We start from the raw sequence: 72,089 nt of genomic DNA, 5'->3' as shown, positions 1-72,089 counted from the left end.
TCTCGACGCAATTTGAGTCTTCTATCGTCATTAGGAGGACCTGAACGTTACAATTAACTATCATTTTTGCGTCGGATTCGATAATCTAGACTCACAGGAGAACGACCATAAGGTGCCCGAGGCAGCAATAGACCTTGGAGACAAGTCGGCTGGAGGACGATGTATTGCATCGCGACGCAATTTGAGTCTTCTATCGTCATTAGGAGGCGCTGAACGTTACAATTCACTATCATATTTGCGTCGGATTCGAAAATCTAGACTCACAGGAGAAGGATCATATTGTGCCCGAGACAGCAATATCCCCTTGGAGACAAGTCGGCTGGAGGTCGATGTATTGAATCTCGACGCAATTTGAGTGCCCCATCGTCATTAGGAGGCCCTGAACGTTATAATTAACTATCAATTTTGCGTCGGTTTCGATAATCTAAACTCACATGAGAACGACCATAAGGTGCCCGAGGCAGCAATAGACCCTTGGAGACAAGTCGGCTGGAGGCCGATGTATTGAATCTCGACGCAATATGAGTGTTCCATCGGCATTAGGAGGCCCTGAACGTTACAATTAACTATCATTTTTGCGTCGGGTTCGAAAATCTAGACTCACAGGACAACGACCATAAGGTGCCCGAGGCAGCAATAGACCCTTGGAGACAAGTCGGCTGGAGGCCGATGTATTGAATCTCGACGCAATTTGAGTGTTCCATCGGCATTAGGAGGCCCTGAACGTTACAATTAACTATCATTTTTGCGTCGGGTTCGAAAATCTAGACTCACAGGAGAACGACCATAAGGTGCCCGAGGCAGCAATAGACCCTTGGAGACAAGTCGGCTGGAGGCCGATGTATTGAATCTCGACGCAATTTGAGTGTTCCATCGGCATTAGGAGGCCCTGAACGTTACAATTAACTATCATTTTTGCGTCGGATTCGATAATCTAAACTCACAGGAGAACGACCATAAGGTGCCCGAGGCAGCAATAGACCCTTGGACACAAGTCGGCTGGAGGCCGATGTATTGAATCTCGACGCAATTTGAGTGTTCCATCGGCATTAGAAGGCCCTGAACGTTACAATTAACTATCATTTTTGCGTCGGATTCGATAATCTAGACTCACAGGAGAACGACCATAAGGTGCCCGAGGCAGCAATAGACCCTTGGAGACAAGTCGGCTGGAGGCCGATGTATTGAATCTCGACGCAATTTGAGTGTTCCATCGTCATTAGAAGGCCCTGAACGTTACAATTAACTATCATTTTTGCGTCGGATTCGAAAATCTAGACTCACAGGAGAAGGACCATGTGGTGCCCGAGGCAGCGATATCCCCTTGGAGACAAGTAGGCTGGAGGCCGATGTATTGAATCTCGACGCAATTTGAGTGTTCCATCGTCATTAGAAGGCCCTGAACGTTACAATTAACTATGATTTTTGCGTCGGATTCGAAAATCTAGACTCACAGGACAACGACCATAAGGTGCCCGAGGCAGCGATATCCCCTTGGAGACAAGTAGGCTGGAGGCCGATGTATTGAATCTCGACGCAATTTGAGTGTTCCATCGTCATTAGAAGGCCCTGAACGTTACAATTAACTATCAGTTTCGCGTCGGATTCGAAAATCCACTCACAGGAGAAGCTCATACGGTGGTCGAGACAGCAATATACCCCTTGGAGACAAATCGGCTGGAGGACGATGTATTGAATCTCGACGCAATTTGAGTCTTCTGTCGTCATTAGGAGGCGCTGAACGTTACAATTCACTATCATTTTTGCGTCGGATTCGAAAATCTAGACTCACAGGTGAAGGACCATGTGGTGCCCGAGGCAGCGATATCCCCTTGGAGACAAGTAGGCTGGAGGACGATGTATTGAATCTCGACGCAATTTGAGTGTCCCATCGTCATTAGAAGGCCCTGAACGTTACAATTAACTGTCATTTTTGCGTCGGATTCGATAATCTAAACTCACAGGAGAACGACCATAAGGTGCCCGAGGCAGCAATAGACCCTTGGAGACAAGTCGGCTGGAGGACGATGTATTGGATCGCGACGCAATTTGAGTCTTCTATCGTCATTAGGAGGCGCTGAACGTTACAATTCACTATCATTTTTGCGTCGGATTCGAAAATCTATACTCACAGGAGAAGGACCATGTGGTGCCCGAGGCAGCGATATCCCCTTGGAGACAAGTAGGCTGGAGGCCGATGTATTGAATCTCGACGCAATTTGAGTGTTCCATCGTCATTACAAGGCCCTGAACGTTACAATTAACTATCATTTTTGCTTCGGATTCGAAAATCTAGACTCACAGGACAACGACCATAAGGTGCCCGAGGCAGCAATAGACCCTTGGAGACAAGTCGGCTGGAGGCCGATGTATTGAATCTCGACGCAATATGAGTGTTCCATCGGCATTAGGAGGCCCTGAACGTTACAATTAACTATCATTTTTGCGTCGGGTTCGAAAATCTAGACTCACAGGACAACGACCATAAGGTGCCCGAGGCAGCAATAGACCCTTGGAGACAAGTCGGCTGGAGGCCGATGTATTGAATCTCGACGCAATTTGAGTGTTCCATCGGCATTAGGAGGCCCTGAACGTTATAATTAACGATCATTTTTGCGTCGGATTCGATAATCTAAACTCACAGGAGAACGACCATAAGGTGCCCGAGGCAGCAATAGACCCTTGGAGACAAGTCGGCTGGAGGCCGATATATTGAATCTCGACGCAATTTGAGTGTTCCATCGGCATTAGGAGGCCCTGAACGTTACAATTAACTATCATTTTTGCGTCGGGTTCGAAAATCTAGACTCACAGGAGAACGACCATAAGGTGCCCGAGGCAGCAATAGACCCTTGGAGACAAGTCGGCTGGAGGCCGATGTATTGAATCTCGACGCAATTTGAGTGTTCCATCGGCATTAGGAGGCCCTGAACGTTACAATTAACTATCATTTTTGCGTCGGATTCGATAATCTAAACTCACAGGAGAACGACCATAAGGTGCCCGAGGCAGCAATAGACCCTTGGAGACAAGTCGGCTGGAGGCCGATGTATTGAATCTCGACGCAATTTGAGTGTTCCATCGGCATTAGAAGGCCCTGAACATTACAATTCACTATCATTTTTGCGTCGGATTCGAAAATCTAGACTCACAGGAGAATGACCATAAGGTGCCCGAGGCAGCAATAGACCCTTGGAGACAAGTCGGCTGGAGGACGATGTATTGGATCGCGACGCAATTTGAGTCTTCTATCGTCATTAGGAGGCGCTGAACGTTGCAATTCACTATCATTTTTGCGTCGGATTCGAAAATCTAGACTCACAGGAGTAGGATCATATTGTGCCCGAGACAGCAATATCCCCTTGGAGACAAGTCGGCTGGAGGACGATGTATTGAATCTCGACGCAATTTGAGTGTTCCATCGGCATTAGGAGGCCCTGAACGTTACAATTAACTATCATTTTTGCGTCGGGTTCGAAAATCTAGACTCACAGGAGAACGACCATAAGGTGCCCGAGGCAGCAATAGACCCTTGGAGACAAGTCGGCTGGAGGACGATGTATTGAATCTCGACGCAATTTGAGTGTTCCATCGGCATTAGAAGGACCTTAACGTTACAATTAACTATCATTTTTGCGTCGGATTCGAAAATCTAGACTCACAGGACGACGACCATAAGGTGCCAGAGGCACTTGGAGACAAGTCGGCTGGAGGCCGATGTATTGAATCTCGACGCAATTTGAGTGTCCCATCGTCATTAGAAGGCCCTGAACGTTACAATTAACTACCATTTTTGCGTCGGATTCGATAATCTAAACTCACAGGAGAACGACCATAAGGTGCCCGAGGCAGCAATAGACCCTTGGAGACAAGTCGGCTGGAGGCCGATGTATTGAATCTCGACGCAATTTGAGTGTTCCATCGGCATTAGAAGGCCCTGAACGTTACAATTAACTATCATTTTTGCGTCGGATTCGAAAATCTAGACTCACAGGACAACGACCATAAGGTGCCCGAGGCAGCAATAGACCCTTGGAGACAAGTCGGCTGGAGGCCGATGTATTGAATCTCGACGCAATTTGAGTGATCCATCGGCATTAGGAGGCGCTGAACGTTACAATTCACTATCATTTTTGCGTCGGATTCGAAAATCTAGACTCACAGGAGAAGGATCATATTGTGCCCGAGACAGCAATATCCCCTTGGAGACAAGTCGGCTGGAGGACGATGTATTGAATCTCGACGCACTTTGAGTGTCCCATCGTCATTAGAAGGCCCTGAACGTTACAATTAACTATCATTTTTGCGTCGGATTCGATAATCTAAACTCACAGGAGAACGACCATAAGGTGCCCGAGGCAGCAATAGACCCTTGGAGACAAGTCGGCTGGAGGACGATGTATTGGATCGCGACGCAATTTGAGTGTTCCATCGTCATTAGAAGGCCCTGAACGTTACAATTAACTATCATTTTTGCGTCGGATTCGAAAATCTAGACTCACAGGAGAACGACCAAAAGGTGCCCGAGGCAGCAATAGACCCTTGGAGACAAGTCGGCTGGAGGACGATGTATTGGATCGCGACGCAATTTGAGTCTTCTATCGTCATTAGGAGGCGCTGAACGTTACAATTCACTATCATTTTTGCGTCGGATTCGAAAATCTATACTCACAGGAGAAGGACCATGTGGTGCCCGAGGCAGCGATATCCCCTTGGAGACAAGTAGGCTGGAGGCCGATGTATTGAATCTCGACGCAATTTGAGTGTTCCATCGTCATTAGAAGGCCCTGAACGTTACAATTAACTATCATTTTTGCGTCGGATTCGAAAATCTAGACTCACAGGAGAAGGACCATGTGGTGCCCGAGGCAGCGATATCCCTTTGGAGACAAGTAGGCTGGAGGCCGATGTATTGAATCTCGACGCAATTTGAGTGTTCCATCGTCATTAGAAGGCCCTGAACGTTACAATTAACTATGATTTTTGCGTCGGATTCGAAAATCTAGACTCACAGGAGAAGGACCATGTGGTGCCCGAGGCAGCGATATCCCCTTGGAGACAAGTAGGCTGGAGGCCGATGTATTGAATCTCGACGCAATTTGAGTGTTCCATCGTCATTAGAAGGCCCTGAACGTTACAATTAACTATCAGTTTCGCGTCGGATTCGAAAATCTACTCACAGGAGAAGTTCATACGGTGGTCGAGACAGCAATATACCCCTTGGAGACAAATCGGCTGGAGGCCGATGTATTGAATCTCGACGCAATTTGAGTGTCCCATCGTCATTAGAAGGCCCTGGACGTTACAATTAACTATCATTTTTGCGTCGGATTCGAAAATCTAGGCTCACAGGACAACGACCATAAGGTGCCCGAGGCAGCAATAGACCCTTGGAGACAAGTCGGCTGGAGGCCGATGTATTGAATCTCGACGCAATTTGAGTGATCCATCGGCATTAGGAGGCGCTGAACGTTACAATTCACTATCATTTTTGCGTCGGATTCGAAAATCTAGACTCACAGGAGAAGGATCATATTGTGCCCGAGACAGCAATATCCCCTTGGAGACAAGTCGGCTGGAGGACGATGTATTGAATCTCGACGCAATTTGAGTGTCCCATCGTCATTAGAAGGCCCTGAACGTTACAATTAACTGTCATTTTTGCGTCGGATTCGATAATCTAAACTCACAGGAGAACGACCATAAGGTGCCCGAGGCAGCAATAGACCCTTGGAGACAAGTCGGCTGGAGGACGATGTATTGGATCGCGACGCAATTTGAGTCTTCTATCGTCATTAGGAGGCGCTGAACGTTACAATTCACTATCATTTTTGCGTCGGATTCGAAAATCTATACTCACAGGAGAAGGACCATGTGGTGCCCGAGGCAGCGATATCCCCTTGGAGACAAGTAGGCTGGAGGCCGATGTATTGAATCTCGACGCAATTTGAGTGTTCCATCGTCATTAGAAGGCCCTGAACGTTACAATTAACTATCATTTTTGCGTCGGAATCGAAAATCTAGACTCAAAGGAGAAGGACCATGTGGTGCCCGAGGCAGCGATATCCCCTTGGAGACAAGTAGGCTGGAGGCCGATGTATTGAATCTCGACGCAATTTGAGTGTTCCATCGTCATTACAAGGCCCTGAACGTTACAATTAACTATCATTTTTGCGTCGGATTCGAAAATCTAGACTCACAGGACAACGACCATAAGGTGCCCGAGGCAGCAATAGACCCATGGAGACAAGTCGGCTGGAGGACGATGTATTGGATCGCGACTCAATTTGAGTCTTCTATCGTCATTAGGAGGCCCTGAACGTTACAATTAACTATCATTTTAGCGTCGGGTTCGAAAATCTAGACTCACAGGAGAACGACCATAAGGTGCCCGAGGCAGCAATAGACCCTTGGAGACAAGTCGGCTGGAGGACGATGTATTGCATCGCGACGCAATTTGAGTCTTCTATCGTCATTAGGAGGCGCTGAACGTTACAATTCACTATCATTTTTGCGTCGGATTCGAAAATCTAGACTCACAGGAGAAGGATCATATTGTGCCCGAGACAGCAATATCCCCTTGGAGACATGTCGGCTGGAGGTCGATGTATTGAATCTCGACGCAATTTGAGTGCCCCATCGTCATTAGGAGGCCCTGAACGTTATAATTAACTATCATTTTTGCGTCGGATTCGATAATCTAAACTCACAGGAGAACGACCATAAGGTGCCCGAGGCAGCAATAGACCCTTGGAGACAAGTCGGCTGGAGGCCGATGTATTGAATCTCGACGCAATATGAGTGTTCCATCGGCATTAGGAGGCCCTGAACGTTACAATTAACTATCATTTTTGCGTCGGGTTCGAAAATCTTGACTCACAGGACAACGACCATAACGTGCCCGAGGCAGCAATATACCCTTGGAGACAAGTTGGCTGGAGGCCGATGTATTGAATCTCGACGCAATTTGAGTGTTCCATCGGCATTAGGAGGCCCTGAACGTTATAATTAACGATCATTTTTGCGTCGTATTCGATAATCTAAACTCACAGGAGAACGACCATAAGGTGCCCGAGGCAGCAATAGACCCTTGGAGACAAGTCGGCTGGAGGCCGATGTATTGAATCTCGACGCAATTTGAGTGTTCCATCGGCATTAGGAGGCCCTGAACGTTACAATTAACTATCATTTTTGCGTCGGGTTCGAAAATCTAGACTCACAGGAGAGCGACCATAAGGTGCCCGAGGCAGCAATAGACCCTTGGAGACAAGTCGGCTGGAGGCCGATGTATTGAATCTCGACGCAATTTGAGTGTTCCATCGGCATTAGGAGGCCCTGAACGTTACAATTAACTATCATTTTTGCGTCGGATTCGATAATCTAAACTCACAGGAGAACGACCATAAGGTGCCCGAGGCAGCAATAGACCCTTGGAGACAAGTCGGCTGGAGGCCGATGTATTGAATCTCGACGCAATTTGAGTGTTCCATCGTCATTAGAAGGCCCTGAACGTTACAATTAACTATCATTTTTGCGTCGGATTCGATAATCTAGACTCACAGGAGAACGACCATAAGGTGCCCGAGGCAGCAATAGACCCTTGGAGACAAGTCGGCTGGAGGCCGATGTATTGAATCTCGACGCAATTTGAGTGTTCCATCGTCATTAGGAGGCGCTGAACGTTACAATTCACTATCATTTTTGCGTCGGATTCGAAAATCTAGACTCACAGGACAACGACCATAAGGTGCCCGAGACAGCAATATCCCCTTGGAGACAAGTCGGCTGGAGGACGATGTATTGAATCTCGACGCAATTTGAGTGTTCCATCGTCATTACAAGGCCCTGAACGTTACAATTAACTATCATTTTTGGGTCGGATTCGAAAATCTAGACTCACAGCACAACGACCATAAGGTGCCCGAGACAGCAATAGACCCTTGGAGACAAGTCGGCTGGAGGCCGATGCATTGAATCTCGACGCAATTTGAGTCTTCTATCGTCATTAGGAGGCGCTGAACGTTACAATTCACTATCATTTTTGCGTCGGATTCGAAAATCTAGACTCACAGGAGAATGACCATAAGGTGCCCGAGGCAGCAATAGACCCTTGGAGACAAGTCGGCTGGAGGCCGATGTATTGAATCTCGACGCAATTTGAGTCTTCTGTCGTCATTAGGAGGCTCTGAACGTTACAATTCACTATCATTTTTGCGTCGGATTCGAAAATCTAGACTCACAGGAGAAGGACCATGTGGTGCCCGAGGCAGCGATATCCCCTTGGAGACAAGTAGGCTGGAGGCCGATGTATTGAATCTCGACGCAATTTGAGTGTTCCATCGTCATTAGAAGGCCCTGAACGTTACAATTAACTATCATTTTTGCGTCGGATTCGAAAATCTAGACTCACAGGAGAAGGACCATGTGGTGCCCGAGGCAGCGATATCCCCTTGGAGACAAGTAGGCTGGAGGCCGATGTATTGAATCTCGACGCAATTTGAGTGTTCCATCGTCATTAGAAGGCCCTGAACGTTACAATTAACTATCATTTTTGCGTCGGATTCGAAAATCTAGACTCACAGGAGAAGGACCATGTGGTGCCCGAGGCAGCGATATCCCCTTGGAGACAAGTAGGCTGGAGGCCGATGTATTGAATCTCGACGCAATTTGAGTGTTCCATCGTCATTAGAAGGCCCTGAACGTTACAATTAACTATCAGTTTCGCGTCGGATTCGAAAATCTACTCACAGGAGAAGTTCATACGGTGGTCGAGACAGCAATATACCCCTTGGAGACAAATCGGCTGGAGGACGATGTATTGAATCTCGACGCAATTTGAGTCTTCTGTCGTCATTAGGAGGCGCTGAACGTTACAATTCACTATCATTTTTGCGTCGGATTCGAAAATCTAGACTCACAGGAGAAGGACCATGTGGTGCCCGAGGCAGCGATATCCCCTTGGAGACAAGTAGGCTGGAGGCCGATGTATTGAATCTCGACGCAATTTGAGTGTCCCATCGTCATTAGAAGGCCCTGAACGTTACAATTAACTATCATTTTTGCGTCGGATTCGAAAATCTAGACTCACAGGACAACGACCATTAGGTGCCCGAGGCAGCAATAGACCCTTGGAGACAAGTCGGCTGGAGGCCGATGTATTGAATTTCGACGCAATTTGAGTGATCCATCGGCATGAGGAGGCGCTGAACGTTACAATTCACTATCATTTTTGCGTCGGATTCGAAAATCTAGACTCACAGGAGAAGGATCATATTGTGCCCGAGACAGCAATATCCCCTTGGAGACAAGTCGGCTGGAGGACGATGTATTGAATCTCGACGCAATTTGAGTGTCCCATCGTCATTAGAAGGCCCTGAACGTTACAATTAACTGTCATTTTTGCGTCGGATTCGATAATCTAAACTCACAGGAGAACGACCATAAGGTGCCCGAGGCAGCAATAGACCCTTGGAGACAAGTCGGCTGGAGGACGATGTATTGGATCGCGACGCAATTTGAGTCTTCTATCGTCATTAGGAGGCGCTGAACGTTACAATTCACTATCATTTTTGCGTCGGAATCGAAAATCTATACTCACAGGAGAAGGACCATGTGGTGCCCGAGGCAGCGATATCCCCTTGGAGACAAGTAGGCTGGAGGCCGATGTATTGAATCTCGACGCAATTTGAGTGTTCCATCGTCATTAGAAGGCCCTGAACGTTACAATTAACTATCATTTTTGCGTCGGATTCGAAAATCTAGACTCAAAGGAGAAGGAACATGTGGTGCCCGAGGCAGCGATATCCCCTTGGAGACAAGTAGGCTGGAGGCCGATGTATTGAATCTCGACGCAATTTGAGTGTTCCATCGTCATTACAAGGCCCTGAACGTTACAATTAACTATCATTTTTGCGTCGGATTCGAAAATCTAGACTCACAGGACAACGACCATAAGGTGCCCGAGGCAGCAATAGACCCATAGAGACAAGTCGGCTGGAGGACGATGTATTGGATCGCGACTCAATTTGAGTCTTCTATCGTCATTAGGAGGCCCTGAACGTTACAATTAACTATCATTTTAGCGTCGGGTTCGAAAATCTAGACTCACAGGAGAACGACCATAAGGTGCCCGAGGCAGCAATAGACCCTTGGAGACAAGTCGGCTGGAGGACGATGTATTGCATCGCGACGCAATTTGAGTCTTCTATCGTCATTAGGAGGCGCTGAACGTTACAATTCACTATCATTTTTGCGTCGGATTCGAAAATCTAGACTCACAGGAGAAGGATCATATTGTGCCCGAGACAGCAATATCCCCTTGGAGACATGTCGGCTGGAGGTCGATGTATTGAATCTCGACGCAATTTGAGTGCCCCATCGTCATTAGGAGGCCCTGAACGTTATAATTAACTATCATTTTTGCGTCGGATTCGATAATCTAAACTCACAGGAGAACGACCATTAGGTGCCCGAGGCAGCAATAGACCCTTGGAGACAAGTCGGCTGGAGGCCGATGTATTGAATCTCGACGCAATATGAGTGTTCCATCGGCATTAGGAGGCCCTGAACGTTACAATTAACTATCATTTTTGCGTCGGGTTCGAAAATCTAGACTCACAGGACAACGACCATAACGTGCCCGAGGCAGCAATAGACCCTTGGAGACAAGTTGGCTGGAGGCCGATGTATTGAATCTCGACGCAATTTGAGTGTTCCATCGGCATTAGGAGGCCCTGAACGTTATAATTAACGATCATTTTTGCGTCGTATTCGATTATCTAAACTCACAGGAGAACGACCATAAGGTGCCCGAGGCAGCAATAGACCCTTGGAGACAAGTCGGCTGGAGGCCGATGTATTGAATCTCGACGCAATTTGAGTGTTCCATCGGCATTAGGAGGCCTTGAACGTTACAATTAACTATCATTTTTGCGTCGGGTTCGAAAATCTAGACTCACAGGAGAACGACCATAAGGTGCCCGAGGCAGCAATAGACCCTTGGAGACATGTCGGCTGGAGGCCGATGTATTGAATCTCGACGCAATTTGAGTGTTCCATCGGCATTAGGAGGCCCTGAACGTTACAATTAACTATCATTTTTGCGTCGGATTCGATAATCTAAACTCACAGGAGAACGACCATAAGGTGCCCGAGGCAGCAATAGACCCTTGGAGACAAGTCGGCTGGAGGCCGATGTATTGAATCTCGACGCAATTTGAGTGTTCCATCGTCATTAGAAGGCCCTGAACGTTACAATTAACTATCATTTTTGCGTCGGATTCGATAATCTAGACTCACAGGAGAACGACCATAAGGTGCCCGAGGCAGCAATAGACCCTTGGAGACAAGTCGGCTGGAGGCCGATGTATTGAATCTCGACGCAATTTGAGTGTTCCATCGTCATTAGGAGGCGCTGAACGTTACAATTCACTATCATTTTTGCGTCGGATTCGAAAATCTAGACTCACAGGACAACGACCATAAGGTGCCCGAGACAGCAATATCCCCTTGGAGACAAGTCGGCTGGAGGACGATGTATTGAATCTCGACGCAATTTGAGTGTTCCATCGTCATTACAAGGCCCTGAACGTTACAATTAACTATCATTTTTGGGTCGGATTCGAAAATCTAGACTCACAGCACAACGACCATAAGGTGCCCGAGACAGCAATAGACCCTTGGAGACAAGTCGGCTGGAGGCCGATGCATTGAATCTCGACGCAATTTGAGTCTTCTATCGTCATTAGGAGGCGCTGAACGTTACAATTGACTATCATTTTTGCGTCGGATTCGAAAATCTAGACTCACAGGAGAATGACCATAAGGTGCCCGAGGCAGCAATAGACCCTTGGAGACAAGTCGGCTGGAGGCCGATGTATTGAATCTCGACGCAATTTGAGTCTTCTGTCGTCATTAGGAGGCTCTGAACGTTACAATTCACTATCATTTTTGCGTCGGATTCGATAATCTAGACTCACAGGAGAAGGACCATGTGGTGCCCGAGGCAGCGATATCCCCTTGGAGACAAGTAGGCTGGAGGCCGATGTATTGAATCTCGACGCAATTTGAGTGTCCCATCGTCATTAGAAGGCCCTGAACGTTACAATTAACTACCATTTTTGCGTCGGATTCGATAATCTAAACTCACAGGAGAACGACCATAAGGTGCCCGAGGCAGCAGTAGACCCTTGGAGACAAGTCGGCTGGAGGCCGATGTATTGAATCTCGACGCAATTTGAGTGTTCCATCGGCATTAGAAGGCCCTGAACGTTACAATTAACTATCATTTTTGCGTCGGATTCGATAATCTAAACTCACAGGAGAACGACCATAAGGTGCCCGAGGCAGCAATAGACCCTTGGAGACAAGTCGGCTGGAGGACGATGTATTGAATCTCGACGCAATTTGAGTGATCCATCGGCATTAGGAGGCGCTGAACGTTACAATTCACTATCATTTTTGCGTCGGATTCGAAAATCTAGACTCACTGGAGGAGGACCATGTGGTGCCCGAGGCAGCGATATCCCCTTGGAGACAAGTAGGCTGGAGGTCGATGTATTGAATCTCGACGCAATTTGAGTGTTCCATCGTCATAGAAGGCCCTGAACGTTACAATTAACTATGATTTTTGCGTCGGATACGAAAATCTAGACTCACAGGACAACGACCATAAGGTGCCCGAGGCAGCGATATCCCCTTGGAGACAAGTAGGCTGGAGGCCGATGTATTGAATCTCGACGCAATTTGAGTGTTCCATCGTCATTAGAAGGCCCTGAACGTTACAATTAACTATCAGTTTCGCGTCGGATTCGAAAATCTACTCACAGGAGAAGTTCATACGGTGGTCGAGACAGCAATATACCCCTTGGAGACAAATCGGCTGGAGGACGATGTATTGAATCTCGACGCAATTTGAGTCTTCTGTCGTCATTAGGAGGCGCTGAACGTTACAATTCACTATCATTTTTGCGTCGGATTCGAAAATCTAGACTCACAGGAGAAGGACCATGTGGTGCCCGAGGCAGCGATATCCCCTTGGAGACAAGTAGGCTGGAGGCCGATGTATTGAATCTCGACGCAATTTGAGTGTCCCATCGTCATTAGAAGGCCCTGAACGTTACAATTAACTACCATTTTTGCGTCGGATTCGATAATCTAAACTCACAGGAGAACGACCATAAGGTGCCCGAGGCAGCAATAGACCCTTGGAGACAAGTCGGCTGGAGGCCGATGTATTGAATCTCGACGCAATTTGAGTGTTCCATCGGCATTAGAAGGCCCTGAACGTTACAATTCACTATCATTTTTGCGTCGGATTCGAAAATCTAGACTCACAGGAGAAGGATCATATTGTGCCCGAGACAGCAATATCCCCTTGGAGACAAGTCGGCTGGATGACGATGTATTGAATCTCGACGCAATTTGAGTGTCCCATCGTCATTAGAAGGCCCTTAACGTTACAATTAACTATCATTTTTGCGTCGGATTCGATAATCTAAACTCACAGGAGAACGACCATAAGGTGCCCGAGGCAGCAATAGACCCTTGGAGACAAGTCGGCTGGAGGACGATGTATTGGATCGCGACGCAATTTGAGTGTTCCATCGTCATTACAAGGCCCTGAACGTTACAATTAACTATCATTTTTGCGTCGGATTCGAAAATCTAGACTCACAGGAGAACGACCATAAGGTGCCCGAGGCAGCAATAGACCCTTGGAGACAAGTCGGCTGGAGGACGATGTATTGGATCGCGACGCAATTTGAGTCTTCAATCGTCATTAGGAGGCGCTGAACGTTACAATTCACTATCATTTTTGCGTCGGATTCGAAAATCTATACTCACAGGAGAAGGACCATGTGGTGCCCGAGCCAGCTATATCCCCTTGGAGACAAGTAGGCTGGAGGCCGATGTATTGAATCTCGACGCAATTTGAGTGTTCCATCGTCATTAGAAGGCCCTGAACGTTACAATTAACTATCATTTTTGCGTCGGATTCGAAAATCTAGACTCACAGGAGAAGGACCATGTGGTGCCCGAGGCAGCGATATCCCCTTGGAGACAAGTAGGCTGGAGGCCGATGTATTGAATCTCGACGCAATTTGAGTGTTCCATCGTCATTAGAAGGCCCTGAACGTTACAATTAACTATCATTTTTGCGTCGGATTCGAAAATCTAGACTCACAGGACAACGACCATAAGGTGCCCGAGGCAGCAATAGACCCTTGGAGACAAGTAGGCTGGAGGCCGATGTATTGAATCTCGACGCAATTTGAGTGTTCCATCGGCATTAGGAGGCCCTGAACGTTATAATTAACGATCATTTTTGCGTCGGATTCGATAATCTAAACTCACAGGAGAACGATCATAAGGTGCCCGAGGCAGCAATGGACCCTTGGAGACAAGTCGGCTGGAGGCCGATGTATTGAATCTCGACGCAATTTGAGTCTTCTATCGTCATTAGGAGGCCCTGAACGTTACAATTAACGATCATTTTTGCGTCGGATTCGAAAATCTAGACTCACAGGAGAACGACCATAAGGTGCCCGAGGCAGCAATAGACCCTTGGAGACAAGTCGGCTGGAGGCCGATGCATTGAATCTCGACGCAATTTGAGTCTTCTATCGTCATTAGGAGGCGCTGAACGTTACAATTCACTATCATTTTTGCGTCGGATTCGAAAATCTAGACTCACAGGAGAATGACCATAAGGTGCCCGAGGCAGCAATAGACCCTTGGAGACAAGTCGGCTGGAGGCCGATGTATTGAATCTCGACGCAATTTGAGTGTTCCATCGGCATTAGAAGGCCTTGAACGTTACAATTAACTATCATTTTTGCGTCGGATTCGATAATCTAGACTCACAGGAGAACGACCATAAGGTGCCCGAGGCAGCAATAGACCCTTGGAGACAAGTCGGCTGGAGGACGATGTATTGGATCGCGACGCAATTTGAGTCTTCTATCGTCATTAGGAGGCGCTGAACGTTACAATTCACTATCATTTTTGCGTCGGATTCGAAAATCTAGACTCACAGGAGAAGGATCAGATTGTGCCCGAGACAGCAATATCCCCTTGGAGACAAGTCGGCTGGAGGACGATGTATTGAATCTCGACGCAATTTGAGTGTCCCATCGTCATTAGGAGGCCCTGAACGTTATAATTAACTATCATTTTTGCGTCGGATTCGATAATCTAAACTCACAGGAGAACGACCATAAGGTGCCCGAGGCAGCAATAGACCCTTGGAGACAAGTCGGCTGGAGGCCGATGTATTGAATCTCGACGCAATTTGAGTGTTCCATCGGCATTAGGAGGCCCTGAACGTTACAATTAACTATCATTTTTGCGTCGGGTTCGAAAATCTAGACTCACAGGAGAACGACCATAAGGTGCCCGAGGCAGCAATAGACCCTTGGAGACAAGTCGGCTGGAGGACGATGTATTGGATCGCGACGCAATTTGAGTCTTCTATCGTCATTAGGAGGCGCTGAACGTTACAATTCACTATCATTTTTGCGTCGGATTCGAAAATCTAGACTCACTGGAGAACGACCATAAGGTGCCCGAGGCAGCAATAGACCCTTGGAGACAAGTCGGCTGGAGGCCGATGTATTGAATCTCGACGCAATTTGAGTGTTCCATCGGCATTTGGAGGCCCTGAACGTTATAATTAACTATCATTTTTGCGTCGGATTCGATAATCTAAACTCACAGGAGAACGACCATAAGGTGCCCGAGGCAGCAATAGACCCTTGGAGGCAAGTCGGCTGGAGGACGATGTATTGGATCGCGACGCAATTTGAGTGTTCCATCGGCATTAGAAGGCCCTGAACGTTACAATTAACTATCATTTTTGCGTCGGGTTCGAAAATCTAGACTCACAGGAGAACGACCATAAGGTGCCCGAGGCAGCAATAGACCCTTGGAGACAAGTCGGCTGGAGGACGATGTATTGGATCGCGACGCAATTTGAGTCTTCTATCGTCATTAGGAGGCGCTGAACGTTAAAATTCACTATCATTTTTGCGTCGGATTCGAAAATCTAGACTCACAGGAGAACGACCATAAGGTGCCCGAGGCAGCAATAGACCCTTGGAGACAAGTCGGCTGGAGGCCGATGTATTGAATCTCGACGCAATTGGAGTGTTCCATCGGCATTAGGAGGCCCTGAACGTTATAATTAACTATCATTTTTGCGTCGGATTCGATAATCTAAACTTACAGGAGAACGACCATAAGGTGCCCGAGGCAGCAATAGACCCTTGGAGACATGTCGGCTGGAGGCCGATGTATTGAATCTCGACGCAATTTGAGTGTTCCATCGGCATTAGGAGGCCCTGAACGTTACAATTAACTATCATTTTTGCGTCGGGTTCGAAAATCTAGACTCACAGGAGAACGACCATAAGGTGCCCGAGACAGCAATATCCCCTTGGAGACAAGTCGGCTGGAGGACGATGTATTGAATCTCGACGCAATTTGAGTGTCCCATCGTCATTAGAAGGCCCTGAACGTTACAATTAACTATCATTTTTGCGTCGGATTCGATAATCTAAACTCACAGGAGAACGACCATAAGGTGCCCGAGGCAGCAATAGACCCTTGGAGACAAGTCGGCTGGAGGACGATGTATTGGATCGCGACGCAATTTGAGTCTTCTATCGTCATTAGGAGGCCCTGAACGTTACAATTAACTATCATTTTAGCGTCGGGTTCGAAAATCTAGACTCACAGGACAAGGACCATGTGGTGCCCGAGGCAGCGTTATCCCCTTGGAGAAAGTAGGCTGGAGGCCGATGTATTGAATCTCGACGCAATTTGAGTGTTCCATCGTCATTACAAGGCCCTGAACGTTACAATTAACTATCATTTTTGCGTCGGATTCGAAAATCTAGAATTACAAGAGAACGACCATAAAGTGCCCGAGGCAGCATTAGATCATTGGAGACAAGTCGGCTGGAGGACGATGTATTGTATCTCGACGCAATGTGAGTGTTCCATCGGCGTTAGAAGGCCCTGAACGTTATAATTAACTATCATTTTTGCGTCGGATTCGATAATCTAGACTCACAGGAGAACGACCATAAGGTGCCCCAGGCAGCAATAGACCCTTGGAGACAAGTCGGCTGGAGGACGATGTATTGGATCGCGACGCAATTTGAGTCTTCTATCGTCATTAGGAGGCGCTGAACGTTACAATTCACTATCATTTTTGCGTCGGATTCGAAAATCTAGACTCACAGGAGAAGGATCATATTGTGCCCGAGACAGCAATATCCCCTTGGAGACAAGTCGGCTGGAGGCCGATGTATTGAATCTCGACGCAATTTGAGTGTTCCATCGTCATTACAAGGCCCTGAACGTTACAATTAACTATCATTTTTGAGTCGGATTCGAAAATCTAGACTCACAGGAGAACGACCATAAGGTGCCCGAGGCAGCAATAGACCCTTGGAGACAAGTCGGCTAGAGGACGATGTATTGGATCGCGACGCAATTTGAGTCTTCTATCGTCATTAGGAGGCGCTGAACGTTACAATTCACTATCATTTTTGCGTCGGATTCGAAAATCTAGACTCACAGGAGAAGGATCATATTGTGCCCGAGACAGCAATACCCCCTTGGAGACAAGTCGGCTGGAGGACGATGTATTGAATCTCGACGCAATTTGAGAGTTCCATCGTCATTAGGCGGCCCTGAACGTTACAATTAACTATCATTTTTGCGTCGGATTCGAAAATCTAGAATTACAAGAGAACGACCATAAAGTGCCCGAGGCAGCATTAGATCCTTGGAGACAAGTCGGCTGGAGGACGATGTATTGTATCTCGACGCAATTTGAGTGTTCCATCGTCATTACAAGGCCCTGAACGTTACAATTAACTATCATTTTTGCGTCGGATTCGAAAATCTAGACTCACAGGAGAACGACCATAAGGTGCCCGATGCAGCAATAGACCCTTGGAGACAAGTCGGCTGGAGGACGATGTATTGTATCTCGACGCAATTTGAGTGTTCCATCGTCATTACAAGGCCCTGAACGTTACAATTAACTATCATTTTTGCGTCGGATTCGAAAATCTAGACTCACAGGAGAACGACCATAAGGTGCCCGAGGCAGCAATAGACCCTTGGAGACAAGTCGGCTGGAGGACGATGTATTGGATCGCGACGCAATTTGAGTCTTCTATCGTCATTAGGAGGCGCTGAACGTTACAATTCACTATCATTTTTGCGTCGGATTCGAAAATCTAGACTCACAGGAGAAGGACCATGTGGTGCCCGAGGCAGCGATATCCCCTTGGAGACAAGTAGGCTGGAGGCCGATGTATTGAATCTCGACGCAATTTGAGTGTTCCATCGTCATTAGGAGGCCCTGAACGTTACAATTAACTATCATTTTTGCGTCGGATTCGATAATCTAAACTCACAGGAGAACGACCGTAAGGTGCCCGAGGCAGCAATAGACCCTTGGAGACAAGTCGGCTGGAGGACGATGTATTGAATCTCGACGCAATTTGAGTGTTCCATCGGCATTAGGAGGCCCTGAACGTTATAACTAACGATCATTTTTGCGTCGGATTCGATAATCTAAACTCACAGGAGAACGACCATAAGGTGCCCGAGGCAGCAATAGACCCTTGGAGACAAGTCGGCTGGAGGACGATGTATTGAATCTCGACGCAATTTGAGTGTCCCATCGTCATTAGAAGGCCCTGAACGTTACAATTAACTATCATTTTTGCGTCGGATTCGATAATCTAAACTCACAGGAGAACGACCATAAGGTGCCCGAGGCAGCAATTGACCCTTGGAGACAAGTCGGCTGGAGGACGATGTATTGGATCGCGACGCAATTTGAGTCTTCTACCGTCATTAGGAGGCCCTGAACGTTACAATTAACTATGATTTTAGCGTCGGGTTCGAAAATCTAGACTCACAGGAGAAGGACCATGTGGTGCCCGAGGCAGCGATATCCCCTTGGAGAAAGTAGGCTGGAGGCCGATGTATTGAATCTCGACGCAATTTGAGTGTTCCATTGTCATTACAAGGCCCTGAACGTTACAATTAACTATCATTTTTGCGTCGGATTCGAAAATCTAGAATTACAAGAGAACGACCATAAAGTGCCCGAGGCAGCATTAGATCCTTGGAGACAAGTCGGCTGGAGGACGATGTATTGTATCTCGACGCAATTTGAGTGTTCCATCGTCATTAGAAGGCCCTGAACGTTACAATTAACTATCATTTTTGCGTCGGATTCGAAAATCTAGACTCACAGGAAAACGACCACAAGGTGCCCGAGGCAGCAATAGACCCTTGGAGACAAGTCGGCTGGAGGACGATGTATTGGATCGCGACGCAATTTGAGTCTTCTATCGTCATTAGGAGGCGCTGAACGTTACAATTCACTATCATTTTTGCGTCGGATTCGAAAATCTAGACTCACAGGAGAAGGATCATATTGTGCCCGAGACAGCAATATCCCCTTGGAGACAAGTCGGCTGGAGGACGATGTATTGAATCTCGACGCAATTTGAGAGTTCCATCGTCATTAGGCGGCCCTGAACGTTACAATTACCTATCATTTTTGCGTCGGATTCGAAAATCTAGAATTACAAGAGAACGACCATAAAGTGCCCGAGGCAGCATTAGATCCTTGGAGACAAGTCGGCTGGAGGACGATGTATTGTATCTCGACGCAATTTGAGTGTTCCATCGTCATTACAAGGCCCTGAACGTTACAATTAACTATCATTTTTGCGTCGGATTCGAAAATCTAGACTCACAGGAGAACGACCATAAGGTGCCCGATGCAGCAATAGACCCTTGGAGACAAGTCGGCTGGAGGACGATGTATTGTATCTCGACGCAATTTGAGTGTTCCATCGTCATTACAAGGCCCTGAACGTTACAATTAACTATCATTTTTGCGTCGGATTCGAAAATCTAGACTCACAGGAGAACGACCATAAGGTGCCCGAGGCAGCAATAGAGCCTTGGAGACAAGTCGGCTGGAGGACGATGTATTGGATCGCGACGCAATTTGAGTCTTCTATCGTCATTAGGAGGCGCTGAACGTTACAATTCACTATCAATTTTGCGTCGGATTCGAAAATCAAGACTCACAGGAGAAGGATCATATTGTGCCCGAGACAGCAATATCCCCTTGGAGACAAGTCGGCTGGAGGACGATGTATTGAATCTCGACGCAATTTGAGTGTCCCATCGTCATTAGAAGGCTCTGAACGTTACAATTAACTATCATTTTTGCGTCGGATTCGATAATCTAAAATCACAGGAGAACGACCATAAGGTGCCCGAGGCAGCAATAGACCCTTGGAGACAAGTCGGCTGGAGGACGATGTATTGGATCGCGACGCAATTTGAGTCTTTTATCGTCATTAGGAGGCCCTGAACGTTACAATTAACTATCATTTTAGCGTCGGGTTCGAAAATCTAGACTCACAGGAGAAGGATCATATTGTGCCCGAGACAGCAATATCCCCTTGGAGACAAGTCGGCTGGAGGACGATGTATTGAATCTCGACGCAATTTGAGTGTTCCATCGGCATTAGAAGGCCCTGAACGTTACAATTAACTATCATTTTTGCGTCGGATTCGATAATCTAGACTCACAGGAGAACGACCATAAGGTGCCCGAGGCAGCAATAGACCCTTGGAGACAAGTCGGCTGGAGGACGATGTATTGAATCTCGACGCAATTTGAGAGTTCCATCGGCATTAGGAGGCCCTGAACGTTATAATAAACTATCATTTTTGCGTCGGATTCGATAATCTAGACTCACAGGAGAACGACCATAAGGTGCCCGAGGCAGCAATAGACCCTTGGAGACAAGTCGGCTGGAGGACGATGTATTGGATCGCGACGCAATTTGAGTGTTCCATCGGCATTAGGAGGCCCTGAACGTTATAATTAACTATCATTTTTGCGTCGGATTCGAAAATCTAGACTCACAGGAGAACGACCATAAGGTGCCCGAGGCAGCAATAGACCCTTGGAGACAAGTCGGCTGGAGGACGATGTATTGGATCGCGACGCAATTTGAGTCTTCTATCGTCATTAGGAGGCGCTGAACGTTACAATTCACTATCATTTTTGCGTCGGATTCGAAAATCTAGACTCACAGGAGAAGGATCATATTGTGCCCGAGACAGCAATATCCCCTTGGAGACAAGTCGGCTGGAGGTCGATTTATTGGATCGCGACGCAATTTGAGTGTTCCATCGTCATTACAAGGCCCTGAACGTTACAATTAACTATCATTTTTGCGTCGGATTCGATAATCTAAACTCACAGGAGAACGACCATAAGGTGCCCGAGGCAGCAATAGACCCTTGGAGACAAGTCGGCTGGAGGACGATGTATTGAATCTCGACGCAATTTGAGTGTTCCATCGGCATTAGGAGGCCCTGAACGTTATAATTAACGATCATTTTTGCGTCGGATTCGATAATCTAAACTCACAGGAGAACGACCATTAGGTGCCCGAGGCAGCAATAGACCCTTGGAGACAAGTCGGCTGGAGGCCGATGTATTGAATCTCGACGCAATTTGAGTGTCCCATCGTCATTAGAAGGCCCTGAACGTTATAATTAACTATCATTTTTGCGTCGGATTCGATAATCTAAACTCACAGGAGAACGACCATAGGGTGCCCGAGGCAGCAATAGACCCTTGGAGACAAGTCGGCTGGAGGACGATGTATTGGATCGCGACGCAATTTGAGTCTTCTATCGTCATTAGGAGGCGCTGAACGTTACAATTCACTATCATATTTGCGTCGGATTCGAAAATCTAGACTCACAGGAGAAGGATCATATTGTGCCCGAGACAGCAATATCCCCTTGGAGACAAGTCGGCTGGAGGACGATGTATTGAATCTCGATGCAATTTGAGTGTCCCATCGTCATTAGAAGGCCCTGAATGTTACAATTAACTATCATTTTTGCGTCGGATTCGAAAATCTAGACTCACAGGAGAACGACCATAAGGTGCCCGAGGCAGCAATAGACCCTTGGAGACAAGTCGGCTGGAGGACGATGTATTGGATCGCGACGCAATTTGAGTCTTCTATCGTCATTAGGAGGCGCTGAACGTTACAATTCACTATCATTTTTGCGTCGGATTCGAAAATCTATACTCACAGGAGAAGGACCATGTGGTGCCCGAGGCAGCGATATCCCCTTGGAGACAAGTAGGCTGGAGGCCGATGTATTGAATCTCGACGCAATTTGAGTGTTCCATCGTCATTAGAAGGCCCTGAACGTTACAATTAACTATCATTTTTGCGTCGGATTCGAAAATCTAGACTCACAGGACAACGACCATAAGGTGCCCGAGGCAGCAATAGACCCTTGGAGACAAGTCGGCTGGAGGCCGATGTATTGAATCTCGACGCAATTTGAGTGTTCCATCGTCATTAGGAGGCGCTGAACGTTACAATTCACTATCATTTTTGCGTCGGATTCGAAAATCTAGACTCACAGGAGAAGGATCATATTGTGCCCGAGTCAGCAATATCCCCTTGGAGACAAGTCGGCTGGAGGACAATGTATTGAATCTCGACGCAATTTGAGTGTCCCATCGTCATTAGAAGGCCCTGAACGTTACAATTAACTATCATTTTTGCGTCGGATTCGATAATCTAAACTCACAGGAGAACGACCATAAGGTGCCCGAGGCAGCAATAGACCCTTGGAGACAAGTCAGCTGGAGGCCGATGTATTGAATCTCGACGCAATTTGAGTCTTCTATCGTCATTAGGAGGCGCTGAACGTTACAATTCACTATCATTTTTGCGTCGGATTCGAAAATCTAGACTCACAGGAGAAGGACCATGTGGTGCCCGAGACAGCAATATCCCCTTGGAGACAAGTCGGCTGGAGGACGATGTATTGAATCTCGACGCAATTTGAGTGTCCCATCGTCATTAGAAGGCTCTGAACGTTACAATTAACTATCATTTTTGCGTCGGATTCGATAATCTAAACTCACAGGAGAACGACCATAAGGTGCCCGAGGCAGCAATAGACCCTTGGAGACAAGTCGGCTGGAGGACGATGTATTGGATCGCGACGCAATTTGAGTCTTTTATCGTCATTAGGAGGCCCTGAACGTTACAATTAACTATCATTTTAGCGTCGGGTTCGAAAATCTAGACTCACAGGAGAAGGATCATATTGTGCCCGAGACAGCAATATCCCCTTTGAGACAAGTCGGCTGGAGGACGATGTATTGAATCTCGACGCAATTTGAGTGTTCCATCGGCATTAGAAGGCCCTGAACGTTACAATTAACTATCATTTTTGCGTCGGATTCGATAATCTAGACTCACAGGAGAACGACCATAAGGTGCCCGAGGCAGCAATAGACCCTTGGAGACAAGTCGGCTGGAGGACGATGTATTGAATCTCGACGCAATTTGAGAGTTCCATCGGCATTAGGAGGCCCTGAACGTTATAATTAACTATCATTTTTGCGTCGGATTCGATAATCTAGACTCACAGGAGAACGACCATAAGGTGCCCGAGGCAGCAATAGACCCTTGGAGACAAGTCGGCTGGAGGACGATGTATTGGATCGCGACGCAATTTGAGTGTTCCATCGGCATTAGGAGGCCCTGAACGTTATAATTAACTATCATTTTTGCGTCGGATTCGAAAATCTAGACTCACAGGAGAACGACCATAAGGTGCCCGAGGCAGCAATAGACACTTGGAGAAAAGTCGGCTGGAGGACGATGTATTGGATCGCGACGCAATTTGAGTCTTCTATCGTCATTAGGAGGCGCTGAACGTTACAATTCACTATCATTTTTGCGTCGGATTCGAAAATCTAGACTCACAGGAGAAGGATCATATTGTGCCCGAGACAGCAATATCCCCTTGGAGACAAGTCGGCTGGAGGACGATTTATTGGATCGCGACGCAATTTGAGTGTTCCATCGTCATTACAAGGCCCTGAACGTTACAATTAACTATCATTTTTGCGTCGGATTCGATAATCTAAACTCACAGGAGAACGACCATAAGGTGCCCGAGGCAGCAATAGACCCTTGGAGACAAGTCGGCTGGAGGACGATGTATTGAATCTCGACGCAATTTGAGTGTTCCATCGGCATTAGGAGGCCCTGAACGTTATAATTAACGATCATTTTTGCGTCGGATTCGATAATCTAAACTCACAGGAGAACGACCATTAGGTGCCCGAGGCAGCAATAGACCCTTGGAGACAAGTCGGCTGGAGGCCGATGTATTGAATCTCGACGCAATTTGAGTGTCCCATCGTCATTAGAAGGCCCTGAACGTTATAATTAACTATCATTTTTGCGTCGGATTCGATAATCTAAACTCACAGGAGAACGACCATAGGGTGCCCGAGGCAGCAATAGACCCTTGGAGACAAGTCGGCTGGAGGACGATGTATTGGATCGCGACGCAATTTGAGTCTTCTATCGTCATTAGGAGGCGCTGAACGTTACAATTCACTATCATATTTGCGTCGGATTCGAAAATCTAGACTCACAGGAGAAGGATCATATTGTGCCCGAGACAGCAATATCCCCTTGGAGACAAGTCGGCTGGAGGACGATGTATTGAATCTCGATGCAATTTGAGTGTCCCATCGTCATTAGAAGGCCCTGAATGTTACAATTAACTATCATTTTTGCGTCGGATTCGAAAATCTAGACTCACAGGAGAACGACCATAAGGTGCCCGAGGCAGCAATAGACCCTTGGAGACAAGTCGGCTGGAGGACGATGTATTGGATCGCGACGCAATTTGAGTCTTCTATCGTCATTAGGAGGCGCTGAACGTTACAATTCACTATCATTTTTGCGTCGGATTCGAAAATCTATACTCACAGGAGAAGGACCATGTGGTGCCCGAGGCAGCGATATCCCCTTGGAGACAAGTAGGCTGGAGGCCGATGTATTGAATCTCGACGCAATTTGAGTGTTCCATCGTCATTAGAAGGCCCTGAACGTTACAATTAACTATCATTTTTGCGTCGGATTCGAAAATCTAGACTCACAGGACAACGACCATAAGGTGCCCGAGGCAGCAATAGACCCTTGGAGACAAGTCGGCTGGAGGCCGATGTATTGAATCTCGACGCAATTTGAGTGTTCCATCGTCATTAGGAGGCGCTGAACGTTACAATTCACTATCATTTTTGCGTCGGATTCGAAAATCTAGACTCACAGGAGAAGGATCATATTGTGCCCGAGTCAGCAATATCCCCTTGGAGACAAGTCGGCTGGAGGACAATGTATTGAATCTCGACGCAATTTGAGTGTCCCATCGTCATTAGAAGGCCCTGAACGTTACAATTAACTATCATTTTTGCGTCGGATTCGATAATCTAAACTCACAGGAGAACGACCATAAGGTGCCCGAGGCAGCAATAGACCCTTGGAGACAAGTCAGCTGGAGGCCGATGTATTGAATCTCGACGCAATTTGAGTCTTCTATCGTCATTAGGAGGCGCTGAACGTTACAATTCACTATCATTTTTGCGTCGGATTCGAAAATCTAGACTCACAGGAGAAGGACCATGTGGTGCCCGAGGCAGAGATATCCCCTTGGAGACAAGTAGGCTGGAGGCCGATGTATTGAATCTCGACGCAATTTGAGTGTTCCATCGTCATTAGGAGGCGCTGAACGTTACAATTCACTATCATTTTTGCGTCGGATTCGAAAATCTAGACTCACAGGACAACGACAATAAGGTGCCCGAGGCAGCAATAGACCCTTGGAGACAAGTGCTGGAGGCCGATGTATTGGATCGCGACGCAATTTCAGTCTTCTATCGTCATTAGGAGGCGCTGAACGTTACAATTCACTATCATTTTTGCGTCGGATTCGAAAATCTAGACTCACAGAAGAAGGATCATATTGTGCCCGAGACAGCAATAGACCCTTGGAGACAAGTCGGCTGGAGGACGATGTATTGGATCGCGACGCAATTTGAGTCTTCTATCGTCATTAGGAGGCGCTGAACGTTACAATTCACTATCATTTTTGCGTCGGATTCGAAAATCTAGACTCACAGGAGAAGGACCATGTGGTGCCCGAGGCAGCGATATCCCCTTGGAGACAAGTAGGCTGGAGGCCGATGTATTGAATCTCGACGCAATTTGAGTGTTCCATCGTCATTAGGAGGCGCTGAACGTTACAATTCACTATCATTTTTGCGTCGGATTCGAAAATCTAGACTCACAGGACAACGACCATAAGGTGCCCGAGGCAGCAATAGACCCTTGGAGACAAGTCGGCTGGAGGCCGATGTATTGGATCGCGACGCAATTTGAGTCTTCTATCGTCATTAGGAGGCGCTGAACGTTACAATTAACTATCATTATTGCGTCGGATTCGAAAATCTAGACTCACAGGAGAAGGATCATATTGTGCCCGAGACAGCAATATCGCCTTGGAGACAAGTCGGCTGGAGGACGATGTATTGAATCTCGACGCAATTTGAGTGTCCCATCGTCATTACAAGGCCCTGAACGTTACAATTAACTATCATTTTTGCGTCGGATTCGAAAATCTAGACTCACAGGAGAAGGATCATAAAGTGCCCGAGGCAGCATTAGATCCTTGGAGACAAGTCGGCTGGAGGACGATGTATTGTATCTCGACGCAATTTGAGTGTTCCATCGTCATTACAAGGCCCTGAACGTTACAATTAACTATCATTTTTGCGTCGGATTCGAAAATCTAGACTCACAGGAGAACGACCATAAGGTGCCCGAGGCAGCAATAGACCCTTGGAGACAAGTCGGCTGGAGGCCGATGTATTGAATCTCGACGCAATTTGAGTGTTCCATCGTCATTACAAGGCCCTGAACGTTACAATTAACTATCATTTTTGCGTCGGATTCGAAAATCTAGACTCACAGGACAACGACCATAAGGTGCCCGAGGCAGCAATAGACCCTTGGAGACAAGTCGGCTGGAGGCCGATGTATTGAATCTCGACGCAATTTGAGTGTTCCATCGTCATTAGGAGGCGCTGAACGTTACAATTCACTATCATTTTTGCGTCGGATTCGAAAATCTAGACTCACAGGAGAAGGATCATATTGTGCCCGAGTCAGCAATATCCCCTTGGAGACAAGTCGGCTGGAGGACAATGTATTGAATCTCGACGCAATTTGAGTGTCCCATCGTCATTAGAAGGCCCTGAACGTTACAATTAACTATCATTTTTGCGTCGGATTCGATAATCTAAACTCACAGGAGAACGACCATAAGGTGCGCGAGGCAGCAATAGACCCTTGGAGACAAGTCAGCTGGAGGCCGATGTATTGAATCTCGACGCAATTTGAGTCTTCTATCGTCATTAGGAGGCGCTGAACGTTACAATTCACTATCATTTTTGCGTCGGATTCGAAAATCTAGACTCACAGGAGAAGGACCATGTGGTGCCCGAGGCAGAGATATCCCTTTGGAGACAAGTAGGCTGGAGGCCGATGTATTGAATCTCGACGCAATTTGAGTGTTCCATCGTCATTAGGAGGCGCTGAACGTTACAATTCACTATCATTTTTGCGTCGGATTCGAAAATCTAGACTCACAGGACAACAACAATAAGGTGCCCGAGGCAGCAATAGACCCTTGGAGACAAGTTGGCTGGAGGCCGATGTATTGGATCGCGACGCAATTTGAGTCTTCTATCGTCATTAGGAGGTGCTGAACGTTACAATTCACTATCATTTTTGCGTCGGATTCGAAAATCTAGACTCACAGAAGAAGGATCATATTGTGCCCGAGACAGCAATAGACCCTTGGAGACAAGTCGGCTGGAGGACGATGTATTGGATCGCGACGCAATTTGAGTCTTCTATCGTCATTAGGAGGCGCTGAACGTTACGATTCACTATCATTTTTGCGTCGGATTCGAAAATCTAGACTCACAGGAGAAGGACCATGTGGTGCCCGAGGCAGCGATATCCCCTTGGAGACAAGTAGGCTGGAGGCCGATGTATTGAATCCCGACGCAATTTGAGTGTTCCATCGTCATTAGGAGGCGCTGAACGTTACAATTCACTATCATTTTTGCGTCGGATTCGAAAATCTAGACTCACAGGACAACGACCATAAGGTGCCCGAGGCAGCAATAGACCCTTGGAGACAAGTCGGCTGGAGGCCGATGTATTGGATCGCGACGCAATTTGAGTCTTCTATCGTCATTAGGAGGCGCTGAACGTTACAATTAACTATCATTTTTGCGTCGGATTCGAAAATCTAGACTCACAGGAGAAGGATCATATTGTGCCCGAGACAGCAATATCGCCTTGGAGACAAGTCGGCTGGAGGACGATGTATTGTATCTCGACGCAATTTGAGTGTTCCATCGTCATTACAAGGCCCTGAACGTTACAATTAACTATCATTTTTGCGTCGGATTCGAAAATCTAGACTCACAGGAGAACGACCATAAGGTGCCGGAGGCAGCAATAGACCCTTGGAGACAAGTCGGCTGGAGGCCGATGTATTGTATCTCGACGCAATTTGAGTGTTCCATCGTCATTACAAGGCCCTGAACGTTACAATTAACTATCATTTTGGCGTCGGATTCGAAAATCTAGACTCACAGGAGAAGGATCATATTGTGCCCGAGACAGCAATAGACCCTTGGAGACAAGTCGGCTGGAGGACGATGTATTGGATCGCGACGCAATTTGAGTGTTCCATCGTCATTACAAGGCCCTGAACGTTACAATTAACTTTCATTTTTGCGTCGGATTCGATAATCTAAACTCACAGGAGAACGACCATAAGGTGCCCGAGGCAGCAATAGACCCTTGGAGACAAGTCGGCTGGAGGACGATGTATTGAATCTCGACGCAATTTGAGTGTTCCATCGGCATTAGGAGGCCCTGAACGTTATAATTAACGATCATTTTTGCGTCGGATTCGAAAATCTAGACTCACAGGAGAACGACCATAAGGTGCCCGAGGCAGCAATTGACCCTTGGAGACAAGTCGGCTGGAGGACGATGTATTGAATCTCGACGCAATTTGAGTGTCCCATCGTCATTAGAAGGCCCTGAACGTTATAATTAACTATCATTTTTGCGTCGGATTCGATAATCTAAACTCACAGGAGAACGACCATAAGGTGCCCGAGGCAGCAATAGACCCTTGGAGACAAGTCGGCTGGAGGACGATGTATTGGATCGCGACGCAATTTGAGTCTTCTATCGTCATTAGGAGGCGCTGAAAGTTACTATTCACTATCATTTTAGCGTCGGATTCGAAAATCTATACTCACAGGAGAAGGATCATATTGTGCCCGAGACAGCAATATCCCCTTTGAGACAAGTCGGCTGGAGGACGATGTATTGAATCTCGACGCAATTTGAGTGTTCCATCGGCATTAGAAGGCCCTGAACGTTACAATTAACTATCATTTTTGCGTCGGATTCGATAATCTAGACTCACAGGAGAACGACCATAAGGTGCCCGAGGCAGCAATAGACCCTTGGAGACAAGTCGGCTGGAGGACGATGTATTGAATCTCGACGCAATTTGAGAGTTCCATCGGCATTAGGAGGCCCTGAACGTTATAATTAACTATCATTTTTGCGTCGCATTCGATAATCTAGACTCACAGGAGAACGACCATAAGGTGCCCGAGGCAGCAATAGACCCTTGGAGACAAGTCGGCTGGAGGACGATGTATTGGATCGCGACGCAATTTGAGTGTTCCATCGGCATTAGGAGGCCCTGAACGTTATAATTAACTATCATTTTTGCGTCGGATTCGAAAATCTAGACTCACAGGAGAACGACCATAAGGTGCCCGAGGCAGCAATAGACACTTGGAGAAAAGTCGGCTGGAGGACGATGTATTGGATCGCGACGCAATTTGAGTCTTCTATCGTCATTAGGAGGCGCTGAACGTTACAATTCACTATCATTTTTGCGTCGGATTCGAAAATCTAGACTCACAGGAGAAGGATCATATTGTGCCCGAGACAGCAATATCCCCTTGGAGACAAGTCGGCTGGAGGACGATTTATTGGATCGCGACGCAATTTGAGTGTTCCATCGTCATTACAAGGCCCTGAACGTTACAATTAACTATCATTTTTGCGTCGGATTCGATAATCTAAACTCACAGGAGAACGACCATAAGGTGCCCGAGGCAGCAATAGACCCTTGGAGACAAGTCGGCTGGAGGACGATGTATTGAATCTCGACGCAATTTGAGTGTTCCATCGGCATTAGGAGGCCCTGAACGTTATAATTAACGATCATTTTTGCGTCGGATTCGATAATCTAAACTCACAGGAGAACGACCATTAGGTGCCCGAGGCAGCAATAGACCCTTGGAGACAAGTCGGCTGGAGGCCGATGTATTGAATCTCGACGCAATTTGAGTGTCCCATCGTCATTAGAAGGCCCTGAACGTTATAATTAACTATCATTTTTGCGTCGGATTCGATAATCTAAACTCACAGGAGAACGACCATAGGGTGCCCGAGGCAGCAATAGACCCTTGGAGACAAGTCGGCTGGAGGACGATGTATTGGATCGCGACGCAATTTGAGTCTTCTATCGTCATTAGGAGGCGCTGAACGTTACAATTCACTATCATATTTGCGTCGGATTCGAAAATCTAGACTCACAGGAGAAGGATCATATTGTGCCCGAGACAGCAATATCCCCTTGGAGACAAGTCGGCTGGAGGACGATGTATTGAATCTCGATGCAATTTGAGTGTCCCATCGTCATTAGAAGGCCCTGAATGTTACAATTAACTATCATTTTTGCGTCGGATTCGAAAATCTAGACTCACAGGAGAACGACCATAAGGTGCCCGAGGCAGCAATAGACCCTTGGAGACAAGTCGGCTGGAGGACGATGTATTGGATCGCGACGCAATTTGAGTCTTCTATCGTCATTAGGAGGCGCTGAACGTTACAATTCACTATCATTTTTGCGTCGGATTCGAAAATCTATACTCACAGGAGAAGGACCATGTGGTGCCCGAGGCAGCGATATCCCCTTGGAGACAAGTAGGCTGGAGGCCGATGTATTGAATCTCGACGCAATTTGAGTGTTCCATCGTCATTAGAAGGCCCTGAACGTTACAATTAACTATCATTTTTGCGTCGGATTCGAAAATCTAGACTCACAGGACAACGACCATAAGGTGCCCGAGGCAGCAATAGACCCTTGGAGACAAGTCGGCTGGAGGCCGATGTATTGAATCTCGACGCAATTTGAGTGTTCCATCGTCATTAGGAGGCGCTGAACGTTACAATTCACTATCATTTTTGCGTCGGATTCGAAAATCTAGACTCACAGGAGAAGGATCATATTGTGCCCGAGTCAGCAATATCCCCTTGGAGACAAGTCGGCTGGAGGACAATGTATTGAATCTCGACGCAATTTGAGTGTCCCATCGTCATTAGAAGGCCCTGAACGTTACAATTAACTATCATTTTTGCGTCGGATTCGATAATCTAAACTCACAGGAGAACGACCATAAGGTGCCCGAGGCAGCAATAGACCCTTGGAGACAAGTCAGCTGGAGGCCGATGTATTGAATCTCGACGCAATTTGAGTCTTCTATCGTCATTAGGAGGCGCTGAACGTTACAATTCACTATCATTTTTGCGTCGGATTCGAAAATCTAGACTCACAGGAGAAGGACCATGTGGTGCCCGAGGCAGAGATATCCCCTTGGAGACAAGTAGGCTGGAGGCCGATGTATTGAATCTCGACGCAATTTGAGTGTTCCATCGTCATTAGGAGGCGCTGAACGTTACAATTCACTATCATTTTTGCGTCGGATTCGAAAATCTAGACTCACAGGAGAAGGACCATGTGGTGCCCGAGGCAGAGATATCCCCTTGGAGACAAGTAGGCTGGAGGCCGATGTATTGAATCTCGACGCAATTTGAGTGTTCCATCGTCATTAGGAGGCGCTGAACGTTACAATTCACTATCATTTTTGCGTCGGATTCGAAAATCTAGACTCACAGGACAACGACAATAAGGTGCCCGAGGCAGCAATAGACCCTTGGAGACAAGTGCTGGAGGCCGATGTATTGGATCGCGACGCAATTTCAGTCTTCTATCGTCATTAGGAGGCGCTGAACGTTACAATTCACTATCATTTTTGCGTCGGATTCGAAAATCTAGACTCACAGAAGAAGGATCATATTGTGCCCGAGACAGCAATAGACCCTTGGAGACAAGTCGGCTGGAGGACGATGTATTGGATCGCGACGCAATTTGAGTCTTCTATCGTCATTAGGAGGCGCTGAACGTTACAATTCACTATCATTTTTGCGTCGGATTCGAAAATCTAGACTCACAGGAGAAGGACCATGTGGTGCCCGAGGCAGCGATATCCCCTTGGAGACAAGTAGGCTGGAGGCCGATGTATTGAATCTCGACGCAATTTGAGTGTTCCATCGTCATTAGGAGGCGCTGAACGTTACAATTCACTATCATTTTTGCGTCGGATTCGAAAATCTAGACTCACAGGACAACGACCATAAGGTGCCCGAGGCAGCAATAGACCCTTGGAGACAAGTCGGCTGGAGGCCGATGTATTGGATCGCGACGCAATTTGAGTCTTCTATCGTCATTAGGAGGCGCTGAACGTTACAATTAACTATCATTTTTGCGTCGGATTCGAAAATCTAGACTCACAGGAGAAGGATCATATTGTGCCCGAGACAGCAATATCGCCTTGGAGACAAGTCGGCTGGAGGACGATGTATTGAATCTCGACGCAATTTGAGTGTCCCATCGTCATTACAAGGCCCTGAACGTTACAATTAACTATCATTTTTGCGTCGGATTCGAAAATCTAGACTCACAGGAGAAGGATCATAAAGTGCCCGAGGCAGCATTAGATCCTTGGAGACAAGTCGGCTGGAGGACGATGTATTGTATCTCGACGCAATTTGAGTGTTCCATCGTCATTACAAGGCCCTGAACGTTACAATTAACTATCATTTTTGCGTCGGATTCGAAAATCTAGACTCACAGGAGAACGACCATAAGGTGCCCGAGGCAGCAATAGACCCTTGGAGACAAGTCGGCTGGAGGCCGATGTATTGAATCTCGACGCAATTTGAGTGTTCCATCGTCATTACAAGGCCCTGAACGTTACAATTAACTATCATTTTTGCGTCGGATTCGAAAATCTAGACTCACAGGACAACGACCATAAGGTGCCCGAGGCAGCAATAGACCCTTGGAGACAAGTCGGCTGGAGGCCGATGTATTGAATCTCGACGCAATTTGAGTGTTCCATCGTCATTAGGAGGCGCTGAACGTTACAATTCACTATCATTTTTGCGTCGGATTCGAAAATCTAGACTCACAGGAGAAGGATCATATTGTGCCCGAGTCAGCAATATCCCCTTGGAGACAAGTCGGCTGGAGGACAATGTATTGAATCTCGACGCAATTTGAGTGTCCCATCGTCATTAGAAGGCCCTGAACGTTACAATTAACTATCATTTTTGCGTCGGATTCGATAATCTAAACTCACAGGAGAACGACCATAAGGTGCGCGAGGCAGCAATAGACCCTTGGAGACAAGTCAGCTGGAGGCCGATGTATTGAATCTCGACGCAATTTGAGTCTTCTATCGTCATTAGGAGGCGCTGAACGTTACAATTCACTATCATTTTTGCGTCGGATTCGAAAATCTAGACTCACAGGAGAAGGACCATGTGGTGCCCGAGGCAGAGATATCCCTTTGGAGACAAGTAGGCTGGAGGCCGATGTATTGAATCTCGACGCAATTTGAGTGTTCCATCGTCATTAGGAGGCGCTGAACGTTACAATTCACTATCATTTTTGCGTCGGATTCGAAAATCTAGACTCACAGGACAACAACAATAAGGTGCCCGAGGCAGCAATAGACCCTTGGAGACAAGTTGGCTGGAGGCCGATGTATTGGATCGCGACGCAATTTGAGTCTTCTATCGTCATTAGGAGGTGCTGAACGTTACAATTCACTATCATTTTTGCGTCGGATTCGAAAATCTAGACTCACAGAAGAAGGATCATATTGTGCCCGAGACAGCAATAGACCCTTGGAGACAAGTCGGCTGGAGGACGATGTATTGGATCGCGACGCAATTTGAGTCTTCTATCGTCATTAGGAGGCGCTGAACGTTACAATTCACTATCATTTTTGCGTCGGATTCGAAAATCTAGACTCACAGGAGAAGGACCATGTGGTGCCCGAGGCAGCGATATCCCCTTGGAGACAAGTAGGCTGGAGGCCGATGTATTGAATCTCGACGCAATTTGAGTGTTCCATCGTCATTAGGAGGCGCTGAACGTTACAATTCACTATCATTTTTGCGTCGGATTCGAAAATCTAGACTCACAGGACAACGACCATAAGGTGCCCGAGGCAGCAATAGACCCTTGGAGACAAGTCGGCTGGAGGCCGATGTATTGGATCTCGACGCAATTTGAGTGTTCCATCGTCATTACAAGGCCCTGAACGTTACAATTAACTATCATTTTGGCGTCGGATTCGAAAATCTAGACTCACAGGAGAAGGATCATATTGTGCCCGAGACAGCAATAGACCCTTGGAGACAAGTCGGCTGGAGGACGATGTATTGGATCGCGACGCAATTTGAGTGTTCCATCGTCATTACAAGGCCCTGAACGTTACAATTAACTTTCATTTTTGCGTCGGATTCGATAATCTAAACTCACAGGAGAACGACCATAAGGTGCCCGAGGCAGCAATAGACCCTTGGAGACAAGTCGGCTGGAGGACGATGTATTGAATCTCGACGCAATTTGAGTGTTCCATCGGCATTAGGAGGCCCTGAACGTTATAATTAACGATCATTTTTGCGTCGGATTCGAAAATCTAGACTCACAGGAGAACGACCATAAGGTGCCCGAGGCAGCAATTGACCCTTGGAGACAAGTCGGCTGGAGGACGATGTATTGAATCTCGACGCAATTTGAGTGTCCCATCGTCATTAGAAGGCCCTGAACGTTACAATTAACTATCATTTTTGCGTCGGATTCGAAAATCTAGACTCACAGGAGAAGGATCATATTGTGCCCGAGACAGCAATAGACCCTTGGAGACAAGTCGGCTGGAGGACGATGTATTGGATCGCGACGCAATTTGAGTGTTCCATCGTCATTACAAGGCCCTGAACGTTACAATTAACTTTCATTTTTGCGTCGGATTCGATAATCTAAACTCACAGGAGAACGACCATAAGGTGCCCGAGGCAGCAATAGACCCTTGGAGACAAGTCGGCTGGAGGACGATGTACTGAATCTCGACGCAATTTGAGTGTTCCATCGGCATTAGGAGGCCCTGAACGTTATAATTAACGATCATTTTTGCGTCGGATTCGAAAATCTAGACTCACAGGAGAACGACCATAAGGTGCCCGAGGCAGCAATTGACCCTTGGAGACAAGTCGGCTGGAGGACGATGTATTGAATCTCGACGCAATTTGAGTGTCCCATCGTCATTAGAAGGCCCTGAACGTTATAATTAACTATCATTTTTGCGTCGGATTCGATAATCTAAACTCACAGGAGAACGACCATAAGGTGCCCGAGGCAGCAATAGACCCTTGGAGACAAGTCGGCTGGAGGACGATGTATTGGATCGCGACGCAATTTGAGTCTTCTATCGTCATTAGGAGGCGCTGAAAGTTACTATTCACTATCATTTTAGCGTCGGATTCGAAAATCTAGACTCACAGGAGAACGACCAAAAGGTGCCCGAGGCAGCAATAGACCCTTGGAGACAAGTCGGCTGGAGGACGATGTATTGGATCGCGACGCAATTTGAGTGTTCCATCGGCACTAGGAGGCCCTGAACGTTATAATTAACTATCATTTTTGCGTCGGATTCGAAAATCTAGACTCACAGGAGAACGACCATAAGGTGCCCGAGGCAGCAATAGACCCTTGGAGACAAGTCGGCTGGAGGACGATGTATTGGATCGCGACGCAATTTGAGTCTTCTATCGTCATTAGGAGGCGCTGAACGTTACAATTCAATATCATTTTTGCGTCGGATTCGAAAATCTAGACTCACAGGAGAAGGATCATATTGTGCCCGAGACAGCAATATCCCCTTGGAGACAAGTCGGCTGGAGGACGATGTATTGGATCGCGACGCAATTTGAGTGTTCCATCGTCATTACAAGGCCCTGAACGTTACAATTAACTATCATTTTTGCGTCGGATTCGATAATCTAAACTCACAGGAGAACGACCATAAGGTGCCCGAGGCAGCAATAGACCCTTGGAGACAAGTCGGCTGGAGGACGATGTATTGAATCTCGACGCAATTTGAGTGTTCCATCGGCATTAGGAGGCCCTGAACGTTATAATTAACGATCATTTTTGCGTCGGATTCGATAATCTAAACTCACAGGAGAACGACCATAAGGTGCCCGAGGCAGCAATAGACCCTTGGAGACAAGTCGGCTGGAGGACGATGTATTGAATCTCGACGCAATTTGAGTGTCCCATCGTCATTAGAAGGCCCTGAACGTTATAATTAACTATCATTTTTGCGTCGGATTCGATAATCTAAACTCACAGGAGAACGACCATAAGGTGCCCGAGGCAGCAATAGACCCTTGGAGACAAGTCGGCTGGAGGACGATGTATTGGATCGCGCCGCAATTTGAGTCTTCTATCGTCATTAGGAGGCGCTGAACGTTACAATTCACTATCATTTTTGCGTCGGATTCGAAAATCTAGACACACAGGAGAAGGATCATATTGTGCCCGAGACAGCAATATCCCCTTGGAGACAAGTCGGCTGGAGGACGATGTATTGAATCTCGACGCAATTTGAGTGTCCCATCGTCATTTGAAGGCCCTGAACGTTACAATTAACTATCATTTTTGCGTCGGATTCGAAAATCTAGACTCACAGGAGAACGACCATAAGGTGCCCGAGGCAGCAATAGACCCTTGGAGACAAGTCGGCTGGAGGACGATGTATTGGATCGCGACGCAATTTGAGTCTTCTATCGTCATTAGGAGGCGCTGAACGTTACAATTCACTATCATTTTTGCGTCGGATTCGCTAATCTAGACTCACAGGAGAAGGACCATGTGGTGCCCGAGGCAGCGATATCCCCTTGGAGACAAGTAGGCTGGAGGCCGATGTATTGAATCTCGACGCAATTTGAGTGTTCCATCGTCATTAGGAGGCGCTGAACGTTACAATTCACTATCATTTTTGCGTCGGATTCGAAAATCTAGACTCACAGGACAACGACCATAAGGTGCCCGAGGCAGCAATAGACCCTTGGAGACTAGTCGGCTGGAGGCCGATGTATTGGATCGCGACGCAATTAGAGTCTTCTATCGTCATTAGGAGGCGCTGAACGTTACAATTAACTATCATTTTTGCGTCGGATTCGAAAATCTAGACTCACAGGAGAAGGATCATATTGTGCCCGAGACAGCAATAGACCCTTGGAGACAAGTCGGCTGGAGGACGATGTATTGGATCGCGACGCAATTTGAGTCTTCTATCGTCATTAGGAGGCGCAGAACGTTACAATTCACTATCATTTTTGCGTCGGATTCGGAAATCTAGACTCACAGGAGAAGGATCATATTGTGCCCGAGACAGCAATATCCCCTTGGAGACAAGTCGGCTGGAGGACGATGTATTGAATCTCGATGCAATTTGAGTGTCCCATCGTCATTAGAAGTCCCTGAACGTTACAATTAACTATCATTTTTGCGTCGGATTCGAAAATCTAGACTCACAGGAGAACGACCATAAGGTGCCCGTGGCAGCAATAGACCCTTGGAGACAAGTCGGCTGGAGGACGATGTATTGGATCGCGACGCAATTTGAGTCTTCTATCGTCATTAGGAGGCGCAGAACGTTACAATTCACTATCATTTTTGCGTCGGATTCGGAAATCTAGACTCACAGGAGAAGGATCATATTGTGCCCGAGACAGCAATATCCCCTTGGAGACAAGTCGGCTGGAGGACGATGTATTGAATCTCGATGCAATTTGAGTGTCCCATCGTCATTACAAGGCCCTGAACGTTACAATTAACTATCATTTTTGCGTCGGATTCGAAAATCTAGACTCACAGGAGAACGACCATAAGGTGCCCGAGGCAGCAATAGACCCTTGGAGACAAGTCGGCTGGAGGACGATGTATTGGATCGCGACGCAATTTGAGTCTTCTATCGTCATTAGGAGGCGCTGAACGTTACAATTCACTATCATTTTTGCGTCGGATTCGAAAATCTAGACTCACAGGAGAAGGATCATATTGTGCCCGAGACAGCAATATCCCCTTGGAGACAAGTCGGCTGGAGGTCGATGTATTGAATCTCGACGCAATTTGAGTGTCCCATCGTCATTAGAAGGCCCTGAACGTTACAATTAACTATCATTTTTGCGTCGGATTCGAAAATCTAGGATCACAGGAGAAGGATCATATTCTGCCCGAGACAGCAATATCCCCTTGGAGACAAGTCGGCTGGAGGACGATGTATTGAATCTCGACGCAATTTGAGTGTCCCATCGTCATTAGAAGGCCCTGAACGTTACAATTAACTATCATTTTTGCGTCGGATTCGATAATCTAAACCCACAGGAGAACGACCATAAGGTGCCCGAGGCAGCAATAGACCCTTGGAGACAAATCGGCTGGAGGCCGATGTATTGAATCTCGACGCAATTTGAGTCTTCTATCGTCATTAGGAGGCGCTGAACGTTACAATTCACTATCATTTTTGCGTCGGATTCGAAAATCTAGACTCACAGGAGAAGGACCATGTGGTGCCCGAGGCAGCGATATCCCCTTGGAGACAAGTAGGCTGGAGGCCGATGTATTGAATCTCGACGCAATTTGAGTGTTCCATCGTCATTAGGAGGCGCTGAACGTTACAATTCACTATCATTTTTGCGTCGGATTCGAAAATCTAGACTCACAGGAGAACGACCATAAGGTGCCCGAGGCAGCAATAGACCCTTGGAGACAAGTCGGCTGGAGGCCGATGTATTGGATCGCGACGCAATTTGAGTCTTCTATCGTCATTAGGAGGCGCTGAACGTTACAATTCACTATCATTTTTGCGTCGGATTCGAAAATCTAGACTCACAGGAGAAGGATCATATTGTGCCCGAGACAGCAATAGACCCTTGGAGACAAGTCGGCTGGAGGACGATGTATTGGATCGCGACGCAATTTGAGTCTTCTATCGTCATTAGGAGGCGCTGAACGTTACAATTAACTATCATTTTTGCGTCGGATTCGAAAACTAGACCCACAGGAGAAGGATCATATTGTGCCCGAGACAGCAATATCGCCTTGGAGACAAGTCGGCTGGAGGACGATGTATTGAATCTCGACGCAATTTGAGTGTCCCATCGTCATTACAAGGCCCTGAACGTTACAATTAACTATCATTTTTGCGTCGGATTCGAAAATCTAGACTCACAGGAGAAGGATCATAAAGTGCCCGAGGCAGCGTTAGATCCTTGGAGACAAGTCGGCTGGAGGACGATGTATTGTATCTCGACGCAATTTGAGTGTTCCATCGTCATTACAAGGCCCTGAACGTTACAATTAACTATCATTTTTGCGTCGGATTCGAAAATCTAGACTCACAGGAGAACGACCATAAGGTGCCCGAGGCAGCAATAGAACCTTGGAGACAAGTCGGCTGGAGGCCGATGTATTGAATCTCGACGCAATTTGAGTGTTCCATCGTCATTACAAGGCCCTGAACGTTACAATTAACTATCATTTTTGCGTCGGATTCGAAAATCTAGACTTACAGGAGAACGACCATAAGGTGCCCGAGGCAGCAATAGACCCTTGGAGACAAGTCGGCTGGAGGACGATGTATTGGATCGCGACGCAATTTGAGTCTTCTATCGTCATTAGGAGGCGCTGAACGTTACAATTCACTATCATTTTTGCGTCGGATTCGAAAATCTAGACTCACAGGAGAAGGATCATATTGTGCCCGAGACAGCAATATCCCCTTGGAGACAAGTCGGCTGGAGGACGATGTATTGAATCTCGACGCAATTTGAGTGTCCCATCGTCATTAGAAGGCCCTGAACGTTACAATTAACTATCATTTTTGCGTCGGATTCGAAAATCTAGACTCACAGGAGAAGGATCATATTGTGCCCGAGACAGCAATAGACCCCTGGAGACAAGTCGGCTGGAGGACGATGTATTGGATCGCGACGCAATTTGAGTGTTCCATCGTCATTACAAGGCCCTGAACGTTACAATTAACTATCATTTTTGCGTCGGATTCGATAATCTAAACTCACAGGAGAACGACCATAAGGTGCCCGAGGCAGCAATAGACCCTTGGAGACAAGTCGGCTGGAGGACGATGTATTGAATCTCGACGCAATTTGAGTGATCCATCGGCATTAGGAGGCCCTGAACGTTATAATTAACGATCATTTTTGCGTCGGATTCGAAAATCTAGACTCACAGGAGAACGACCATAAGGTGCCCGAGGCAGCAATAGACCCTTGGAGACAAGTCGGCTGGAGGACGATGTATTGAATCTCGACGCAATTTGAGTGTCCCATCGTCATTAGAAGGCCCTGAACGTTATAATTAACTATCATTTTTGCGTCGGATTCGATAATCTAAACTCACAGGAGAACGACCATAAGGTGCCCGAGGCAGCAATAGACCCTTGGAGACAAGTCGGCTTGAGGACGATGTATTGGATCGCGACGCAATTTGAGTCTTCTATCGTCATTAGGATGCGCTGAACGTCACAATTCACTATCATTTTTGCGTCGGATTCGAAAATCTAGACTCACAAGAGAAGGATCATATTGTGCCCGAGACAGCAATATCCCCTTGGAGACAAGTCGGCTGGAGGACGATGTATTGAATCTCGACGCAATTTGAGTGTCCCATCGTCATTAGAAGGCCCTGAACGTTACAATTAACTATCATTTTTGCGTCGGATTCGAAAATCTAGACTCACAGGAGAACGACCATAAGGTGCCCGAGGCATCAATAGACCCTTGGAGACAAGTCGGCTGGAGGACGATGTATTGGATCGCGACGCAATTTGAGTCTTCTATCGTCATTAGGAGGCGCTGAACGTTACAATTCACTATCATTTTTGCGTCGGATTCGAAAATCTATACTCACAGGAGAAGGACCATGTGGTGCCCGAGGCAGCGATATCACCTTGGAGACAAGTAGGCTGGAGGCCGATGTATTGAATCTCGACGCAATTTGAGTCTTCTATCGTCATTAGGAGGCGCTGAACGTTACAATTCACTATCATTTTTGCGTCGGATTCGAAAATCTAGACTCACAGGAGAAGGACCATGTGGTGCCCGAGGCAGCGATATCCCCTTGGAGACAAGTAGGCTGGAGGCCGATGTATTGAATCTCGACGCAATTTGAGTGTTCCATCGTCATTAGGAGGCGCTGAACGTTACAATTCACTATCATTTTTGCGTCGGATTCGAAAATATAGACTCACAGGACAACGACCATGTGGTGCCCGAGGCAGCGATATCCCCTTGGAGACAAGTAGGCTGGAGGCCGATGTATTGAATCTCGACGCAATTTGAGTGTTCCATCGTCATTAGGAGGCGCTGAACGTTACAATTCACTATCATTTTTGCGTCGGATTCGAAAATATAGACTCACAGGACAACGACCATAAGGTGCCCGAGGCAGCAATAGACCCTTGGAGACAAGTCGGCTGGAGGCCGATGTATTGGATCGCGACGCAATTTGAGTCTTCTATCGTCATTAGGAGGCGCTGAACGTTATAATTAACTATCATTTTTGCGTCGGATTCGAAAATCTAGACTCACAGGAGATGGATCATATTGTGCCCGAGACAGCAATAGACCCTTGGAGACAAGTCGGCTGGAGGACGATGTATTGTATCTCGACGCAATTTGAGTGTTCCATCGTCATTACAAGGCCCTGAACGTTACAATTAACTATCATTTTTGCGTCGGATTCGAAAATCTAGACTCACAGGACGACGACCATAAGGTGCCCGAGGCAGCAATAGACCCTTGGAGACAAGTCGGCTGGAGGCCGATGTATTGAATCTCGACGCAATTTGAGTCTTCTATCGTCATTAGGAGGCGCTGAACGTTACAATTCACTATCATTTTTGCGTCGGATTCGAAAATCTAGACTCACAGGAGAAGGACCATGTGGTGCCCGAGGCAGCGATATCCCCTTGGAGTCAAGTAGGCTGGAGGCCGATGTATTGAATCTCGACGCAATTTCAGTGTTCCATCGTCATTAGGAGGCGCTGAACGTTACAATTCACTATCATTTTTGCGTCGGATTCGAAAATATAGACTCACAGGACAACGACCATGTGGTGCCCGAGGCAGCGATATCCCCTTGGAGACAAGTAGGCTGGAGGCCGATGTATTGAATCTCGACGCAATTTGAGGGTTCCATCGTCATTAGGAGGCGCTGAACGTTACAATTCACTATCATTTTTGCGTCGGATTCGAAAATATAGACTCACAGGACAACGACCATAAGGTGCCCGAGGCAGCAATAGACCCTTGGAGACAAGTCGGCTGGAGGCCGATGTATTGGATCGCGACGCAATTTGAGTCTTCTATCGTCATTAGGAGGCGCTGAACGTTACAATTAACTATCATTTTTGCGTCGGATTCGAAAATCTAGACTCACAGGAGATGGATCATATTGTGCCCGAGACAGCAAGAGACCCTTGGAGACAAGTCGGCTGGAGGACGATGTATTGTATCTCGACGCAATTTGAGTGTTCCATCGTCATTACAAGGCCCTGAACGTTACAATTAACTATCATTTTTGCGTCGGATTCGAAAATCTAGACTCACAGGACGACGACCATAAGGTGCCCGAGGCAGCAATAGACCCTTGGAGACAAGTCGGCTGGAGGCCGATGTATTGAATTTCGACGCAATTTGAGTGTTCCATCGGCATTAGAAGGCCCTGAACGTTACAATTAACTATCATTTTTGCGTCGGGTTCGAAAATCTAGACTCACAGGAGAACGACCATAAGGTGCCCGAGGCAGCAATAGACCCTTGGAGACAAGTCGGCTGGAGGACGATGTATTGGATCGCGACGCAATTTGAGTCTTCTATCGTCATTAGGAGGCGCTGAACGTTACAATTCACTATCATTTTTGCGTCGGATTCGAAAATCTAGACTCACAGGAGAAGGATCATATTGTGCCCGAGACAGCAATATCCCCTTGGAGACAAGTCGGCTGGAGGACGATGTATTGAATCTCGACGCAATTTGAGTCTTCTGTCGTCATTAGGAGGCGCTGAACGTTACAATTAACTATCATTTTTGCGTCGGATTCGAAAATCTAGACTCACAGGAGAAGGATCATATTGTGCCCGAGACAGCAATATCCCCTTGGAGACAAGTCGGCTGGAGGACGATGTATTGAATCTCGACGCAATTTGAGTGTCCCATCGTCATTAGAAGGCCCTGAACGTTACAATTAACTATCAATTTTGCGTCGGATTCGAAAATCTAGACTCACAGGAGAAGGATCATAAAGTGCCCGAGGCAGCATTAGATCCTTGGAGACAAGTCGGCTGGAGGACGATGTATTGTATCTCGACGCAATTTGAGTGTTCCATCGTCATTACAAGGCCCTGAACGTTACAATTAACTATCATTTTTGCGTCGGATTCGAAAATCTAGACTCACAGGAGAACGACCATAAGGTGCCCGAGGCAGCAATAGACCCTTGGAGACAAGTCGGCTGGAGGCCGATGTATTGAGTCTCGACGCAATTTGAGTGTTCCATCGTCATTACAAGGCCCTGAACGTTACAATTAACTATCATTTTTGCGTCGGATTCGAAAATCTAGACTCACAGGAGAACGACCATAAGGTGCCCGAGACAGCAATAGACCCTTGGAGACAAGTCGGCTGGAGGACGATGTATTGGATCGCGACGCAATTTGAGTCTTCTATCGTCATTAGGAGGCGCTGAACGTTACAATTCACTATCATATTTGCGTCGGATTCGAAAATCTAGACTCACAGGAGAAGGATCATAAAGTGCCCGAGGCAGCATTAGATCCTTGGAGACAAGTCGGCTGGAGGACGATGTATTGTATCTCGACGCAATTTGAGTGTTCCATCGTCATTACAAGGCCCTGAACGTTACAATTAACTATCATTTTTGCGTCGGATCCGAAAATCTAGACTCACAGGAGAACGACCATAAGGTGCCCGAGGCAGCAATAGACCCTTGGAGACAAGTCGGCTGGAGGCCGATGTATTGAATCTCGACGCAATTTGAGTGTTCCATCGTCATTACAAGGCCCAGAACGTTACAATTAACTATCATTTTTGCGTCGGATTCGAAAATCTAGACTCACAGGAGAACGACCATAAGGTGCCCGAGGCAGCAATAGACCCTTGGAGACAAGTCGGCTGGAGGACGATGTATTGGATCGCGACGCAATTTGAGTCTTCTATCGTCATTAGGAGGCGCTGAACGTTACAATTCACTATCATTTTTGCGTCGGATTCGAAAATCTAGACTCACAGGACAACGACCATAAGGTGCCCGAGGCAGCAGTAGACCCTTGGAGACAATCGGCTGGAGGACGATGTATTGGATCGCGACGCAATTTGAGTCTTCTATCGTCATTAGAAGGCGCTGAACGTTACAATTCACTATCATTTTTGCGTCGGATTCGAAAATCTAGACTCACAGGAGAAGGATCATATTGTGCCCGAGACAGCAATATCCCCTTGGAGACAAGTCGGCTGGAGGACGATGTATTGAATCTCGACGCAATTTGAGTGTTCCATCGGCATTAGAAGGCCCTGAACGTTACAATTAACTATCATTTTTGCGTCGGATTCGAAAATCTAGACTCACAGGAGAACGACCATAAGGTGCCCGAGGCAGCAATAGACCCTTGGAGACAAGTCGGCTGGAGGACGATGTATTGGATCGCGACGCAATTTGAGTCTTCTATCGTCATTAGGAGGCGCTGTACGTTACAATTCACTATCATTTTTGCGTCGGATTCGAAAATCTAGACTCACAGGAGAAGGATCATATTGTGCCCGAGACAGCAATATCCCCTTGGAGACAAGTCGGCTGGAGGACGATGTATTGAATCTCGACGCAATTTGAGTGTCCCATCGTCATTAGAAGGCCCTGAACGTTACAATTAACTATCATTTTTGCGTCGGATTCGATAATCTAAACTCACAGGAGAACGACCATAAGGTGCCCGAGGCAGCAATAGACCCTTGGAGACAAGTCGGCTGGAGGACGATGTATTGGATCGCGACGCAATTTGAGTGTCCCATCGTCATTAGAAGGCCCTGAACGTTACAATTCACTATCATTTTTGCGTCGGATTCGATAATCTAAACTCACAGGAGAACGACCATAAGGTGCCCGAGGCAGCAATAGACCCTTGGAGACAAGTCGGCTGGAGGACGATGTATTGAATCTCGACGCAATTTGAGTGTTCCATCGTCATTACAAGGCCCTGAACGTTACAATTAACTATCATTTTTGCGTCGGATTCGATAATCTAGCCTCACAGGAGAAGGATCATATTGTGCCCGAGACAGCAATATCCCCTTGGAGACAAGTCGGCTGGAGGACGATGTATTGGATCGCGATGCAATTTGAGTGTTCCATCGTCATTACAAGGCCCTGAACGTTACAATTAACTATCATTTTCGCGTCGGATTCGAAAATCTAGACTCACAGGAGAACGACCATAAGGTGCCCGAGGCAGCAATAGACCCTTGGAGACAAGTCGGCTGGAGGACGATGTATTGGATCGCGACGCAATTTGAGTGTTCCATCGTCATTAGGAAGCGCTGAACGTTACAATTCACTATCATTTTTGCGTCGGATTCGAAAATCTAGACTCACAGGAGAAGGATCATATTGTGCCCGAGAAAGCAATAGACCCTTGGAGACAAGTCGGCTGGAGGACGATGTATTGGATCGCGACGCAATTTGAGTCTTCTATCGTCATTAGGAGGCGCTGAACGTTACAATTCACTATCATTTTTGCGTCGGATTCGAAAATCTAGACTCACAGGAGAAGGATCATATTGTGCCCGAGACAGCAATATCCCCTTGGAGACAAGTCGGCTGGAGGACGATGTATTGAATCTCGACGCAATTTGAGTGTCCCATCGTCATTAGAAGGCCCTGAACGTTACAATTAACTATCATTTTTGCGTCGGATTCGATAATCTAAACTCACAGGAGAACGACCATAAGGTGCCCGAGGCAGCAATAGACCCTTGGAGACAAGTCGGCTGGAGGACGATGTATTGGATCGCGACGCAATTTGAGTGTTCCATCGTCATTAGGAGGCGCTGAACGTTACAATTCACTATCATTTTTGCGTCGGATTCGAAAATCTAGACTCACAGGAGAAGTATCATATTGTGCCCGAGAAAGCAATAGACCCTTGGAGACAAGTCGGCTGGAGGACGATGTATTGGATCGCGACGCAATTTGAGTGTTCCATCGTCATTACAAGGCCCTGAACGTTACAATTAACTATCATTTTTGCGTCGGATTCGATAATCTAAACTCACAGGAGAACGACCATAAGGTGCCCGAGGCAGCAATAGACCCTTGGAGACAAGTCGGCTGGAGGACGATGTATTGGATCGCGAGGCAATTTGAGTCTTCTATCGTCATTAGGAGGCGCTGAACGTTACAATTCACTATCATTTTTGCGTCGGATTCGATAATCTAAACTCACAGGAGAAGGATCATATTGTGCCCGAGACAGCAATATCCCCTTGGAGACAAGTCGGCTGGAGGACGATGTATTGGATCGCGACGCAATTTGAGTCTTCTATCGTCATTAGGAGGCGCTGAACGTTACAATTCACTATCATTTTTGCGTCGGATTCGAAAATCTAGACTCACAGGAGGAGGATCATATTGTGCCCGAGACAGCAATATCCCCTTGGAGACAAGTCGGCTGGAGGACGATGTATTGAATCTCGACGCAATTTGAGTGTCCGATCGTCATTAGAAGGCCCTGAACGTTACAATTAACTATCATTTTTGCGTCGGGTTCGATAATCTAGACTCACAGGAGAAGGATCATAAAGTGCCCGAGGCAGCATTAGATCCTTGGAGACAAGTCGGCTGGAGGACGATGTATTGAATCTCGACGCAATTTGAGTGTCCCATCGTCATTAGAAGGCCCTGAACGTTACAATTAACTATCATTTTTGCGTCGGATTCGATAATCTAAACTCACAGGAGAACGACCATAACGTGCCCGAGTCAGCAATAGACCCTTGGAGACAAGTCGGCTGGAGGACGATGTATTGGATCGCGACGCAAAATGAGTGTTCCATCGTCATTACAAGGCCCTGAACCTTAAAATTAACTGTCAGTTTCGCGTCGGATTCGAAAATCTGCTCACAGGAGAAGTTCATACGGTGCTCGAGACAGCAATATACCCCTTGGAGACAAGTCGGCTGGAGGACGATGTATTGAATTTCGACGCAATTTGAGTGTTCCATCGGCATTAGGTGGCCCTGAACGTTATAATTAACGATCATTTTTGCGTCGGATTCGATAATCTAAACTCACAGGAGAACGACCATAAGGTGCCCGAGGCAGCAATAGACCCTTGGAGACAAGTCGGCTGGAGGACGATGTATTGAATCTCGACGCAATTTGAGTGTTCCATCGTCATTACAAGGCCCTGAACGTTACAATTAACTATCATTTTTGCGTCGGATTCGAAAATCTAGACTCATAGGAGAACGACCATAAGGTGCCCGAGGCAGCAATAGACCCTTGGAGACAAGTCGGCTGGAGGACGATGTATTGAATCTCGACGCAATTTGAGTGTTCCATCGTCATTACAAGGCCCTGAACGTTACAACTAACTATCATTTTTGCGTCGGATTCGAAAATCTAGACTCACAGGAGAACGACCATAAGGTGCCCGAGGCAGCAATTGACCCTTGGAGACAAGTCGGCTGGAGGACGATGTATTGGATCGCGACGCAATTTGAGTCTTCTATCGTCATTAGGAGTCGCTGAACGTTACAATTCACTATCATTTTTGCGTCGGATTCGAAAATCTAGACTCACAGGAGAAGGATCATATTGTGCCCGAGACAGCAATATCCCCTTGGAGACAAGTCGGCTGGAGGACGATGTATTGAATCTCGACGCAATTTGAGTGTTCCATCGGCATTAGAAGGCCCTGAACGTTACAATTAACTATCATTTTTGCGTCGGATTCGATAATCTAGACTCACAGGAGAAGGATCATATTGTGCCCGAGACAGCAATATCCCCTTGGAGACAAGTCGGCTGGAGGACGATGTATTGGATCGCGATGCAATTTGAGTGTTCCATCGTCATTACAAGGCCCTGAACGTTACAATTAACTATCATTTTCGCGTCGGATTCGAAAATCTAGACTCACAGGAGAACGACCATAAGGTGCCCGAGGCAGCAATAGACCCTTGGAGACAAGTCGGCTGGAGGACGATGTATTGGATCGCGACGCAATTTGAGTGTTCCATCGTCATTAGGAGGCGCTGAACGTTACAATTCACTATCATTTTTGCGTCGGATTCGAAAATCTAGACTCACAGGAGAAGGATCATATTGTGCCCGAGAAAGCAATAGACCCTTGGAGACAAGTCGGCTGGAGGACGATGTATTGGATCGCGACGCAATTTGAGTCTTCTATCGTCATTAGGAGGCGCTGAACGTTACAATTCACTATCATTTTTGCGTCGGATTCGAAAATCTAGACTCACAGGAGAAGGATCATATTGTGCCCGAGACAGCAATATCCCCTTGGAGACAAGTCGGCTGGAGGACGATGTATTGTATCTCGACGCAATTTGAGTGTCCCATCGTCATTAGAAGGCCCTGAACGTTACAATTAACTATCATTTTTGCGTCGGATTCGATAATCTAAACTCACAGGAGAACGACCATAAGGTGCCCGAGGCAGCAATAGACCCTCGGAGACAAGTCGGCTGGAGGACGATGTATTGGATCGCGACGCAATTTGAGTCTTCTATCGTCATTAGGAGGCGCTGAACGTTACAATTCACTATCATTTTTGCGTCGGATTCGATAATCTAAACTCACAGGAGAAGGATCATATTGTGCCCGAGACAGCAATATCCCCTTGGAGACAAGTCGGCTGGAGGACGATGTATTGGATCGCGACGCAATTTGAGTCTTCTATCGTCATTAGGAGGCGCTGAACGTTACAATTCACTATCATTTTTGCGTCGGATTCGAAATTCTAGACTCACAGGAGAAGGATCATATTGTGCCCGATACAGCAATAACCCCTTGGAGACAAGTCGGCTGGAGGACGATGTATTGAATCTCGACGCAATTTGAGTGTCCGATCGTCATTAGAAGGCCCTGAACGTTACAATTAACTATCATTTTTGCGTCGGATTCGATAATCTAGACTCACAGGAGAAGGATCATAAAGTGCCCGAGGCAGCATTAGATCCTTGGAGACAAGTCGGCTGGAGGAAGATGTATTGAATCTCGACGCAATTTGAGTGTTCCATCGTCATTACAAGGCCCTGAACGTTACAATTAACTATCATTTTTGCGTCGGATTCGAAAATCTAGACTCACAGGAGAACGACCATAAGGTGCCCGAGGCAGCAATAGACCCTTGGAGACAAGTCGGCTGGAGGACGATGTATTGGATTGCGACGCAATTTGAGTCTTCTATCGTCATTAGGAGGCGCTGAACGTTACAATTCACTATCATTTTTGCGTCGGATTCGAAAATCTAGACTCACAGGAGAAGGATCATATTGTGCCCGAGACAGCAATATCCCCTTGGAGACAAGTCGGCTGGAGGACGATGTATTGAATCTCGACGCAATTTGAGTGTTCCATCGGCATTAGAAGGCCCTGAACGTTACAATTAACTATCATTTTTGCGTCGGATTCGATAATCTAAACTCACAGGAGAACGACCATAAGGTGCCCGAGGCAGCAATAGACCCTTGGAGACAAGTCGGCTGGAGGACGATGTATTGGATCGCGACGCAAAATGAGTGTCCCATCGTCATTACAAGGCCCTGAACCTTACAATTAACTACCAGTTTCGCGTCGGATTCGAAAATCTACTCACAGGAGAAGTTCATACGGTGCTCGTGACAGCAATATACCCCTTGGAGACAAGTCGGCTGGAGGACGATGTATTGAATCTCGACGCAATTTGAGTGTTCCATCGGCATTAGGAGGCCCTGAACGTTATAATTAACGATCATTTTTGCGTCGGATTCGATAATCTAAACTCACAGGAGAACGACCATAAGGTGCCCGAGGCAGCAATAGACCCTTGGAGACAAGTCGGCTGGAGGACGATGTATTGAATCTCGACGCAATTTGAGTGTTCCATCGTCATTACAAGGCCCTGAACGTTACAATTAACTATCATTTTTGCGTCGGATTCGAAAATCGAGACTCACAGGAGAACGACCATAAGGTGCCCGAGGCAGCAATAGACCTTTGGAGACAAGTCGGCTGGAGGAAGATGTATTGAATCTCGACGCAATTTGAGTGTTCCATCGTCATTACAAGGCCCTGAACGTTACAATTAACTATCATTTTTGCGTCGGATTCGAAAATCTAGACTCACAGGAGAACGACCATAAGGTGCCCGAGGCAGCAATAGACCCTTGGAGACAAGTCGGCTGGAGGACGAAGTATTGGATTGCGACGCAATTTGAGTCTTCTATCGTCATTAGGAGGCGCTGAACGTTACAATTCACTATCATTTTTGCGTCGGATTCGAAAATCTAGACTCACAGGAGAAGGATCATATTGTGCCCGAGACAGCAATATCCCCTTGGAGACAAGTCGGCTGGAGGACGATGTATTGAATCTCGACGCAATTTGAGTGTTCCATCGGCATTAGAAGGCCCTGAACGTTACAATTAACTATCATTTTTGCGTCGGATTCGATAATCTAGACTAACAGGAGAAGGATCATATTGTGCCCGAGACAGCAATATCCCCTTGGAGACAAGTCGGCTGGAGGACGATGTATTGGATCGCGATGCAATTTGAGTCTTCTATCGTCATTAGGAGGCGCTGAACGTTACAATTCACTATCATTTTTGCGTCGGATTCGAAAATCTAGACTTACAGGAGAAGGATCATATTGTGCCCGAGACAGCAATAGACCCTTGGAGACAAGTCGGCTGGAGGACGATGTATTGGATCGCGACGCAATTTGAGTGTTCCATCGTCATTACAAGGCCCTGAACGTTACAATTAACTATCATTTTTGCGTCGGATTCGAAAATCTAGACTCACAGGAGAACGACCATAAGGTGCCCGAGGCAGCAAAAGACCCTTGGAGACAAGTCGGCTGGAGGACGATGTATTGAATCTCGACGCAATTTGAGTGTCCCATCGTCATTAGAAGGCCCCGAACGTTACAATTAACTATCATTTTTGCGTCGGATTCGATAATCTAAACTCACAGGAGAACGACCATAAGGTGCCCGAGGCAGCAATAGACCCTTGGAGACAAGTCGGCTGGAGGATGATGTATTGGATCGCGACGCAATTTGAGTCTTCTGTCGTCATTAGGAGGCGCTGAACGTTACAATTCACTATCATTTTTGCGTCGGATTCGATAATCTAAACTCACAGGAGAAGGATCATATTGTGCCCGAGACAGCAATATCCCCTTGGAGACAAGTCGGCTGGAGGACGATGTATTGAATCTCGACGCAATTTGAGTGTCCCATCGTCATTAGAAGGCCCTGAACGTTACAATTAACTATCATTTTTGCGTCGGATTCGATAATCTAAACTCACAGGAGAACGACCATAAGGTGCCCGAGGCAGCAATAGACCCTTGGAGACAAGTCGGCTGGAGGACGATGTGTTGGATCGCGACGCAATTTGAGTGTTCCATCGTCATTAGGAGGCGCTGAACGTTACAATTCACTATCATTTTTGCGTCGGATTCGAAAATCTAGACTCACAGGAGAAGGATCATATTGTGCCCGAGAAAGCAATAGACCCTTGGAGACAAGTCGGCTGGAGGACGATGTATTGGATCGCGACGCAATTTGAGTGTTCCATCGTCATTACAAGGCCCTGAACGTTACAATTAACTATCATTTTTGCGTCGGATTCGATAATCTAAACTCTCAGGAGAACGACCATAAGGTGCCCGAGGCAGCAATAGACCCTCGGAGACAAGTCGGCTGGAGGACGATGTATTGGATCGCGACGCAATTTGAGTCTTCTATCGTCATTAGGAGGCGCTGAACGTTACAATTCACTATCATTTTTGCGTCGGATTCGATAATCTAAACTCACAGGAGAAGGATCATATTGTGCCCGAGACAGCAATATCCCCTTGGAGACAAGTCGGCTGGAGGACGATGTATTGGATCGCGACGCAATTTGAGTCTTCTATCGTCATTAGGAGGCGCTGAACGTTACAATTCACTATCATTTTTGCGTCGGATTCGAAATTCTAGACTCACAGGAGAAGGATCATATTGTGCCCGAGACAGCAATATCCCCTTGGAGACAAGTCGGCTGGAGGACGATGTATTGAATCTCGACGCAATTTGAGTGTTCCATCGGCATTAGAAGGCCCTGAACGTTACAATTAACTATCATTTTTGCGTCAGATTCGATAATCTAAACTCACAGGAGAACGACCATAAGGTGCCCGAGGCAGCAATAGACCCTTGGAGACAAGTCGGCTGGAGGACGATGTATTGAATCTCGACGCAATTTGAGTGTTCCATCGTCATTACAAGGCCCTGAACGTTACAATTAACTATCATTTTTGCGTCGGATTCGAAAATCGAGACTCACAGGAGAACGACCATAAGGTGCCCGAGGCAGCAATAGACCCTTGGAGACAAGTCGGCTGGAGGAAGATGTATTGAATCTCGACGCAATTTGAGTGTTCCATCGTCATTACAAGGCCCTGAACGTTACAATTAACTATCATTTTTGCGTCGGATTCGAAAATCTAGACTCACAGGAGAACGACCATAAGGTGCCCGAGGCAGCAATAGACCCTTGGAGACAAGTCGGCTGGAGGACGAAGTATTGGATTGCGACGCAATTTGAGTCTTCTATCGTCATTAGGAGGCGCTGAACGTTACAATTCACTATCATTTTTGCGTCGGATTCGAAAATCTAGACTCACAGGAGAAGGATCATATTGTGCCCGAGACAGCAATATCCCCTTGGAGACAAGTCGGCTGGAGGACGATGTATTGAATCTCGACGCAATTTGAGTGTCCCATCGTCATTAGAAGGCCCTGAACGTTACAATTAACTATCATTTTTGCGTCGGATTCGATAATCTAAACTCACAGGAGAACGACCATAAGGTGCCCGAGGCAGCAATAGACCCTTGGAGACAAGTCGGCTGGAGGACGATGTATTGGATCGCGACGCAAAATGAGTGTTCCATCGTCATTAGAAGGCCCTGAACCTTACAATTCACTATCATTTTTGCGTCGGATTCGAAAATCTAGACTCACAGGAGAAGGATCATATTGTGCCCGAGACAGCAATATCCCCTTGGAGACAAGTCGGCTGGAGGACGATGTATTGAATCTCGACGCAATTTGAGTGTTCCATCGTCATTAGAAGGACCTGAACGTTACAATTAACTATCATTTTTGCGTCGGATTCGATAATCTAAACTCACAGGAGAACGACCATAAGGTGCCCGAGGCAGCAATAGACCCTTGGAGACAAGTCGGCTGGAGGCCGATGTATTGAATCTCGACGCAATTTCAGTGTTCCATCGTCATTACAAGGCCCTGAACGTTACAATTAACTATCATTTTTGCGTCGGATTCGAAAATCTAGACTCACAGGAGAACGACCATAAGGTGCCCGAGGCAGCAATAGACCCTTGGAGACAAGTCGGCTGGAGGACGATGTATTGAATCTCGACGCAATTTGAATGTTCCATCGTCATTACAAGGCCCTGAACGTTACAATTAACTATCATTTTTGCGTCGGATTCGAAAATCTAGACTCACAGGAGAACGACCATAAGGTGCCCGAGGCAGCAATAGACCCTTGGAGACAAGTCGGCTGGAGGACGATGTATTGGATCGCGACGCAATTTGAGTCTTCTATCGTCATTAGGAGGCGCTGAACGTTACAATTCACTATCATTTTTGCGTCGGATTCGAAAATCTAGACTCACAGGAGAAGGATCATATTGTGCCCGAGACTGCAATATCCCCTTGGAGACAAGTCGGCTGGAGGACGATGTATTGAATCTCGACGCAATTTGAGTGTTCCATCGGCATTAGAAGGCCCTGAACGTTACAATTAACTATCATTTTTGCGTCGGATTCAAAAATCTAAACTCACAGGAGAAGGATCATATTGTGCCCGAGACAGCAATAGACCCTTGGAGACAAGTCGGCTGGAGGCCGATGTATTGGATCGCGACGCAATTTGAGTGTTCCATCGTCATTACAAGGCCCTGAACGTTACAATTAACTATCATTTTTGCGTCGGATTCGAAAATCTAGACTCACAGGAGAACGACCATAAGGTGCCCGAGGCAGCAATAGACCCTTGGAGACACGTCGGCTGGAGGACGATGTATTGAATCTCGACGCAATTTGAGTGTCCCTTCGTCATTAGAAGGCCCTGAACGTTACAATTAACTATCATTTTTGCGTCGGATTCGATAATCTAAACTCACAGGAGAACGACCATAAGGTGCCCGAGGCAGCAATAGACCCTTGGAGACAAGTAGGCTGGAGGACGATGTATTGGATCGCGACGCAATTTGAGTCTTCTATCGTCATTAGGAGGCGCTGAACGTTACAATTCACTATCATTTTTGCGTCGGATTCGAAAATCTAGACTCACAGGAGAAGGACCATGTGGTGCCCGAGGCAGCGATATCCCCTTGGAGACAAGTCGGCTGGAGGACGATGTATTGAATCTCGACGCAATTTGAGTGTCCCATCGTCATTAGGAGGCCCTGAACGTTACAATTAACTATCATTTTTGCGTCGGATACGAAAATCTAGACTCACAGGAGAAGGATCATATTGTGCCCGAGACAGCAATATCCCCTTGGAGACAAGTCGGCTGGAGGACGATGTATTGAATCTCGACGCAATTTGAGTGTCCCATCGTCATTAGAAGGCCCTGAACGTTACAATTAACTATCATTTTTGCGTCGGATTCGATAATCTAAACTCACAGGAGAACGACCATAAGGTGCCCGAGGCACCAATAGACCCTTGGAGACAAGTCGGCTGGAGGCCGATGTATTGAATCTCGACGTAATTTGAGTCTTCTATCGTCATTAGGAGGCCCTGAACGTTACAATTAACTATCATTTTTGCGTCGGATTTGAAAATCTAGACTCACAGGAGAACGACCATAAGGTGCCCGAGGCAGCAATAGACCCTTGGAGACAAGTCGGCTGGAGGCCGATGAATTGAATCTCGACGCAATTTGAGTCTTCTATCGTCATTAGGAGGCGCTGAACGTTACAATTCACTATCATTTTTGCGTCGGATTCGAAAATCTAGACTCACAGGAGAAGGATCATATTGTGCCCGAGACAGCAATAGACCCCTGGAGACAAGTCGGCTGGAGGACGATGTATTGGATCGCGACGCAATTTGAGTGTTCCATCGTCATTACAAGGCCCTGAACGTTACAATTAACTATCATTTTTGCGTCGGATTCGAAAATCTAGACTCACAGGAGAACGACCATAAGGTGCCCGAGGCAGCAATAGACCCTTGGAGACAAGTCGGCTGGAGGACGATGTATTGAATCTCGACGCAATTTGAGTGTCCCATCGTCATTAGAAGGCCCCGAACGTTACAATTAACTATCATTTTTGCGTCGGATTCGATAATCTAAACTCACAGGAGAACGACCATAAGGTGCCCGAGGCAGCAATAGACCCTTGGAGACAAGTCGGCTGGAGGACGATGTATTGGATCGCGACGCAATTTGAGTCTTCTATCGTCATTAGGAGGCGCTGAACGTTACAATTCACTATCATTTTTGCGTCGGATTCGATAATCTAAACTCACAGGAGAACGACCATAAGGTGCCCGAGGCAGCAATAGACCCTTGGAGACAAGTCGGCTGGAGGACGATGTATTGGATCGCGACGCAAAATGAGTGTTCCATCGTCATTACAAGGCCCTGAACCTTACAATTCACTATCATTTTTGCGTCGGATTCGAAAATCTAGACTCACAATAGAAGGATCATATTGTGCCCGAGACAGCAATATCCCCTTGGAGACAAGTCGGCTGGAGGACGATGTATTGAATCTCGACGCAATTTGAGTGTTCCATCGTCATTACAAGGCCCTGAACGTTACAATTAACTATCATTTTTGCGTCGGATTCGAAAATCTAGACTCACAGGAGAACGACCATAAGGTGCCCGAGGCAGCAATAGACCCTTGGAGACAAGTCGGCTGGAGGACGATGTATTCAATCTCGACGCAATTTGAGTGTTCCATCGTCATTACAAGGCCCTGAACGTTACAATTAACTATCATTTTTGCGTCGGATTCGAAAATCTAGACTCACAGGAGAACGACCAGAAGGTGCCCGAGGCAGCAATAGACCCTTGGAGACAAGTCGGCTGGAGGACGATGTATTGGATCGCGACGCAATTTGAGTCTTCTATCGTCATTGGAGGCGCTGAACGTTACAATTCACTATCATTTTTGCGTCGGATTCGAAAATCTAGACTCACAGAAGAAGGATCATATTGTGGCCGAGACTGCAATATCCCCTTGGAGACAAGTCGGCTGGAGGACGATGTATTGAATCTCGACGCAATTTGAGTGTTCCATCGGCATTAGAAGGCCCTGAACGTTACAATTAACTATCATTTTTGCGTCGGATTCGATAATCTAAACTCACAGGAGAACGACCATAAGGTGCCCGAGGCAGCAATAGACCCTTGGAGACAAGTCGGCTGGAGGACGATGTATTGGATCGCGACGCAATTTGAGTCTTTTATCGTCATTAGGAGGCCCTGAACGTTACAATTAACTATCATTTTAGCGTCGGGTTCGAAAATCTAGACTCACAGGAGAAGGATCATATTGTGCCCGAGACAGCAATATCCCCTTGGAGACAAGTCGGCTGGAGGACGATGTATTGAATCTCGACGCAATTTGAGTGTCCCATCGTCATTAGAAGGCCCTGAACGTTACAATTAACTATCATTTTTGCGTCGGATTCGATAATCTAAACTCACAGGAGAACGACCATAAGGTGCCCGAGGCAGCAATAGACCCTTGGAGACAAGTCGGCTGGAGGACGATGTATTGGATCGCGACGCAATTTGAGTCTTCTATCGTCATTAGGAGGCGCTGAACGTTACAATTCACTATCATTTTTGCGTCGGATTCGAAAATCTAGACTCACAGGAGAAGGATCATATTGTGCCCGAGACAGCAATATCCCCTTGGAGACAAGTCGGCTGGAGGCCGATGAATTGAATCTCGACGCAATTTGAGTGTTCCATCGGCATTAGGAGGCCCTGAACGATATAATTAACTATCATTTTTGAGTCGGATTCGATAATCTAAACTCACAGGAGAACGACCATAAGGTGCCCGAGGCAGCAATAGACCCTTGGAGACAAGTCGGCTGGAGGCCGATGTATTGTATCTCGACGCAATTTGAGTGTTCCATCGTCATTACAAGGCCCTGAACGTTACAATTAACTATCATTTTTGCGTCGGATTCGAAAATCTAGACTCACAGGAGAACGACCATAAGGTGCCCGAGGCAGCAATAGACCCTTGGAGACAAGTCGGCTGGAGGCCGATGTATTGAATCTCGACGCAATTTGAGTGTTCCATCGGCATTAGAAGGCTCTGAACGTTATAATTAACGATCATTTTTGCGTCGGATTCGATAATCTAAACTCACAGGAGAACGACCATAAGGTGCCCGAGGCAGCAATAGACCCTTGGAGACAAGTCGGCTGGAGTCCGATGTATAGAATCTCGACGCAATTTGAGTGTCCCATCGTCATTAGGAGGCCCTGAACGTTACAATTAACTATCATTTTTGCGTCGGATTCGAAAATCTAGAATTACAAGAGAACGACCATAAAGTGCCCGAGGCAGCATTAGATCCTTGGAGACAAGTCGGCTGGAGGACGATGTATTGTATCTCGACGCAATTTGAGTGTTCCATCGTCATTACAAGGCCCTGAACGTTACAATTAACTATCATTTTTGCGTCGGATTCGAAAATCTAGACTCACAGAGGAAGGATCATATTGTGCCCGAGACAGCAATATCCCCTTGGAGACAAGTCGGCTGGAGGACGATGTATTGAATCTCGACGCAATTTGAGTGTCCCATCGTCATTAGAAGGCCCTGAACGTTACAATTAACTATCATTTTTGCGTCGGATTCGATAATCTAAACTCACAGGAGAACGACCATAAGGTGCCCGAGGCAGCAATAGACCCTTGGAGACAAGTCGGCTGGAGGCCGATGTATTGAATCTCGACGCAATTTGAGTCTTCTATCGTCATTAGGAGCCCCTGAACGTTACAATTAACTATCATTTTTGCGTCGGATTCGAAAATCTAGACTCACAGGAGAACGACCATAAGGTGCCCGAGGCAGCAATAGACCCTTGGAGACAAGTCGGCTGGAGGCCGATGTATTGAATCTCGACGCAATTTGAGTGTTCCGTCGTCATTACAAGGCCCTGAACGTTACAATTAACTATCATTTTTGCGTCGGATTCGAAAATCTAGACTCACAGGAGAACGACCATAAGGTGGCCGAGGCAGCAATAGACCCTTGGAGACAAGTCGGCTGGAGGCCGATGTATTGAATCTCGACGCAATTTGAGTGTTCCATCGGCATTAGGAGGCCCTGAACGTTATAATTAACTATCATTTTTGCGTCGGATTCGATAATCTAAACTCACAGGAGAACGACCATAAGGTGCCCGAGGCAGCAATAGACCCTTGGAGACAAGTCGGCTGGAGGCCGATGTTTTGTATCTCGACGCAATTTGAGTGTTCCATCGTCATTACAAGGCCCTGAACGTTACAATTAACTATCATTTTTGCGTCGGATTCGAAAATCTAGACTCACAGGACAACGACCATAAGGCGCCCGAGGCAGCAATAGACCCTTGGAGACAAGTCGGCTGGAGTCCGATGTATTGAATCTCGACGCAATTTGAGTGTTCCATCGTCATTACAAGGCCCTGAACGTTACAATTAACTATCATTTTTGCGTCGGATTCGATAATCTAGACTCACAGGAGAAGGATCATATTGTGCCCGAGACAGCAATATCCCCTTGGAGACAAGTCGGCTGGAGGACGATGTATTGAATCTCGACGCAATTTGAGTGTCCCATCGTCATTAGAATGCCCTGAACGTTACAATTAACTATCATTTTTGCGTCGGATTCGAAAATCTAGACTCACAGGAGAACGACCATAAGGTGCCCGAGGCAGCAATAGACCCTTGGAGACAAGTCGGCTGTAGGACGATGTATTGGATCGCGACGACTTTGAGTCTTCTATCGTCATTAGGAGGCGCTGAACGTTACAATTCACTATCATTTTTGCGTCGGATTCGAAAATCTAGACTCACAGGAGAAGGACCATGTGGTGCCCGAGGCAGCGATATCCCCTTGGAGACAAGTCGGCTGGAGGACGATGTATTGAATCTCGACGCAATTTGAGTGTCCCATCGTCATTAGGAGGCCCTGAACGTTACAATTAACTATCATTTTTGCGTCGGATTCGAAAATCTAGAATTACAAGAGAACGACCATAAAGTGCCCGAGGCAGCATTAGATCCTTGGAGACAAGTCGGCTGGAGGACGCTGTATTGTATCTCGACGCAATTTGAGTGTTCCATCGTCATTACAAGGCCCTGAACGTTACAATTAACTATCATTTTTGCGTCGGATTCGAAAATCTAGACTCACAGGAGAAGGATCATATTGTGCCCGAGACAGCAATATCCCCTTGGAGACAAGTCGGCTGGAGGACGATGTATTGAATCTCGACGCAATTTGAGTGTCCCATCGTCATTAGAAGGCCCTGAACGTTACAATTAACTATCATTTTTGCGTCGGATTCGATAATCTAAACTCACAGGAGAACGACCATAAGGTGCCCGAGGCAGCAATAGACCCTTGGAGACAAGTCGGCTGGAGGCCGATGTATTGAATCTCGACGCAATTTGAGTCTTCTATCGTCATTAGGAGCCCCTGAACGTTACAATTAACTATCATTTTTGCGTCGGATTCGAAAATCTAGACTCACAGGAGAACGACCATAAGGTGCCCGAGGCAGCAATAGACCCTTGGAGACAAGTCGGCTGGAGGCCGATGTATTGGATCTCGACGCAATTTGAGTGTTCCATCGGCATTAGGAGGCCCTGAACGTTATAATTAACTATCATTTTTGCGTCGGATTCGATAATCTAAACTCACAGGAGAACGACCATAAGGTGCCCGAGGCAGCAATAGACCCTTGGAGACAAGTCGGCTGGAGGACGTTGTATTGAATCTCGACGCAATTTGAGTGTCCCATCGTCATTAGAAGGCCCTGAACGTTATAATTAACTATCATTTTTGCGTCGGATTCGATAATCTAAACTCACAGGAGAACGACCATAAGGTGCCCGAGGCAGCAATAGACCCTTGGAGACAAGTCGGCTGGCGGACGATGTATTGGATCGCGACGCAATTTGAGTCTTCTATCGTCATTAGGAGGCGCTTAACGTTACAATTCACTATCATTTTTGCGTCGGATTCGAAAATCTAGACTCACAGGAGAACGACCATAAGGTGCCCGAGGCAGCAATAGACCCTTGGAGACTAGTCGGCTGGAGGACGATGTATTGAATCTCGACGCAATTTGAGAGTTCCATCGTCATTAGGCGGCCCTGAACGTTACAATTAACTATCATTTTTGCGTCGGATTCGAAAATCTAGAATTACAAGAGAACGACCATAAGGTGCCCGAGGCAGCAATAGACCCCTTGGAGACAAGTCGGCTGGAGGCCGATGTATTGAATCTCGACGCAATTTGAGTGTTCCATCGTCATTAGGAGGCCCTGAACGTTACAATTAACTATCATTTTAGCGTCGGGTTCGAAAATCTAGACTCACAGGAGAACGACCATAAGGTGCCCGAGGCAGCAATAGGCCCTTGGAGACAAGTCGGCTGGAAGTCGATGTATTGAATCTCGACGCAATTTGAGTGTTCCATCGGCATTAGAAGGCCCTGAACGTTACAATTTACTATAATTTTTGCGTCGGATTCGATAATCTAGACTCACAGGAGAACGACCATAAGGTGCCCGAGGCAGCAATAGACCCTTGGAGACAAGTCGGCTGGAGGCCGATGTATTGAATCTCGACGCAATTTGAGTGTTCCATCGTCATTAGGAGGCGCTGAACGTTACAATTCACTATCATTTTTGCGTCGGATTCGAAAATCTAGACTCACAGGAGAAGGATCATATTGTGCCCGAGACAGCAATATCCCCTTGGAGACAAGTCGGCTGGAGGACGATGTATTGAATCTCGACGCAATTTGAGTGTCCCATCGTCATTAGAAGGCCCTGAACGTTACAATTAACTATCATTTTTGCGTCGGATTCGATAATCTAGAATTACAAGAGAACGACCATAAAGTGCCCGAGGCAGCATTAGATCCTTGGAGACAAGTCGGCTGGAGGACGATGTATTGGATCGCGACGCAATTTGAGTGTTCCATCGTCATTACAAGGCCCTGAACGATACAATTAACTATCATTTTTGCGTCGGATTCGAAAATCTAGACTCACAGGAGAACGACCATAAGGTGCCCGAGGCAGCAATAGACCCTTGGAGACAAGTCGGCTGGAGGACGATGTATTGGATCGCGACGCAATTTGAGTCTTCTATCGTCATTAGGAGGCGCTGAACGTTACAATTAACTATCATTTTTGCGTCGGATTCGAAAATCTATACTCACAGGAGAAGGACCATGTGGTGCCCGAGGCAGCGATATCCCCTTGGAGACAAGTAGGCTGGAGGCCGATGTATTGAATCTCGACGCAATTTGAGTGTTCCATCGGCATTAGAAGGCCCTGAACGTTACAATTAACTATCATTTTTGCGTCGGATTCGAAAATCTAGACTCACAGGAGAACGACCATAAGGTGCACGAGGCAGCAATAGACCCTTGGAGACAAGTCGGCTGGAGGCCGATGTATTGAATCTCGACGCAATTTGAGTGTTCCATCGGCATTAGAAGGCTCTGAACGTTATAATTAACGATCATTTTTGCGTCGGATTCGATAATCTAAACTCACAGGAGAACGACCATAAGGTGCCCGAGGCAGCAATAGACCCTTGGAGACAAGTCGGCTGGAGTCCGATGTATAGAATCTCGACGCAATTTGAGTGTCCCATCGTCATTAGGAGGCCCTGAACGTTACAATTAACTATCATTTTTGCGTCGGATTCGAAAATCTAGAATTACAAGAGAACGACCATAAAGTGCCCGAGGCAGCATTAGATCCTTGGAGACAAGTCGGCTGGAGGACGATGTATTGTATCTCGACGCAATTTGAGTGTTCCATCGTCATTACAAGGCCCTGAACGTTACAATTAACTATCATTTTTGCGTCGGATTCGAAAATCTAGACTCACAGAGGAAGGATCATATTGTGCCCGAGACAGCAATATCCCCTTGGAGACAAGTCGGCTGGAGGACGATGTATTGAATCTCGACGCAATTTGAGTGTCCCATCGTCATTAGAAGGCCCTGAACGTTACAATTAACTATCATTTTTGCGTCGGATTCGATAATCTAAACTCACAGGAGAACGACCATAAGGTGCCCGAGGCAGCAATAGACCCTTGGAGACAAGTCGGCTGGAGGCCGATGTATTGAATCTCGACGCAATTTGAGTCTTCTATCGTCATTAGGAGCCCCTGAACGTTACAATTAACTATCATTTTTGCGTCGGATTCGAAAATCTAGACTCACAGGAGAACGACCATAAGGTGCCCGAGGCAGCAATAGACCCTTGGAGACAAGTCGGCTGGAGGCCGATGTATTGAATCTCGACGCAATTTGAGTGTTCCGTCGTCATTACAAGGCCCTGAACGTTACAATTAACTATCATTTTTGCGTCGGATTCGAAAATCTAGACTCACAGGAGAACGACCATAAGGTGGCCGAGGCAGCAATAGACCCTTGGAGATAAGTCGGCTGGAGGCCGATGTATTGAATCTCGACGCAATTTGAGTGTTCCATCGGCATTAGGAGGCCCTGAACGTTATAATTAACTATCATTTTTGCGTCGGATTCGATAATCTAAACTCACAGGAGAACGACCATAAGGTGCCCGAGGCAGCAATAGACCCTTGGAGACAAGTCGGCTGGAGGCCGATGTTTTGTATCTCGACGCAATTTGAGTGTTCCATCGTCATTACAAGGCCCTGAACGTTACAATTAACTATCATTTTTGCGTCGGATTCGAAAATCTAGACTCACAGGACAACGACCATAAGGCGCCCGAGGCAGCAATAGACCCTTGGAGACAAGTCGGCTGGAGTCCGATGTATTGAATCTCGACGCAATTTGAGTGTTCCATCGTCATTACAAGGCCCTGAACGTTACAATTAACTATCATTTTTGCGTCGGATTCGATAATCTAGACTCACAGGAGAAGGATCATATTGTGCCCGAGACAGCAATATCCCCTTGGAGACAAGTCGGCTGGAGGACGATGTATTGAATCTCGACGCAATTTGAGTGTCCCATCGTCATTAGAATGCCCTGAACGTTACAATTAACTATCATTTTTGCGTCGGATTCGAAAATCTAGACTCACAGGAGAACGACCATAAGGTGCCCGAGGCAGCAATAGACCCTTGGAGACAAGTCGGCTGTAGGACGATGTATTGGATCGCGACGACTTTGAGTCTTCTATCGTCATTAGGAGGCGCTGAACGTTACAATTCACTATCATTTTTGCGTCGGATTCGAAAATCTAGACTCACAGGAGAAGGACCATGTGGTGCCCGAGGCAGCGATATCCCCTTGGAGACAAGTCGGCTGGAGGACGATGTATTGAATCTCGACGCAATTTGAGTGTCCCATCGTCATTAGGAGGCCCTGAACGTTACAATTAACTATCATTTTTGCGTCGGATTCGAAAATCTAGAATTACAAGAGAACGACCATAAAGTGCCCGAGGCAGCATTAGATCCTTGGAGACAAGTCGGCTGGAGGACGCTGTATTGTATCTCGACGCAATTTGAGTGTTCCATCGTCATTACAAGGCCCTGAACGTTACAATTAACTATCATTTTTGCGTCGGATTCGAAAAGGAGAAGGATCATATTGTGCCCGAGACAGCAATATCCCCTTGGAGACAAGTCGGCTGGAGGACGATGTATTGAATCTCGACGCAATTTGAGTGTCCCATCGTCATTAGAAGGCCCTGAACGTTACAATTAACTATCATTTTTGCGTCGGATTCGATAATCTAAACTCACAGGAGAACGACCATAAGGTGCCCGAGGCAGCAATAGACCCTTGGAGACAAGTCGGCTGGAGGCCGATGTATTGAATCTCGACGCAATTTGAGTCTTCTATCGTCATTAGGAGCCCCTGAACGTTACAATTAACTATCATTTTTGCGTCGGATTCGAAAATCTAGACTCACAGGAGAACGACCATAAGGTGCCCGAGGCAGCAATAGACCCTTGGAGACAAGTCGGCTGGAGGCCGATGTATTGGATCTCGACGCAATTTGAGTGTTCCATCGGCATTAGGAGGCCCTGAACGTTATAATTAACTATCATTTTTGCGTCGGATTCGATAATCTAAACTCACAGGAGAACGACCATAAGGTGCCCGAGGCAGCAATAGACCCTTGGAGACAAGTCGGCTGGAGGACGTTGTATTGAATCTCGACGCAATTTGAGTGTCCCATCGTCATTAGAAGGCCCTGAACGTTATAATTAACTATCATTTTTGCGTCGGATTCGATAATCTAAACTCACAGGAGAACGACCATAAGGTGCCCGAGGCAGCAATAGACCCTTGGAGACAAGTCGGCTGGCGGACGATGTATTGGATCGCGACGCAATTTGAGTCTTCTATCGTCATTAGGAGGCGCTTAACGTTACAATTCACTATCATTTTTGCGTCGGATTCGAAAATCTAGACTCACAGGAGAACGACCATAAGGTGCCCGAGGCAGCAATAGACCCTTGGAGACTAGTCGGCTGGAGGACGATGTATTGAATCTCGACGCAATTTGAGAGTTCCATCGTCATTAGGCGGCCCTGAACGTTACAATTAACTATCATTTTTGCGTCGGATTCGAAAATCTAGAATTACAAGAGAACGACCATAAGGTGCCCGAGGCAGCAATAGACCCCTTGGAGACAAGTCGGCTGGAGGCCGATGTATTGAATCTCGACGCAATTTGAGTGTTCCATCGTCATTAGGAGGCCCTGAACGTTACAATTAACTATCATTTTAGCGTCGGGTTCGAAAATCTAGACTCACAGGAGAACGACCATAAGGTGCCCGAGGCAGCAATAGGCCCTTGGAGACAAGTCGGCTGGAAGTCGATGTATTGAATCTCGACGCAATTTGAGTGTTCCATCGGCATTAGAAGGCCCTGAACGTTACAATTTACTATAATTTTTGCGTCGGATTCGATAATCTAGACTCACAGGAGAACGACCATAAGGTGCCCGAGGCAGCAATAGACCCTTGGAGACAAGTCGGCTGGAGGCCGATGTATTGAATCTCGACGCAATTTGAGTGTTCCATCGTCATTAGGAGGCGCTGAACGTTACAATTCACTATCATTTTTGCGTCGGATTCGAAAATCTAGACTCACAGGAGAAGGATCATATTGTGCCCGAGACAGCAATATCCCCTTGGAGACAAGTCGGCTGGAGGACGATGTATTGAATCTCGACGCAATTTGAGTGTCCCATCGTCATTAGAAGGCTCTGAACGTTACAATTAACTATCATTTTTGCGTCGGATTCGATAATCTAAACTCACAGGAGAACGACCATAAGGTGCCCGAGGCAGCAATAGACCCTTGGAGACAAGTCGGCTGGAGGACGATGTATTGGATCGCGACGCAATTTGAGTCTTTTATCGTCATTAGGAGGCCCTGAACGTTACAATTAACTATCATTTTAGCGTCGGGTTCGAAAATCTAGACTCACAGGAGAAGGATCATATTGTGCCCGAGACAGCAATATCCCCTTGGAGACAAGTCGGCTGGAGGACGATGTATTGAATCTCGACGCAATTTGAGTGTTCCATCGGCATTAGAAGGCCCTGAACGTTACAATTAACTATCATTTTTGCGTCGGATTCGATAATCTAGACTCACAGGAGAACGACCATAAGGTGCCCGAGGCAGCAATAGACCCTTGGAGACAAGTCGGCTGGAGGACGATGTATTGAATCTCGACGCAATTTGAGAGTTCCATCGGCATTAGGAGGCCCTGAACGTTATAATTAACTATCATTTTTGCGTCGGATTCGATAATCTAGACTCACAGGAGAACGACCATAAGGTGCCCGAGGCAGCAATAGACCCTTGGAGACAAGTCGGCTGGAGGACGATGTATTGGATCGCGACGCAATTTGAGTGTTCCATCGGCATTAGGAGGCCCTGAACGTTATAATTAACTATCATTTTTGCGTCGGATTCGAAAATCTAGACTCACAGGAGAACGACCATAAGGTGCCCGAAGCAGCAATAGACCCTTGGAGAAAAGTCGGCTGGAGGACGATGTATTGGATCGCGACGCAATTTGAGTCTTCTATCGTCATTAGGAGGCGCTGAATGTTACAATTCACTATCATTTTTGCGTCGGATTCGAAAATCTAGACTCACAGGAGAAGGATCATATTGTGCCCGAGACAGCAATATCCCCTTGGAGACAAGTCGGCTGGAGGACGATGTATTGGATCGCGACGCAATTTGAGTGTTCCATCGTCATTACAAGTCCCTGAACGTTACAATTAACTATCATTTTTGCGTCGGATTCGATAATCTAAACTCACAGGAGAACGACCATAAGGTGCCCGAGGCAGCAATAGACCCTTGGAGACAAGTCGGCTGGAGGACGATGTATTGAATCTCGACGCAATTTGAGTGTTCCATCGGCATTAGGAGGCCCTGAACGTTATAATTAACGATCATTTTTGCGTCGGATTCGATAATCTAAACTCACAGGAGAACGACCATTAGGTGCCCGTGGCAGCAATAGACCCTTGGAGACAAGTCGGCTGGAGGACGATGTATTGAATCTCGACGCAATTTGAGTGTCCCATCGTCATTAGAAGGCCCTGAACGTTATAATTAACTATCATTTTTGCGTCGGATTCGATAATCTAAACTCACAGGAGAACGACCATAGGGTGCCCGAGGCAGCAATAGACCCTTGGAGACAAGTCGGCTGGAGGACGATGTATTGGATCGCGACGCAATTTGAGTCTTCTATCGTCATTAGGAGGCGCTGAACGTTACAATTCACTATCATTTTTGCGTCGGATTCGAAAATCTAGACTCACAGGAGAAGGATCATATTGTGCCCGAGACAGCAATATCCCCTTGGAGACAAGTCGGCTGGAGGACGATGTATTGAATCTCGATGCAATTTGAGTGTCCCATCGTCATTAGAAGGCCCTGAATGTTACAATTAACTATCATTTTTGCGTCGGATTCGAAAATCTAGACTCACAGGAGAACGACCATAAGGTGCCCGAGGCAGCAATAGACCCTTGGAGACAAGTCGGCTGGAGGACGATGTATTGGATCGCGACGCAATTTGAGTGTTCCATCGGCATTAGGAGGCCCTGAACGTTATAATTAACGATCATTTTTGCGTCGGATTCGATAATCTAAACTCACAGGAGAACGACCATTAGGTGCCCGAGGCAGCAATAGACCCTTGGAGACAAGTCGGCTGGCGGACGATGTATTGGATCGCGACGCAATTTGAGTCTTCTATCGTCATTAGGAGGCGCTGAACGTTACAATTCACTATCATTTTTGCGTCGGATTCGAAAATCTAGACTCACAGGAGAAGGATCATATTGTGCCCGAGACAGCAATATCCCCTTGGAGACAAGTCGGCTGGAGGACGATGTATTGAATCTCGACGCAATTTGAGTGTTCCATCGGCATTAGAAGGCCCTGAACGTTACAATTAACTATCATTTTTGCGTCGGATTCGATAATCTAGACTCACAGGAGAACGACCATAAGGTGCCCGAGGCAGCAATAGACCCTTGGAGACAAGTCGGCTGGAGGACGATGTATTGAATCTCGACGCAATTTGAGAGTTCCATCGGCATTAGGAGGCCCTGAACGTTATAATTAACTATCATTTTTGCGTCGGATTCGATAATCTAGACTCACAGGAGAACGACCATAAGGTGCCCGAGGCAGCAATAGACCCTTGGAGACAAGTCGGCTGGAGGACGATGTATTGGATCGCGACGCAATTTGAGTGTTCCATCGGCATTAGGAGGCCCTGAACGTTATAATTAACTATCATTTTTGCGTCGGATTCGAAAATCTAGACTCACAGGAGAACGACCATAAGGTGCCCGAAGCAGCAATAGACCCTTGGAGAAAAGTCGGCTGGAGGACGATGTATTGGATCGCGACGCAATTTGAGTCTTCTATCGTCATTAGGAGGCGCTGAATGTTACAATTCACTATCATTTTTGCGTCGGATTCGAAAATCTAGACTCACAGGAGAAGGATCATATTGTGCCCGAGACAGCAATATCCCCTTGGAGACAAGTCGGCTGGAGGACGATGTATTGGATCGCGACGCAATTTGAGTGTTCCATCGTCATTACAAGTCCCTGAACGTTACAATTAACTATCATTTTTGCGTCGGATTCGATAATCTAAACTCACAGGAGAACGACCATAAGGTGCCCGAGGCAGCAATAGACCCTTGGAGACAAGTCGGCTGGAGGACGATGTATTGAATCTCGACGCAATTTGAGTGTTCCATCGGCATTAGGAGGCCCTGAACGTTATAATTAACGATCATTTTTGCGTCGGATTCGATAATCTAAACTCACAGGAGAACGACCATTAGGTGCCCGAGGCAGCAATAGACCCTTGGAGACAAGTCGGCTGGAGGACGATGTATTGAATCTCGACGCAATTTGAGTGTCCCATCGTCATTAGAAGGCCCTGAACGTTATAATTAACTATCATTTTTGCGTCGGATTCGATAATCTAAACTCACAGGAGAACGACCATAGGGTGCCCGAGGCAGCAATAGACCCTTGGAGACAAGTCGGCTGGAGGACGATGTATTGGATCGCGACGCAATTTGAGTCTTCTATCGTCATTAGGAGGCGCTGAACGTTACAATTCACTATCATTTTTGCGTCGGATTCGAAAATCTAGACTCACAGGAGAAGGATCATATTGTGCCCGAGACAGCAATATCCCCTTGGAGACAAGTCGGCTGGAGGACGATGTATTGAATCTCGATGCAATTTGAGTGTCCCATCGTCATTAGAAGGCCCTGAATGTTACAATTAACTATCATTTTTGCGTCGGATTCGAAAATCTAGACTCACAGGAGAACGACCATAAGGTGCCCGAGGCAGCAATAGACCCTTGGAGACAAGTCGGCTGGAGGACGATGTATTGGATCGCGACGCAATTTGAGTGTTCCATCGGCATTAGGAGGCCCTGAACGTTATAATTAACGATCATTTTTGCGTCGGATTCGATAATCTAAACTCACAGGAGAACGACCATTAGGTGCCCGAGGCAGCAATAGACCCTTGGAGACAAGTCGGCTGGCGGACGATGTATTGGATCGCGACGCAATTTGAGTCTTCTATCGTCATTAGGAGGCGCTGAACGTTACAATTCACTATCATTTTTGCGTCGGATTCGAAAATCTAGACTCACAGGAGAAGGATCATATTGTGCCCGAGACAGCAATATCCCCTTGGAGACAAGTCGGCTGGAGGACGATGTATTGGATCGCGACGCAATTTGAGTCTTCTATCGTCATTAGGAGGCGCTGAACGTTACAATTAACTATCATTTTTTCGTCGGATTCGAAAATCTAGACTCACAGGAGTAGGATCATAAAGTGCCCGAGGCAGCATTAGATCCTTGGAGACAAGTCGGCTGGAGGACGATGTATTGTATCTCGACGCAATTTGAGTGTTCCATCGTCATTAGAAGGCCCTGAACGTTACAATTAACTATCATTTTTGCGTCGGATTCGAAAATCTAGACTCACAGGAGAAGGATCATAAAGTGCCCGAGGCAGCATTAGATCCTTGGAGACAAGTCGGCTGGAGGACGATGTATTGTATTTCGACGCAATTTGAGTGTTCCATCGTCATTACAAGGCCCTGAACGTTACAATTAACTATCATTTTTGCGTCGGATTCGAAAATCTAGACTCACTGGAGAACGACCATAAGGTGCCCGAGGCAGCAATAGACCCTTGGAGACAAGTCGGCTGGAGGCCGATGTATTGAATCTCGACGCAATTTGAGTGTTCCATCGTCATTACAAGGCCCTGAACGTTACAATTAACTATCATTTTTGCGTCGGATTCGAAAATCTAGACTCACAGGACAACGACCATAAGGTGCCCGAGGCAGCAATAGACCCTTGGAGACAAGTCGGCTGGAGGCCGATGTATTGAATCTCGACGCAATTTGAGTGTTCCATCGTCATTAGGAGGCGCTGAACGTTACAATTCACTATCATTTTTGCGTCGGATTCGATAATCTAAACTCACAGGAGAACGACCATAAGGTGCCCGAGGCAGCAATAGACCCTTGGAGACAAGTCGGCTGGCGGACGATGTATTGGATCGCGACGCAATTTGAGTCTTCTATCGTCATTAGGAGGCGCTTAACGTTACAATTCACTATCATTTTTGCGTCGGATTCGAAAATCTAGACTCACAGGAGAACGACCATAAGGTGCCCGAGGCAGCAATAGACCCTTGGAGACAAGTCGGCTGGAGGACGATGTATTGAATCTCGACGCAATTTGAGAGTTCCATCGTCATTAGGCGGCCCTGAACGTTACAATTAACTATCATTTTTGCGTCGGATTCGAAAATCTAGAATTACATGAGAACGACCATAAGGTGCCCGAGGCAGCAATAGACCCCTTGGAGACAAGTCGGCTGGAGGCCGATGTATTGAATCTCGACGCAATTTGAGTGTTCCATCGTCATTAGGAGGCCCTGAACGTTACAATTAACTATCATTTTAGCGTCGGGTTCGAAAATCTAGACTCACAGGAGAACGACCATAAGGTGCCCGAGGCAGCAATAGGCCCTTGGAGACAAGTCGGCTGGAGGCCGATGTATTGAATCTCGACGCAATTTGAGTGTTCCATCGGCATTAGAAGGCCCTGAACGTTACAATTTACTATCATTTTTGCGTCGGATTCGATAATCTAGACTCACAGGAGAACGACCATAAGGTGCCCGAGGCAGCAATAGACCCTTGGAGACAAGTCGGCTGGAGGCCGATGTATTGAATCTCGACGCAATTTGAGTGTTCCATCGTCATTAGGAGGCGCTGAACGTTACAATTCACTATCATTTTTGCGTCGGATTCGAAAATCTAGACTCACAGGAGAACGACCATAAGGTGCCCGAGGCAGCAATAGACCCTTGGAGACAAGTCGGCTGGAGGACGATGTATTGAATCTCGACGCAATTTGAGAGTTCCATCGTCATTAGGCGGCCCTGAACGTTACAATTAACTATCATTTTTGCGTCGGATTCGATAATCTAAACTCACAGGAGAACGACCATAAGGTGCCCGAGGCAGCAATAGACCCTTGGAGACAAGTCGGGTGGAGGCCGATGTATTGAATCTCGACGCAATTTGAGTGTTCCATCGTCATTACAAGGCCCTGAACGTTACAA

The sequence above is a fragment of the Schistocerca serialis genome, unplaced genomic scaffold (assembly GCF_023864345.2).
Source record: "Schistocerca serialis cubense isolate TAMUIC-IGC-003099 unplaced genomic scaffold, iqSchSeri2.2 HiC_scaffold_1393, whole genome shotgun sequence".
NCBI lineage: Eukaryota > Metazoa > Arthropoda > Insecta > Orthoptera > Acrididae > Schistocerca > Schistocerca serialis.
Note: the sequence above shows the minus strand (reverse complement) of the source record.